The sequence below is a fragment of the Mya arenaria genome, chromosome 3 (genome assembly GCF_026914265.1).
Source record: "Mya arenaria isolate MELC-2E11 chromosome 3, ASM2691426v1".
Classification (NCBI taxonomy): Eukaryota; Metazoa; Mollusca; class Bivalvia; order Myida; family Myidae; genus Mya; species Mya arenaria.
This window is the reverse complement of record NC_069124.1, coordinates 52,960,302-53,016,280: the sequence shown is the minus strand read 5'-3', so window position 1 is coordinate 53,016,280 and position 55,979 is coordinate 52,960,302. Positions and strand designations below refer to the sequence as shown.

General features: G+C 34.2%; 5 protein-coding genes across 10 annotated transcripts; 2 read left to right on the top strand and 3 right to left on the bottom strand.

Annotated features, from left to right (window-relative positions):
* Positions 1-6,448: 6,448 nt before the first annotated feature.
* Positions 6,449-6,937, bottom strand: LOC128226120 (muscle M-line assembly protein unc-89-like). The gene has a single exon (XM_052936012.1). It carries the CDS (start codon positions 6,935-6,937, stop codon positions 6,449-6,451), a length of 489 nt encoding a protein of 162 aa, XP_052791972.1.
* A 244-nt stretch (positions 6,938-7,181) lies between these two features.
* Positions 7,182-26,813, bottom strand: LOC128227812 (FHF complex subunit HOOK interacting protein 1B-like). Of its 5 annotated transcripts, XM_052938676.1 has the most exons (14): positions 26,683-26,813; positions 25,089-25,876; positions 24,689-24,847; positions 24,146-24,232; positions 21,175-21,222; positions 19,608-19,775; positions 19,128-19,207; positions 17,965-18,105; positions 16,845-16,868; positions 15,783-15,884; positions 13,616-14,793; positions 12,993-13,171; positions 12,351-12,546; positions 7,182-12,049 (listed from the first exon to the last, which is right to left on the bottom strand). In XM_052938676.1, the coding sequence occupies exons 2-14, from the start codon at positions 25,845-25,847 to the stop codon at positions 11,763-11,765; spliced, it is 3,408 nt and encodes a 1,135-aa protein (XP_052794636.1). In that variant the 5' UTR covers positions 25,848-25,876; positions 26,683-26,813; the 3' UTR covers positions 7,182-11,762. The 5 variants fall into 5 exon arrangements, with proteins under 5 accessions (XP_052794636.1, XP_052794640.1, XP_052794638.1 ...); XM_052938680.1 differs by lacking the exon at positions 15,783-15,884; XM_052938678.1 differs by lacking the exon at positions 16,845-16,868.
* A 2,378-nt stretch (positions 26,814-29,191) lies between these two features.
* LOC128228561 (transmembrane protein 218-like) lies at positions 29,192-35,076 on the top strand. The gene is made up of 3 exons (XM_052939941.1): positions 29,192-29,375; positions 32,644-32,737; positions 34,138-35,076. Exons 1-3 carry the CDS (start codon positions 29,260-29,262, stop codon positions 34,279-34,281), a joined length of 354 nt encoding a protein of 117 aa, XP_052795901.1. The 5' UTR covers positions 29,192-29,259; the 3' UTR covers positions 34,282-35,076.
* Positions 35,077-36,805: 1,729 nt separating this feature from the next.
* LOC128226895 (uncharacterized) lies at positions 36,806-46,269 on the bottom strand. Its single transcript, XM_052937006.1, has 4 exons — positions 46,196-46,269; positions 40,389-42,062; positions 39,789-39,982; positions 36,806-39,379 (listed from the first exon to the last, which is right to left on the bottom strand). The coding sequence occupies exons 2-4, from the start codon at positions 42,060-42,062 to the stop codon at positions 39,049-39,051; spliced, it is 2,199 nt and encodes a 732-aa protein (XP_052792966.1). The 5' UTR covers positions 46,196-46,269; the 3' UTR covers positions 36,806-39,048.
* Positions 46,270-46,497: 228 nt separating this feature from the next.
* LOC128226631 (fatty acid hydroxylase domain-containing protein 2-like) lies at positions 46,498-53,134 on the top strand. 2 transcript variants are annotated; one of them, XM_052936591.1, is made up of 9 exons: positions 46,539-46,601; positions 46,749-46,805; positions 47,084-47,258; positions 47,534-47,640; positions 48,329-48,444; positions 48,835-49,046; positions 49,292-49,452; positions 50,458-50,569; positions 51,194-53,134. In XM_052936591.1, exons 1-9 carry the CDS (start codon positions 46,589-46,591, stop codon positions 51,351-51,353), a joined length of 1,113 nt encoding a protein of 370 aa, XP_052792551.1. In that variant the 5' UTR covers positions 46,539-46,588; the 3' UTR covers positions 51,354-53,134. The 2 variants fall into 2 exon arrangements, with proteins under 2 accessions (XP_052792552.1, XP_052792551.1); XM_052936592.1 differs by lacking the exon at positions 46,749-46,805 and having other exon boundaries at positions 46,498-46,601.
* Positions 53,135-55,979: the final 2,845 nt, after the last annotated feature.

The window sequence follows — 55,979 nt, the reverse complement described above, 5'->3', positions numbered from 1 at the left end:
AGTGTATGTATCCGTATATTCGGACGGGCGTCCAATACCGCGACGTCAGCTCAACTATAGCGAACTTCTACGTGCCGGGACGCAGTTTGTAGTCACCCATAAAATCTATGCACTTGATGCATCGCTCTGAAGTTCAGATTGTTAATGATGAATTGGCATTCCTTTTGCAGTGCAAGCCGCCGTGGCCAATAGACGGGAAACATGATATACCGAAGTATAGTTTGGGGCACTCGGTTAGCCCAGACACCTTTATCAAACTACATTCAAAAAGTTCGTGAAAATTGTCTCAAAACACAACTGACTTGCGCACGCTGACTTAATGATCAATGATGTTTATAAAAATGGATTCACAACTCCTGGCACGCAGTTGAAAACAACTATAATAAAATAAACAATGATGTCTTAATAACACAGAGAAACAAATCACTGAAACATAATAATCCGTTCAAGCAAAATCACGGCCGTATTCTACTGGCTGTAAATCTGTATATTGTGTTACAATGCCATCCATCGCACTTGCAAGTCACGTTTTGCTCGAGGTAACTTAGTTTTGGAACATGACAAAATTTACTCGGAAATTTCCCCTTTTTTGCCAAATACTTGATGTCTACAAAGGCGCTGGTATATATATATGCTACTTTGAAAATTGTGCTACATGTATAAAGGCACTGTTTCAATATCTACTGTTTTAATTAAAATTAGGAAATGTGATGTTAGCTTAATTTCTGTTTTTAATTTTATAATTAATTTGGTAAAATAGGATGAAGACAATGATTCAAATTTAGGAATCTATTCCGGAATCAAATTGGGGACAATCAATTGTACGTACACTTTTTGTCTTTATTTCTAAGTTAGGTGGGCTTGGTTTATTTATTTTTTTAAATGAAGTCATTGTGATACATAACGTTCGCCTATAAAAACAGAAACACTATGACACGCCTACTAAACGCCAACTCCATCACTTATCTGGTGCCAAGAAAAATGAGCTGTCGACACATCCGTGTTACAGCTGTTGTTTTGTACATACGTTAGAATGGTTTATATTTCATCTGATATTTTTATTACATTGAGATATTTCGAAAATCGGAGAATGTGATACCGTGTAAGAACACGCAAAATAGTACGAATTGTGATGCATGAAGCTTTTCTCCCGTTTCGGACTTGTGCATATTTTGATATCTGCTAGCATTTCAACTGCATAGGCACACCTTAAAGAACATTCTGGCGAATGAAAGTAAAACTGTTATGTATAGTCCGTACACATCAAAACTTACAAACTCTTGAAATTTGTAAAAAGAAAATTTAAATTTACACATATTTTATATCAGTAGTGTTGTTGTTGCTCTAGTGATAGAGCTGTGGTGTAGTGGTTTCCGAAAAAGTGTTTGTACACGTTTCAACATTGTTCAGTTTTCGAAATATGTCCTTAAGATAAAAAATATCATATGGATTTTATAAATAGATGGACTGTATAAATAAACAAAAGGCACAGGTGCACCACGGAAGTGCTGTCAGTTCATTTTCTTTGCACCACCAATCAGTGGTGGAGCTGGCGTTCAGTAGGCGTGTATGAGCAATAATCGTCAAACAACGGTATTTAAATGTGCAGTGATTTTTAAACTGTTCATCTAATAAATTTCGTAAATAGAATTATAATTTTTGATCCACATACAAAACAAAATCTAAAAACAATTTATCTGCATCAGCAAGAATATTTTGCAACACAGGTAATTTTAATTTTAAGAGGTTCTTAACTCAGAGATGACTGCGTAAATTAACTACAGTAAAATTGCATATTACGCTGAGCAGGTCATACGTTTACCTGGTGGAAGTATTTTGTAAAGGTGCATTCGCCCGTTATAATATCACTGACAAACCGAATTCGAAAGATTTTCCACTTGAACGGACGTTTCATTGGCGATTTGTTGTCTGAAGAGCCTTTAATTTCCATCAGATCACAGAAGCAAGCGCAATCATGTCATTCAATCCTATTTAAAAAGAAGCTGATTTGTCCATGTATATGTAAAATAGAAAATGTGCGCAGCTATAATGCATTGTAAAGAAAAATAACTCGATTAACCTTGCAACTAAAGAGTTAGCGGCTAACGTTTATGATTTGATTCCCGGCTTGCCGTGTATGTGCTGCGATGCTACAGGGATATGAAACAGAACTGTTGGCTAAGGTGAGCGACTGTTGACCGCAGGGCTGTCCCGAGTTCGGTTACGGTTGGGGGCTAACCATTTGGAACTCTTTGGGCCATTTTTATCGAAAACAACCTCGGATGTATGCCGGTACATCAGTGAAATAGTTCGTAAAGTTTTGAATTATATTATTAATTAAAAGTAGTGTTTAAGCTTGTATTTGAAGATCTTAGTTTAATTTGATTGCCAGTGAAGCGTGTACTGTTGCAAACAAAAGTTAAGAGTCCCTAGAGTAAAGTCATTAAGTTTAACTGCTAAATTGAAATAACTACGCGATCTACTTGCAGCGTAGTTAAAGAGTACCGATTTTTGACATTGTAAACCGTCCATATACATCCGCGGTTGTTTTCTGTAAAAAATGGGCGAGGAGCTCCGAATGTGGGGCTAACGTTTGCAATGTGGTGTCCTGTTTGCAGTGTATGCGCTGCGACAGGGATACAAAACAAAACAGCTTACGTCAGCGACTACAGCTTTTTAAAAAAATATGTTCTTATGATTGCGGTTATATTAAATATAATAACTATTGTTTTGTCAGCATACACATGAGTTCCCTTTAAGCGCTTTAGGCATAGTTCACGTTTATCGAGGATCTAATCTCGTATGGTCGCCATTCGAAGGGTACTTTGACGTGTTACGGGTGATGGACGGAAAATATCCCAGTTGGATATGAAACAGTATCACGCAATCACTTATTAAAACGATGAACTGCATAAACATAGTTGATGTTGTAACACATTTTGAACATGCGATTTTGGTATAAACTGCGTCAAATAAAGATGACGCAAGCCAGACGTCACATTGTTACAGTTTTCAACCCCAACCTTTGACGTTGTGTTTTGATGTGACAGAATTTCCTTAACAAGAAATCGGTACAAATTAAAGTACAAAGCTGTCACGCATAATACTTAGTACAGCTATCTCATTGTGGCAGAAAGCATCACGAATGAAGGAGTTTAACACAGAGATCTCCGCAGATTCTTATTGACATTGAGTAGTCAGTTAAATTGGAGAGTCCTACGCTACCGTGTTTACCTCAATAAATCGCGTTGTGGAGAGTAATTAAGCCGAGATTCTGGCCGGTTTAGACATATATCCTGTCGCAAGAAGCGCTGGACTCCCTCAATTACTAACAGTTTACCGGAATTTATAAGACTTGCTGAAAAATGTGTTACAAATGTCCAGACACAGTGCCTATCATTTTCTTGTTTATGCCTGGTTCTTGCTTCTTGTATATCACTGTCTGAGAAATTTTATTACAACGTATCTGTTTTACTATGCTTTGATTGTAGACGTGTGCCAATCTGTTTCATGTTAGGTTTAATGCTTTGAAAAAAAAAATCGGATCTTGGAATCACATAAACAAAAATTTAGCTGAGGCAGGAGTTGTCTAATTTGCTTTAAAATAAACACATCGCAGAAGAAAACGTGCACTTTCTCCTGTGCTCAATTATTATTTTAATGTGGTTTTATTTCTGAAAACATCTTAGAATATTATAGTTTACCAATTTAATTTTGATACTGATTATTACATAGTTAATTAGTTGTTCTACATTTGTATTTTTATTTCAAACATGAACTTATATATAATGATAGAATCACGTAATTATATGTATTATGTCGTAATTATAAAACGTATTAAGACTGAAAATTTTGTCTTTGAAGCTACGAGCAAGGGGAGATAACAGTGCCAAATGTTGCTTAATTTCTTTGAACAAGTAATTACAACGAGGTACAATGCGAGATAACTTTGCTTGAGTGAATTAAAGAGTGCGCAGTGCACACTTCAACTTTGTCATCTATCAAGTTCTGACGGTTCATTCAATTCCTGTAATCAAATTACAAGGGGAGTTATCTTCAAAACAAGGTCCGTAAGCTAGAGTTGAAAGTAGTCATAAACAAATACAAAAAAAATAAGTAAAAACATATCTAGGTATGAGGGTAGGGAAATAACATGTACAGATAACGATGGGGGGGGGGGGGGATAAAATCCGGTCAAGAACAGGATAAGAAATCACGTCCTCTGGTTCTATACGAGGGATATTCATTGAATAATGCACAGTCAATTGTAACCACGCCCCCTCCCCCCCAGGTCCGGGGAATAGCGGAGACGTTGGCTTTCGGTCCAGGCAATGCCGAGTAAAATCCCCGCCCTGCGGAGACGAACTGCTTGTAAAATCCCCGTCAAATGCCCACGCTCCCCGGGAAACCTAGGTAAGGCCAATTCCCTGCTATTTTCGGAGTGAAAAGAAAACCACCGCATCCGCTCGGCACTGCGGGGTCATCTGAAAGGTGTATAATGCAACTGGTTCTTGGTTTTAGAAAAAAAATATATGGTAAGGTGAAATAAAACATATTTCCATGTATCAAACAAGCATAAATGCATAAACACTAGGAAATGTTTTTTTTTTTACTTTTTGAGAACTATTAGGTATTTGTTGAGGCCCAATTTAAAGGGATGAAAATTTATACTGCGAAATTTCTTTAACTTTTCGGGTAAAGACCAACAACATGTTTTCTTCTTCTATTTCCTTTTCCAAAAGTGTCGTTTTGTAGAAATTGTAATTCTTCATAATAAAAAATGCTTTGTGAGACATTCAATTGCAAAACGTGAAAATAGGTGCTGAACTAAGCCCAAACGAAAACTTTTTACATATATTGTGTAATGGAAATTAACGATTTTTACATGGTAATACTCACTGCATTCATTTAACCAACAATACACATTTCCGGAAATTCCGTTTCTGTTTGTACTTATTATTTCTGTTACGCGCCCCTGTCTTTTTGTACCACTCTGTTCAAAAACAACATGGCATATTAAATCATTAGAGATTTTCCCGCTAGAAGAAATTTTAAAGATGCACTCTTACTCCAACATACGAGTTTCCACAATTAATAGGATTATTTTAATATAACATAAAGGATAAATAAATGTCAAAATCAATGGCTTTTATGAAGGACACTGAGTTTAATTTGAAAGAATGTGCAGAAAACACGGTATTTCTACCTTATTAGACGATGGTAGATCGCAGTAAATCTTTTAGCACTCATCAATCGTTTAATATTTTTGCGTAATTAGTAATTAATATTTTCCATAAATGCATTATTTAGGAAGTAGTTAAAAGTTTATCACTCAAACTCACTCACTCACTTTATGTTTGTTATACATGCATGTATTAATTTTGAATTAGAGTGTTACTTTATTACACTGCAAATCATCAGTCTGTGGTACAATTGTCAAAAGACCGAAAATGAAAAAAAATATGAGACGGTTACAAGTTTAGAACAACCGGACGAAACTATGACCACTGACGCCAACACCTTTTACTAAATTCACATAGATTTCAGAACCATAGTTCCTTGGGCACTTCCATGATTGGCGTCTCAAGATGAATCCCGCCACCCAATTACCTATCTTATGTCTAAAAGTCCTTATCAGCCGGGACAAGGGCCGTATTCCCTGAGAAATATCTCCCCTTCATTAAGATTTAATGAAAATTAAGTGACTATTAATGAAAAACAAAAGCATTAAATAGCAATAATTGTCACAGGACTAAATAGAAGTAATAAAGTTTTTCTTCTAAGAGCTGATAGGATGATTTTCTGTGGCACGAGAATGACGTTGATAGGGCGAAAACAGATTGCTTAGAGGTTTGTGGTTATGTGGGTTCCGTATTTAGAGCTGAATGCGCAAAGGCTGTATGTGACGTTAGAAAAAGAAGAATATATAAGCTTTTCGTGTCACCCTCGGTATTTCCAAGTAAACATGTGTGTTTGTCTAAAACTGTAAATTCAAAGTAATATTAAAAATTGTGTTTATAGTTAACTTCCTAAAACAAAATCCTATCAACCTGAGATTTAATCTATTTTCGAATCGTTCCATAATAACTCCATCCACATACCATTTTCACACAAGAGGTCGTGGGTTCGATCCGCACCAGGGGTACTTTCTCATGGCCTCTCATAATGGACACCAGTTCTGGTTTCTGCCCAGGAAACAGACTAGTGAGTGATTCCATAAGCTATCAGCTTTCATCACAATCGAGCTAAAACAAATTAGTAAATACCGAAAAGACGAATTCTAACCATACCATTTACTTTTTTTCTAATGATAAGCCATAGTACTAAAACCTTCCGACTGTTGACTTAAGCGTTATTTTGGCTGCTCTAAGATCGCTGATGGAGAAAAAGTTGTAAACTTTAAGGTTATGCTGAAGCCTGAACTGATTTAATAAACCAGTTTATGTACTCAATTGATGAATAACCACTCGAGCCCTGTTGGCTCGAGCTTGCTTTTCTCGTTGGCTCGAGGTTGCTTTTCTCGTTGGCTCGAGCTTGCTTTTCTCGTTGGCTCGAGGTTGCTTTTCTCGTTGGCTCGAGCTTGCTTTTCTCGTTGGCTCGAGGTTGCTTTTCTCGTTGGCTCGAGGTTGCTTTTCTCGTTGGCTCGAGGTCGCTTTTCTCGTTGGCTCGAGGTCGCTTTTCTCGTTGGCTCGAGGTCGCTTTTCTCGTTGGCTCGAGGTCGCTTTTCTCGTTGGCTCGAGGTCGCTTTTCTCGTTGGCTCGAGGTCGCTTTTCTCGTTGGCTCGAGGTCGCTTTTCTCGTTGGCTCGAGGTCGCTTTTCTCGTTGGCTCGAGGTCGCTTTTCTCGTTGGCTCGAGGTCGCTTTTCTCGTTGGCTCGAGGTCGCTTTTCTCGTTGGCTCGAATGTTAACACCAACTGTATTCTATTGATTGCAAACATTCCCGCTTGGCTCGAATTTCCGATGTACGATGTCGTTTTTTTCGGTGGTCCCTGTGAGTTGGAACGATAACGGGGTTCGACTGTACTTGCTGTACTCTTAAAAAACATTACCAGTAACTGAATAAGCAATCTTAAAACTATTTGAAGAAGTAGAAAGTAACTGTACAGTATAAGAAACCATCAATTTCGATATTATCAGTGAGATAACCGTGGTCAATGGTTCAATTTAAAACACAAAAACGAGTTAGTGGAAAGTTTATTGCGGCTTATAGTGTTTGACTAGGGATACAAACGCATATACAATAACTAGTAAAGATGATATGTAACAAGTCTACATAAAACAAAGCTCGTTAAGCCGGAACGTGGGACAAAATACATGACGCCAAAAACATGCATGTATCGTGAATAGATCCGTGAATAGATCCATGAATAGATCCGGGGATGTATTCATAAAGCATCTTAAGTAATTTTCCAACTTAATTTCGACTTATTAATATTTTCATAGTCAAATTAAAAGAAAAGAAATGTATTTTTACATTTAAGTATTTTGTTTGAATAAGGTCAATGAAAAGAATGTATTTTGAAATTTTTAAGTTTTTATTTCATATGACTAAATAGATACCCAAATAAGAAAGTGACTTAAGTAAGGAAATAACTTGAGATGCTTTATGAATACTGCCCCCGAACTTCATTTATTAAGCAATGAGTTGAAGGTAGCGCAACCCAATTAAGTCCATCGCTGGCGTAAAGGGGTTGCACTATCTTAAGAGTTTGGAAGCACAAACAGGTACCACACAACCTTTAAAAGATATGATTAAACTTTGAAATATGTAACATTTGGAAAGATTTTTAGTAATGTTGATTTTAGTCATCATGATGATGTTTGAACGTGTAATTAATTAAAATAAAACAAAGAATGTAAAACAAATTGGGGGAAGAAATGTGAAACAGCCTTAATAAAAGCTGATTAAAGACAAACATGGCAGTAACATTCAAGTCCATAAATGGAAAAATGTGTGCCTGAAACCCTGAAAAACAACCTAAAATACTCCAAATAAATTTATACAAATTGCACGACTTGCCTACATTTTCAATAGAACATGATTAAAAAAGACAACATAAAAAGTGTCAAAATGTTTTTTTACTTTTTTCCTAGTTCAAAATGGGGTTTCTTACAAGCTTAATGAGTAATGACATATAGTAATATAAGTTATACATTGAATACATTCAGTGCAGGGCTGCGACATTTGCTGCCAGTTATGTGCATAAATCAGTGCAAGTGATATGTATGGTTATTTCATTTATTCATAGGGACTTTCACAATACTTCATTGTGCACATCAAAACTTGTTAATTTACTTTCAAAGCAACATTAAATTTTTCTACCAATTGCAATAAGGACAATCTGGCGATAGTTCAGAACATTGTTACAGTTCACAATTTTAAATTTGAAATACTTGATAATGTGCTAATAGATCTAAATAAAAGAAGTACAGCTTAAAGAGTTGTCTCACATACTGCACATTACAAGTATATCCATTAATCTTTCAGAACACCACATGTTTGAAAGTTAACAACGAAGACATTAACAACGTTAACTTGCACAACGTTCTGAACAATCGGCCTAATGTCTTGAGAACATAAAAGATAGATAGGGCAAACTGTTTCAAGCAGAACCATAGTTTTAAGATTTAAACCTGAGCTTAAGGCAACAATGCATTACTGGCAAGAAATCAAATAAACATAGGCTGTATAACAAAAAAATGAAAACTAAAGCTGTCCCTGAAGCGATGAATACCCAAGACACATTCTTCCCAGACACCACCTGGACACAGGGATGGTTGTCATATTTTGGAATTAATAGCACGGGCATGTGCATTATAAAACTGACCAACATTCCTTTGAAGTTTCAAGAGCATTGGTCAAATACAATTTATGTGATAAAATATTTTGCAGACCAACTTCAATGGCCAAGTGAAATGTCAAACAAAATGCATGTTCACAACTGCCTATCCTGGCCAACATTCCTATGAAGTTTCATGAAAGTAGGTTTGTAATACTTTTTGGGCTTTATGCGGCACAATATTTTCTGACCATTTTTACTTCTTCAAGAGAAAAGTGAAATGTCAAACAAAATGCATGTTCACAACTGCCTATCCTGACCAACATTCCTATGAAGTTTCATGAAAGTAGGTTTGTAATACTTTTTGGGCTTTATGCGGCACAATATTTTCTGACCATTTTTACTTCTTCAAGAGAAAAGTGAAATGTCAAACAAAATGCATGTTCACAACTGCCCGTGCTGGCCAACATTTCTATGAAGTTTCATGAAAGTAGGTTTGTAATACTTTTTGGGCTTTATGCGGCACAATATTTTCGGACCATTTTTACTTCTTCAAGAGAAAAGAGAAATGTCAAACAAAATGCATGTTCACAACTGCCCGTGCTGGCCAACATTTCTATGAAGTTTCATGACTGTAGGTGCAATATTTTTGGAGTTAAATGCAACACAATAATTTGCAGACCATGTTTACCATCTTTCAATGTCCATAACTATTGTTCAACAGATTGACATGTCAAACAAATTGCAGGAACACAACAACCCTTGCTGACCAACATTCCTATGAGGTTTCCAGGGTTACAATGGGACAAACACAATTCCTATATAGCCCCCCAAGACAGGTATTCATAAAACATCTTAAGTCATTTTTTCTTAAGTTAAGAATATCGCTGGTCATATGGTATAAAAACTTGTTAATATCTAAAATACTTAATTCTCATTAGTTTTATGAAATAAACAACGAAAAAAAACACGCTTGCAATTCTTTTAAAAATTGAGTATGAAAAACATAGGAATTTGTTTTAAGATAAAAAAAAAAGTACTTAAGTTGTATTATGAATAATGTCACAGATAATCTTTAAGGGGGTATAAAATGTTAGTACCAAAAAACCTGTTAAAACCTACCATAATAAATGTCAAATAATTCATAAAATTATATGTTAATTTCCCTGTAATGGATTTTAGAGATATTGGTATACTGAGCAGCCAAATTATTTAAACATTCATAAGAAAAACAATACTTTTATGAAAGAGGGTAAATCATTGTGTTATATGAAGAAGAGCCCTCGTTTCTTTCTTACACCACATCATTGTGACAAATATTTGAAGAATCAAATTTCAACTCATTTCATTGCTAAAAACATGTGCCCATAATATGAATATCAATTTAAAATCATAAGCTGAAATGTAAACAGTAATGTCAAGCGAAACAAAATAACCTAAGATAACGTATAAAGCATTTAAAATAGTTATTGAATATATATAAGTAAGGCATTTTGCTCATAAATGTCTAAAAACTATCAGAACTAAATGAACGACATAAAATACACACTGTACATTTAATGACTATTGGCCACAGTATGCAATTACTAAAGGCAGGGCAACAAGTACATATTATCAGTTCAAACAGAATTATAAAGAACCCTTTGATGTTTATTCAACAGACTTAAAATTGGAAAATAAAATATTTTTTAATCTTTGTTGAAACAAAGCACTCACAAGTTTTATGGTATGGTTAAAACATAAAATGCCCAAAATTTCACAGCCCCTCATTTCAATAAAGATTGTAAAACTTAAGTACGTAAATCTACATGCGTAACAACGTTTTTTACGTAAACTGCCTTTCAATAAAAAATATCTTAAGGACATTTATAGCGTGTAGTCCGATTTCTTGAATGTTATTTATGGCATTGATTCGGCCCATAACATTACAGGCATACCTGAGCACTCTTACGCAGCGCAAGATTTACAGCTAAGAAGCCTAAGATGTTTTATTGAAACTTGGTCCAGAACTTAAGCAACTCGAGATACAAATCCATGTTTTGTTTGAAGAGCTAGGCTGCTTACCATTATATAAGTCCATGTCATCTGAATACTTACTGCTAACTTAAATGAATAAAATGTAAAATCAAAAAAATGTTACTCGTACATTTCTTATTGCAAATAAATGAAACATAGAGTACTTCCAAATAAGAACAGGATGTCAATATTTCCATTTTCTGCTTAACAAGGGGCTTTAAATAAACCTATAAATTTTCATAATTATAAAGTATGACAAAATAACTAGAATTTATCATGTTTTTAAAGTAAGATTTTAGAAAGATAAAACATAGACAGGTACTTAAAGTTACTTAAAGCAAAGCCCAATTTCAGCTTAATTTCATCCTTGGCTAAAAGCCTAAAATGAATGTCAAAATGAAGATACAAACTGTAGATAGCATTAAAATATATAAACTTTCAATTGCAGTAAAACATATGAACGGAAGTGTAAAGCAGTGCTCTTATAAATAAGCATGAGGTAATTTATTAAAATACAATAACAACATAAAATATAACCTTGTCTCTTGAAATAGCCATATTTAGGTACATGTGAGGAACTCTTCACGAAGCTATAAACTAACTAAAAATAACCTAAAAAAGCAAATACTAAAAAATATTGCCAATTTTCCAGATTTTTTTTAAAACTTAATTATTTTAAATAAATGAAATTAATAATTTTTAAAAAAGGAGCAATGAAGTTTTATTCATATAATATTATTTAGAAATTAATCAGTCGTTACTTAACAATCGCTTATGCCATTAAAAGTTGGTAATATGTAAGAAGTATCAAGTGAATTGCTACTCCAATCCATTCTCTTTAAAACCATGAATAAATAACCCAAAACAGGCAGGCCCTTATAGCAATCTAATATAAAGTACAAAGTGTTCTTTGAATTTAGCAAATATTGATAAATGATACATTTTTCTGCCTTCCTAGCCCAGCATGTCACAACTCCTCATCCTCATGTAACAGTATTGAGTGTTCCTGGGTTAGAGAAGCCAGCTCTTTCACAAACTCTTCAAGCACGATGGCGCAATAAACTGCGTTCCTCGTCTTCAATGACTCCCCGTAGCTGGCGGGATTTTCGTCTGGTCGTCTGTGGATGTAACGCATGCCTCGGTTGCCTGTTAATAACTCCAGTTTGTTCCCATTTCCATTTGGGCTGGGTAACGACTTCTTGTCCCGTGTATTACGACGGAACAGGAGCTCAGTCAGAGTGCGGTGTCTTTTTTCTGTCAAAGGAAACATTTCGGATTTAGACATGACAGGAAATGATCCACATACAGCAGTCGTAAATATCATATGTTTCAACTTTCCAAAGAAATTAAACTGCTTTGTAAAAGCAATTAAACCAGCTTTATATACCAGTCTATGAATCTTGTTGTTTGTTTTAACACCTTAAGTCTGTTTCTTGTTTAGAACTTTTAAAAAAACACTGAATGTGTATCAAAAGGAAATGGCTAACATACCTCTAGAATAAAACTACAACTTCATATCTACTTTATACATAAAACTATAAAATCAAAATATAACCTTTTGATGGCATTTCAGCGGCAGTAGAAGCCCGTAATTTCGTGTTGAGTTCTGGGCTTGGGGTTTGAGAGTGGGCTCTCTCTGGGAGGTTCCCCTCTCGATGGGCAAGCGTCCTTCGGGCTCGCAACAACAGAGCCTCAAAGTTCTGTATGGTATAGGAGTAGTGGTCAACTCTCTGGCGTATTGATGTCAACACCTATTGGAAGAAAATAACATATTTTGTATACACTCAAAATGTTTAAGATTTGCAATCAAGCATATTGGCAGTTTCTCCCTCAGTGAGTAGGAGTCTTATTTTACATTATCACAGATTTAACATTATAATAGAAGCTTTGGAAGACATTTTATGTTTTATGTAGATTTCTATCAATGGTTAGTATTGTACTGAATGTACACGAGCTTCCTACGTCCTACGTGTATATTTAAGTATTGTCATTTAATTAATTACCATTAAACATAATCAGTTTGATGAAGTTTATGTAAGGGAGAAAAGTAACTATCACTAAAGAGGTTGCTTTCAAAATTGTCCATCCATAAATTAATATAGTAGCTACAGTTCTAAAGTCATCCCATCAACTGTTAATTATCAAATTATACATTAAAGTATATGAAATAAAAATCTCGCTCATAAACATCCTTTACCTGTACAAGTGACTTGACGGTAGGCTGGAACACAAGATTGTGGTTAAGGAGAAAGGATCGTAGCAGTGGCTGACTGTACACAGCCAAACGAGAGATGAGACCCGTCAACATCAGGTTCACCGGCAGGGTGTTCTGCATCATACTCTCCAACTTGAGAAGCACAGCTGTCAGGAATGGCCCTGTTAATACATACAAGGCTTATTGAAGGGTATCATTATCTTCTTTGATGTACCACAGACAAGATCATGTAGCAATGCTTTACAAAAACTTTCAATGTTATGGATTTGGACTTGCATTACCGTAACTACTGTATAATATCAATTGCATACAATTTTATAAAGAGCATTGAATTGAATCTGCTACTGAGATTAACCTACACCTCAATTTTAGAATGAAGTGACCTCTGTCTTCAATTATTCATACTGATAAAGCAAAAATTGACACTAGATTTACAACATTTTCAGACAAATGAAAACTAAGTTTAACATGTCAATACTGCATAATCATGCATTCTTCAGGATGATTTAGGAAAATTTAGTAATGATGCTCTATGACAAAAAAAAGGAAATATCCTTGTCATAAAATTTTAAGTTTAAATGACTGAATTAATCTTTAAAGCTTACCAATGTTTGGTGTTCCTACACCTCTCACTGATGGATTTAGGCCGATGCTGAATGACAACTTTGCAGAGCCTATTGTCTGCACCTGAGTTGTCTCTGAAAATCTTACAGACTTGTCTCCCTTAGTTCCTGTCTGACCATCAACTTTTTCTTCTTCTGTCGCCTTGGTAACCAATATGCCACTAACTGGTTGCAAAGATTTTGGTATTTCTGTTCCAAAATGGTGTACGCTGACTTCCATAGAGTCTGTGTCTGAATTCAACTTTTCTGTGTCAGAATTCTGGGCAGCAGAAGATATGTCAATAAATGAAGTGATATCACTGGGCTTACTACTTTGTTCTGCTTTTGTTTTATTTGAACTTTGGGTAATCTGAGTATCAACAATTTCAAATTCTGTAGCGTTTGTAGTTTTTTGTCTAGTGGGATCATCAATGACATCAAATGAAGTGTCGTCAATGGATTTGAACGCCGCGCTGTCGTCTGCATGGGAGGTCTCACAATCGAAATACACAGAGCTCATCTCACCTTCAGCACCTAGCACCATCGATTCTCCATCTAAACTGCGATCCTTTCTTGGTGTTGATGTACAAGAGATAGACATTGTTTGTGAAACAGTAGTTAAAACTGACTCTAAGTTTTTCAAGCTATCTTCAACATTTGCCGACTTGTCTTGAGGGATAGCACTTTCTTCAAGCATTGTAATGAAGTCTTCATCAGAAGTGAATCGTCCTCTCTTACTGGCCCTTTCATATGTTAAGCTAATATCATCATCTCCAATATCAGTTTTAACTATTGCACTATCCACTATGCTAAAATCACTATTATCACAGCTTCTGGGAACAACATTTGAGTTATTTTCTACACCATCGGTTCTTTCTAAACTACTGACATTTTCTGCATCAGTTGATGCGAACTTGCTCTCATCTGTCTTGTTAGAAACAGAATCAGTGAAATCTTTAGACAGTTCTATAGACTGGTTACTGGGGTCAACATCAAAACTGGTGAATGGTGGGTCGTCACCATCATACGGATATTGCCATGAGTGGCAAGCCTGGGAACACTTCAGAACACGAAGGTGGGCATCGGCCAAGTATTCCAGATAACTGGTCTCAAAATCCTCTAGCTTGCTTCCAAATGTACCGGGTGGAAAGGCAGTGTTGACTTTGTCCTGAGAAGGGTCACTGGAAAAAGTAGACCAATTGTATTGAAGTAAACATGGTGGTAAAAGAAATTTAGGAAAGTAGACAACAAAAACACAAATTCAAAATGCGTATAAATCTAAACATAAAGCAATTGTATGTGGCATAGCAAAATATTTTATAAATGCATTACATTAAAATGAAATTTGCCACTCAAATTTACAACATTGGCTGAGCAGGTGTAAAATTATATATTGAAAGCTACAGCATGCATGTGCTCTAGTCAAACAAACTGAATCTTGTAAGAATATTGGGCAATCTTTGATATGGCAAACCAACCAGTCCCAGAAAACACAGTCTATCTTTTAGGACTAGCATGTGCTTTAGATGTTCTATCAAAAGAATGATTTTGAATAAACAGGATGTCAAAATTCATTTCAAGTTATAAGATTCTTAGCACTGACTCCATTTACATACAGAAATTATTTTAACATAAAAGAATCTAGCTTTTACACAAATACAAAAAACAAGACCAAACAGAGCATTACATTCATATGCCAACACTCGTCCATTGTACACAGGTATAACTGAACAAACAATAGTGTTATGGAATGTGGAACAACACATGCGCATATTGTCATAGTAAACATGTATAGTTTTTGTATACCAAGTTTCATGACAATAATATCTTCTTTGTCTAATATATCTCTGCCTTTTCCATGATGACGACAATGACACCAACATGATGACATCAAGGCTATGAAAATATCTGGGCTCCTTTTCAAAACAAAGCATAAGGCTTGAGATCGTAAATTATCAGACGTGACCTGCCATTCAATAGAAAATTTATCATATAGATTCTGCATATAACTTTACGGGAGGCCCTGAGCACTCTTTAGCAGCAGAACGTTTATGACAAAGATATCTTATTGAAACCAACCCGCCGACTTATTACCCGAAAAGAAAGAAAAATCTAAAAACATATAAGTATTTGTTGAGAGATTGTGTTAGTATAATACTGTAGTTGTTACCTGACATGGTTTTGTGTTAGTGTCTTGTCCCGTTTTGACCGGAACAGTTTTCTACCGGGCTTGCTAGGTGGTTTGGGCATGTTAGTAGGCATGTCACACACACTACAAAATACAACATCTAACTGACCTACACCAAGAATTAGCAGGATTATTCACCAACATATGGATCTTGTACAATTGTGAACAGGAACATTGTGTTACTGCCATGCGTGTCTTAATGAATGCATTTGGCGTAAACAAATAGTGTTTCTATAGTTCGGGTATTTTGTAAGCTTGTGTTTGTTTGTTGGTGTATTCATCTGATTATACTATGCTGTAGACAAATGCATTCAATAGACATGCTTTATAATATAGCAACTGTTGTCTTATAAAATGATATGATTAGAGAATGGTGCTTCATCTGTAATCCAAAGGAAGGGACATAACTGCGATTATACTGTACTACAATACTTTATATAATCATGGTAACAATACAGTACCATTTCATTCAATATCATATTTTGTTAAAAGAAAGATTCCAAATGCATTTTCTATGAACAGTTTACAATTATGCTGTATAATGACCAGAAAATCAAATATTTCATAATCATTGACAAACAAGAGTTTTGTGCAGTATGTCCCTTCCTTAACATTAATTGAGATAGCCTTAAACAGATTATGTCTGCCCTCAGTACAGACAATAGAATCTATGGCATCCAAGTGTATGTGTATATGTTTGTAAAACTGCTATTTCTTCTTATCCTTGGTTTAACGATGACTAAAATCAAAAACCATGTCGCTTCATATCATTTCAATTTGTAACTTAAATAATGACTCATTGTAAATTGTGACAAACTTTGGCTGACAGTGTGTTTAAGTGTGACTCATGTGCAATGAAGTACAGTTAGTTTTCTATCCTTAACCATATACCAATGTTTTGTGCAATAATACTACATTGTGACATCACTACATTCATACAAAACTGTTAGTGCAATGTGTAACATTTAAACATCTACAATCTACAAAACTAATGCTAGCATCCGGAAAAACAGAACAGACTTTCAAGCCTAAAAACATACTAACCCATTCAAAGTAATTGTTTTCAATCTGAATAGCAAATAAAAACATGAAAATAATGAAAACATCAAGCAAATGAAAATACCATGATGCAAAATGAAAACAAAATATCAAAATCTTCTATAAAATGTAAACAGAAATACAACAAACAATTTCATCCTGTAGGATGCTTAAATTGTGCTATGTCCTTTTTTGTTTTTGCCTTGTTAAATATTAGCAACATTCTTAATCATCCAAAGGCAATGGTCAGTTTAATGATTTTGTAGGTTTTGTATTCATTACAATGATAATATTTCACAAAAAAGTGTGGAAATTAAACACTCACTAAATTTAAACAATCTACTGTTCATCAATTGTAAAATATACCAAAGAAAAACAATTAGGTATCATTTATGATTTATGAACTGAAAGATATTTACCATAAACCTGTGAGCAATAGTATTAGTTCAAGACCGCCATTGCACAAAAGTTTGTATATAATGTGCTTCATTCACAGTCAAAATTTAAATTGAAGGTTAGTTTTATTTTCAAAGATTAAGTAAATCATTTTTTCTTGCTTTAACATACAATTTTACTTTTCAAATTTAATTGGCAGTGTTTCATTGACCAAAACGGCTGAAGTATATTTCTAATCAACATGACAAACATTATGATACTGGAAAACTATTGATTGTATGAAAAATAGTGGAAAAATGCATACAAAAGATGTCAATTTTATGAGAAATTATTTTAAAATCATTTTTCACTCATATGTACATTAACACTTTTTTCTTATTTAGTAGTAAATACACACTCATTTCTTTTTTACTATTCAGTGTAATATGTAAACAGAATATATACTCTCAGAATATATATCTGGCATGAAAAATGACTCAATAATTGAAAATTGAAAGATAAAAAAATGTCTTAAATATGCTATTAGTTATGAGGATTTATAATCTGTATAAGAGTGAATATGTGAACAACATGTTATCACCACACATCTCTGATCATTTTAACAAAATAATTAGCATGAACAATTAATTTATTCTGCTGGTATATATATATATATATATATATATATGTGCATAAAACATGATCTCATCAATTCTTAAGGTATTAAATGATTAGCCTGTTGTTTGCGTACCTGTGTTTAGGACTGTCTATCTCGGGGAGGCAGCAGGTGGGCCTTAACGAGAGAAACTTCTCTGCACTCTTACAGTAGATATCCTGGTCCTTCACCGCACGACGCTGACTCACCATAACGTGCCGGCACGGAATCAGGTACCTGGCGGAAAGAAAGCCTGTATTCAAATTCCTTGAACATTTCATCATATCAAATTAACCCAAGAAGAGCTGGAAATTAGCACAAGCCCAAAAGCCTTTACAGATAAAATGTATGCCCCACTTGTGTAAAATCTTAGTTTGTTTTACAAAACAGGGCTTGTTGAAGGCTTTTATGGTAAGAAATAATGTAAAAGTTTGGTTTTTTTTATCTAAATTAAACTTTGATTACTGCAAAAATTATGATTCATAATTTAATAAACTGGTCAATTGCATATCATTACTTCCCTATAAAAATGAATTCTTCTTTTATTTCCTAAGAATATAACTGAACTTGCATGCTCTGAGAATCCCATTTTTTAATGTGTTTCAAGGGGAACCTGGCATCTGACTTATTGCTCTTCATAAACACATAGAAAAAGATTTTTTTAATAACATCACTTACATGACCAGAGTTTCTATTGCATCATTAAAGTACATCCTCCATGAGTGTTAACACACATAGAGTAAGCTCAATGTCTGAATTAATGCAATTTATTTGTCAACAAAGAAAAAACTAATAAAGGCCGTATGGAGAATATTAGATTAGACCTTGAATTAAAAGATGATAAAACGAGCACTCTTAGCTGATAACAAAATCAGTTTAATGGAAAAGAATGTACTTCTGTGACTGTGTTAAAAAAAGTTGTTGTTTATTTTTGGTTTTCTAAACAATTAGGTTAGAAGGCTGGGATCATATGGAGGAAAAGGTACAATTTTGAAGTTACATGTATTTTGTTATATAATTTTCACAGGGCTTCACACATTATCCAGAAATCTACATCACTCTCTTGGAGCCCTCCTTATAGTTTCCCAAGAAAAGATTTGTCAAAAGAAATTATCTGATTAGATTGTTATCATTATTGTCTAAATAGCTCTTTGGAGTTCATGCTTGTTGGATATTTTTGTGAAACCAGACCCTGGCTCTCAGCCAATCAGATTCCCACAAGCACACCGAACATGCATCATCACGAGAATTTATCTTACTTGAAGACGAGGTCAAACATGACATCCTCACAGTTCAGGTCCACCAGCGTATGAAACAGTGACAGGGAAACCAGGCACAACTGCAACACAAGGTCATAAAATGTACCGTAACACCGTAGTACTGTTTTAATCAATCTTGGAAGAGAATTTATAAATCAAACTATGTACAAATGTTCATTGGATCATTCATGGAACAAGGAAGCTAGAAATGTTTCAGTAGTTTAAATCCATCGAAACCTGTGAGCATTATATTTTGCATGGGCGATTACTTCTCACATCATTTAAAACTGAAAGCAGTAAAAACAAAAGAAATGTTTGATATTTTTTTACATTTCTTTCTTCGCAAAACCTAACAAAATGTTTAAACCTCCAATATTTCAGGCAGGTTGCAACAATTGAGCGCTTAACAAGTATACAAAGTATATACATGTAATATAAAACTGTGTACAATCTTAAAGCTCTGTAAGTTCTTGCACTTACCTTGGAGCTGCTGTTGATGCGTGTGACGAGTGAGTCGAGAATGACAATCTCATCGTTTCTCTCCGTAAAGATAAACGCCAGGAAGGCACGCACGAGACTTGGCTCTGAGATCTTCCGTAGAAACAGGTCAAGGTACGCTGTGGCAGTAATCACTTCCTCACGGGAATTCTAGCCGGTGGAAAAGTTTAGAAGTTAAATCAAAACTGTATCAAGTCAATCCTATGGTACCATGCATTGTTACATTGAAAATGCAACCTGAATAAAATAATAAATTACCAAATGTACTTCAGTTGACATGAATATACTATATATGATTGATTTTCCATACTCATGGTCTTAAATCTAATCTTTTTCATAATAGATGTTAAAACGCTTGTGCATTTTACATATATGATATTGTAAATAATTGTTTTTTTCTGTCTAAAGACCTATATTTGCATTTTCCAAGTTCAACATTAAAGCCTTCTTGGGAATGAAAGCAAACTTTAACAATTATTTCAGATAGTTGAAAAACAAGGCAACTCAGTTTGCCAAACATGTGATGGCTCTATGTTCTCTTATGAAGATTGTAAAATAAAACCAAAAACAGTTAACTTTAAACAATTGCAACAATAAGCAGTCTGTAATACAATCACATGCATGTATGTTTATGTATTAACTCAAATAGCAGGTGTAAATTATTTCACAGAAAATTAATTTAAGAGCTTACATTAGAATTCTGTGTTTCATTAAAATGACTTGCTCATGGTTTGTAAAATGCATTTTTTTACGAAATAATGTGTGGCAAATCATAAGGAGTGTTAAAACAAAAATACCAAAAGCTGGAACCCTTCAGCAAATGTTGATATTTGCTCAAATACTGTCTTTGAAGACCACAGTTTTCATTAGCATTTATAACACAATTGAAAATTAATTACAGCTGTGGTGTTGTATGATTGGTTGATTGACCTTATCATGTGATGTTATTAATGTATCTTTAAAATGTCAACATATTCACCACTTTTGTTAAAGTCCTGGTGGCCATGTGGATTAGCTGGCTGTATTCTATTTTGTTCTTGACTTTACCAGCGTGGGTTCGAACCCCACTAAAACCAAAACACTTTTTTTGTGCCATAAATGTATTTTTTTCTGCATTTTCGTTATCATAGCATAAAATAATGACAAAATGAGTGTTTTCAGATGCCTTACCGGGAAAACTAGTTATTGGTCCAAAAACATGAGCAAGTCACTTTAAAGTCAGGCAAACATCTAAACAAGACTAAATGAATACTTATTGAAGATTAAACTGAAACCAAAATTCACAAAACATTCATACAAATAAGATATATATACAACGTTTAAATAAACCAAAAGAACTTAAAGCAAACGAAAAAAAAATTCATTGTGAAGTAAATAAATACAACATTGAAATACTGCATTGTACTGAAAGAAAACTAAACAATTCATCTTACATGGTGCAACAACACCGATTGAAACTGAAATATACAGCAACACAGAGGGTATCATAGGTGAGGAATTCATAAGCAACATGGAACATAACAGTAACCATGGAAACTAGAATACTGACCGAAAACATAGGTGAATCAAGAAGCGGGGTAGGTAACCCCGAAATGTCCTGTACCAAAATGAAAACATTTCTTGAAACTAAAACATCAAACGCTGCAAACTAGACCTTTCATTCAACCAAGTCCTTAAATTACAATGTAGATATGACATGTTGATTGATTTTAATCAAGTTATTTTTTGAATACCATTCTTATCTCTTAATGTTTTTATCTAGTTCTACCAAATTATATTTTAACAAGAAATGAATTATCTTTACTGATAAATATCATCCAAAAACCATATAGTAATTAAATTACTAATGACTGCATTAGAAACAAAAATACTCAATTACTTTTTCTTCATAAAAACAAAATATAAAATTGTCATAATAGAATTAACAGTACAAACTTAACTGAACAATGGTTTAAATTTGTTGTCATATGAATTATGCAGCAACATTTAAAATGATTCTCCATGCTTACATGTTTTTTCTCGCAACCAATAAAATGCTAGCTAACACCATATTGATAATAAATGAAATAAGCTCTAAAAGTATATCAAATGGTCAATTCCTAATAGCTTAAAGGAATAAAAGATATTGAGAAATATGAAACCTTAATTTTACCATAACTAATATAAACCAAGCAAAACATTTTATATAAAACATGGAAGTTTATAAAATTGAAATTGGCAATGCAAAATTGTAAAACAGTAAAGTTATACACTGGATATATCTGAAAAACAACAAAGTTCTCTGCAAACAAAATGGATGTTGAGCAACAAAATGCATCTTACCTTCCACAAGAGACATGACCTATAGGTGCAGTGCCTCTCTCGCATGGGAGAGAACGACATGCCCTCCTTCAAACAAACCACAGTCAACAAACTATGAAAGTCATATCTTATAAAGGTACAGTGCCGCTCTCGCATGGGAGAGAATGACATGCCCTCCTTCAAACAAACCAAATAATCAACTTTGAAAGTAATACCTTATAAAGGTGCAGTGCCTCTCTCACATGGGAGAGAACAACAAACAAAACACACTGTCAACAATCAACTTTCAGTCATATGGCATTACTTTTACAAAAAGAATAATATACAAGATTTTAGTACCAATCAATGACAACAACTTCATGTCAATGATGACAAATTAAAAAATAAAACAAACAGAACTGTATTGGAATTGAATATCAGTACCCGTTACTCCTTTTAAACCCAAATTTGTTTGAAATCCACCTTTAGCAATTTGCCAACAAGGAATTAGGGTTCAGTGTCAGAAAGAATACTCAATAGTGCCGAAGTTCAACCAGTCTTGAGTACTCGTATAACGTTGAAACAAACTGTAATATACATGTACTGAATATCCAAGAAAACAGTCCGTCAACACCAACTGGCAGAACAATACATTGTTGGAATCAGGTGGACCTTAAAACATGTTAAAATGCAAAGCAAATTTCAAGATATTGTTTTCTTAAATGTGTGCTGCTACATGCCAAATCTTGCCTCCAGGTGTTTGAAATATTGAGTAAATCTTTCATCAAAGTCCTTCAAAATAATCAATAATCATACCGTACATCAATGAAGTTTTAACACACACACACACACACACACACACACACACATACATCTAAACAACCAACAGTTCCAAACAGTCACTAGTTTTTAAAATATATGGGTAAAGAATTTTAAAGTATTACATGTATCCGGTGTTAACTAATTTCTATAGCTCTAGCTATATACATGTAATTGCAAGTGAGGTCTACAGGAAAATGTTTACAATTTGAAGCTTGAACGGGGTAGAGAGAAAATACATGGATGGGGAGTATTCATACTTCACTCGTTATTTCCTAGAAAAACAAAATATAAGCTGATAATGGAATAAATGGAGTCTTTTTTAATGGATATTGTTTAGTTTAATTGCCATTGATGTGTCTTTCTTGGTTTTCTGTTGTTTTTTTTTGGTAACTTACAAACATGAACATTTGAAAATGTGACAAATATTCAAGGTAATACCATAGATGAAATTGAAAAGAAAAATTTAATACACATTTATATATATATATATATATATATATATATATATATATATATATATATATATATATATATATATATATATTATATAATCATAAGAATGGACTATAACACAACTTATTTGGCAGAAAGAAGACAGGGCTGCCAATCTGATATTACAAGAGCACTGAAGAAAGAATGCTGATGCTCTTCTTTTCTTTTTTTCAGTCAAACAAGGGCATAACTATATAATTATTTAAAACAGAGGTTAACCCCTTGCTGTACATGTGCTTATCATCTCTGGCAACATTCAGTGGATGAAATAAACACAAGCCCGCAAGCCCTGTACTGGTAAAATGTCTTAGCAGTGCTTGTTAAAAAAATTGATGCCAAGCAATAGTAATAGAATTAGGGCTTGTTCATCCAAAAGTCTATTTTTCGATGACTGCAACATGTGAACCAAGTTTCATTTGAAAGTCTTGAATAGTTTTTGCACAACAAAAATCAGACACCAAAAATTTAAATAACTACTTAGTTAAGATTGGAGAATACGCAATGCTTTCTATTATTGCAAAAAAAACCACCCCATATTTACAATTCTTATACAATATTTACTTTCAAGATCAGTCAGAATTGTCAGTTTTCATTAATATGCAACAATACAACATTTTGAAAAATAATGGTTAATTTCAGTGTAAAATTTCTTAATCAGTTTCTTAAGCACCTTCATGTTTTACGGTATATTTTGTCTATAATTGAGACCAGTTTAAAAACTGAACATGCTTTAAAAATTTGAACATCAAAACCACAAATCAAAACCATTAATACACAAAATTGCAGCACATACTTTTCTCTAGAACCTAGTCAAAGATGTAGATCTAGATAATCATCCATGGCATAAATACATTTACAAGACATATCAATCTATGACATAGATCTAGTTTACATGAAGGAGACACAGAGACACATGCATTACTGACCTGATGAAGGGCGGGACCAAGAACAGGCACTAGGAAACCGTTGTATATGAACTTGATGAGCTGGTCTCGGACGAGCGGGTGGGCGATCTACAAATAACATGCAGCATGTTTCCAACATTCTTGATACTGTTTGGTTTACAAACAAGATTACTATCTAAGTTTTCTACAGGTATAATAGGAACTCTACATGTAAATAACAGGCTTTATTCATGCAAAAGTATTTTTGATTGTGTAATGCTGATAGAAAGAAGCAGTTTGGAGGTACAGAATATTATGTCATGCATTGCTCATACTGTAAATGTATCATAGAGTAAAAACATATTTATCTACAATGTGAATGTTTCATCAAAATATTTAAATGGAATGTCACTAAATACCTGGTACAGAGTTTAAGTTCATCATGTTTAGTGATGTAAAATATCAGCAAATAGCTTTTGAACAAAACATCAAATAATCTAACTTAAAATCAAGACAACTTGTTGAATGTTATTAATATCATAACAAAATAGTTAAGTCTATTTGGAAAACTTCATGAGACTCTACCTGTGCAACAGCATTACAGAACTCTAGAGAGTTTAGGAACATGGCCATCGTTGGCATCCTCTGGACATCCTCGTCTGTCATCTGACACCAGTCCTCCCTGGGGATCACTATCTTACGGGGCAGATCAGAGTACAAACCGCTTAGACCTGTCGCCAACACCTGAAAATTGTAATAATACATGCACAATTGTTCAGGTAAAAATACTGTTAAAGTCTAAAATATCTTGAAAAATTTAAAATATTCAATTCATTCAAAGGACATGTTCTACATTATTTATGGTGATGTCATGTAATTTAGACTTTGAAGGTAAAAGAAACATTCTAAATGCACATGACTTGTAAGCTTCAATGTGCATGTTAAAGAAAAATAAATGAAACTCACAAAGTCCTGACAGACTTACTGGGCAAAAATCAGAGTTGTCTGCAATGTATTGGCCAATGTATGGGTATTTAGCTGACAATGTCATAATCAACAGGAGGGCATCCCTGGCTTGCTGTCCAACCTTGCCTTCCCTGTGTATGAAGGGAATCAACAAGGAAAATATCAAGAACTTTGCCGCCCCATGGTCTGCATTCATGTTGAAGAAGCTTTCTAGAATGACTCTCTCTTTTGAAATACAAACACATAACTGATGCAGAACCAGTACCATGTTTTCTTCTACTCCTGGTGTGGTGTAACCATCCGAGCAATATGCAAGTAGATTTAATAATGGTCTAATGACTGGCTTATGGATTAAAAGAAGTTGGTGTGACTGGCTAATCAGAGTTTCAAACATGCGTAACTCTTCATTTACAAGGTTGTCTCTGGCAGTATGGTATCTATGGCACCATCCACAAAATTTCTCCAGTATTTCTTGTTCAAGAAGAAAATGCAGAATAGGCCCAGGCATTCCTTGTCCATCCTCACCATCTTCTTCTGCAAGTAAAGTCACCATCTGTTCGAAATTGTGACTCACTGCATTAATCTCATCATCAGTTGATTTTTCAGCATTTTCAACATCTCGCTCAATGATTTTGTAAGCCTGATGCCAGTGGTTTTGGAAAACTTCAAGACATGTCCCTGGGTCTGTGTCTCGTCGCGATCTGCGTTCAGCAGACCCTTCACTTCCTACATCGGATGACGTACGGGAATCACTCCTTATCTTGTTGAACCAACTCATATTGTCAACAGCAGTTGATTACAGCTGACCTGGTAAATGAAAGAAAGTAAGTTTTGCAGGTATCATACTAGAAATATGGTGAAATTAGCATTTGGTTGGTTAGTCGAATGGCATGTTTAAATCATCCCCAGTATGATATGGTGTTCATGTTAAAGGTAAAATGGCAATGGTAAACGTGAACTTTTTCTTAAAAATTGATAGTAACTCTCCAAGAAAGTCCAAAATTGTTGAGTTTGTTTAAGAGTTCATAAAGTTATGGCCTCTTGAACATGGTTGTCTCATCAAATATAGGGACATACAGGGGCAAGTCAGTTCATTTTAGAAAGATTAAAGAATAATATTGTTAAAAAAAGTATTAGGATGTGGGGGAGGGGGCGTGGCCATAGGGGTGAGGCATAAACAACACACTCTGCCCTGTGGAGAGTGTATTGGAATAATTCCATTGTTAATACAACCTACATTCATCAACACATTTATGGATTTAAGCCATTCAGAGGATAACATATATCAAATTTGCATAAAACCCCCCCATCTTGTCGAGTTCACAGAGTGGATGACGGACTTAAAAACCTAAAAGCCCACGTCAGATTCTTGGATTCTCAGACTCAACTACTCTGATTTTTTCGCAGACAGATTTTATATACAGCCGATTTATTTTGATACAATGTACAATTAAAATCGTACAATTCAATGAATAGCATTTAAAAAAATACTGTGTTGTTTTAGTGGTGTGGCACTTGACAGATACTGTACTGAATATTCAGGAAATCTCAATTGTAAGGTGTCCAAAGAATAGGGTTTTTTTAAAGTTTCTGTACAGAATGAGTATACTCACAGAATTCTACATGGTCGTTAATGAGAAAAAGGCATCCAATATAGCATGATATCGAAAAATACTTCCGAAAACTGTTTTGCTGTCAAATTGTACTGACAAGTTCAAGGTCGATTCGGTGTGGTCAGGCGCTTGATCAAAACCTTCTGCCCAATAGCATTAAACAGGCTACATACCACCTGTCAAATGAAAGGGTCCCCTTTCATGAAGCGACAACCTGTCTTCATCGCTAAAAAATCGTATTGATTTAGTGACCTCGCAGCGAAACTCCGCGTCTGATGCATTACAGCTGTTGATATTAAATGATTACATGGGAAGTTATTAATTTAATAAGTATGTTATGCTCACATTCGTTATTTCCTCTTTTGTAAAAAGTAGAACATAACTATATATATTCTATTAAAATTTCTTATTTAATTACCATTCGACTAATATTTTAAGTAATGAATAAACCTGCATCACCATCACGGACCTGTATGGCATCGTTTATTGCCTTTGGTTTCGGTAATATTAAAATAAAACACGATACATTGTTGTTTTTCATCATTGTTATCTGAGAGTAGGATGATTTGGACAGGTTCTTAGCGCAAAGTCGTTATTTGTTATGGCGTACGTTGAGCATATCATAAGGTGCTACATATCATTTGTGTTTACCGCATTCTAGATAATATTGTCATGCATTTAAAGAGGTTTGAGAGAGTAAGCCTGCACAAAAACGGATATATATAATCTTCTACCAGGATGGTAAAATACTTAAGAGGACACTGTCAAAGTGACATATCGAGTGATAATTAATATAAGATATTGGGTATTGCAGTATACACACTAGACCGGTTTGTTGCAAAACAATGATGAAGCAAGTGGGGCCGTGCCGAGCTTCGCGTCTGTGAGTGACGAGGCTACCGACCAATATGGAGAAGAACTTGATCCTCGATGGGCTTCAATCTTGTCTGTCTAATCATATTGATCTGGTGATTAAAGGCGATGCGCACTCCATATCAACAACACCCCGTCGGGCGCATGTGAGTTTGGTTCGTGGTCACCTAGCCGGACAAATGGGTTTTCTCCGGGTTCTCCGGTTTTCCCCACAAAACAAGACCACACATTCGCGTAAAATCAGGCCAACGAGAGTGATTAATATAATGTTGTAATAACTTGTTTCACAATCGTTTTAAAATAAATATGTTTAAACTAAACCAACAACACCCCGTGTCATCAAATCCCTTGGTTCACGATCTTATCCTTCTAATACGGCTAGATGGTACGATACGTAACCAAAGAGATGCGGATGCAGTTTTGCCAGCAGCTAATCCATGCGGACAATGACTTAATTTTGGCGAATGCCGTATTCACCGATGAATCAACTGCGATACTGGAGCAGAGCAACGATGTCTCCAATGATACATGTACCTCCGACGGAGCACCATAAACACCGTCATTCCAAAGACTAAACACTCCACGGAGATCTATGTATTTTTTTGCTTTAGACCTTGCGGTCAAGGATAACCCGTGAAAGTGCAAGCACTTATTTCCAACGGGGTCCTTTGTTTTTTTGCTGAAGAGACCGCACGCTGAAGAGACAGTGGTGGGATACAAGGAAGTCCGGTGTGATACCTTAGCTCTTTTTTGAAGAGACCCCTTGGTTCTTTAACGTGCTCGGTGTAAAGCACCGATACACGGGGTACAACTTTCCTGGGTTAAACCAGTACTGAGAACACCACTTTTCCAAGCACTACCCTGTAAATGCTGAGCGCCAGGCAAGGGAGCTACTTGTACCAACTTTAAACGTCTTTTGGTATGACGCGGCCAGGGATCGAACCCACGACCTCCCGCTCCGTAGGCGGACGCTTAACCACTAGGCCACGGCGTGAGGTAGGATCAGCCATCGAGGTCGCCATCTTCCAGGCAAGAATGGATATGACCTTTATAACCAACGCATTTTGGCGAAAGGGGCACTTTTGTCTATTCCAGCATTTTATTCCGTGAAGAGAGTTCACCGCAGTCAGTAGCCCAATAAACAATATAATTATTCACTAATTCATTTAAATTCGATTGTGAAGACAGCGGAAAGCTTACAGGAGTCACTCTCGAGTCATTTTTTTGTTAGAAACCAGCACTGCTTCGCCCTGGTGAGGAATGAACACACCATATACATATTAATTAGTCGAGCTCATGCACATGTAGGCTTCCACCTACATGTACACGAAAATACCACTAGATCACTATCACCCTGACGGTACTGTACCTATTCAGAGTATTTTTAATCCTTACAAATATGTAATAGGTTTTACTAATGCGATTATATATATAAAAAACACAAACTTTCCATTAGCATTAAGATCTTAGATAATAGCGTCGCGAACAGATAACACCCGACCGCAAAATGAATAATAAGTTTTTAGTTAAAAATGGTATTATCTAACCGCGAGCTTTTCTTTAAATGAAATGCTATTGGACAGTGTGTGCACCATTAACCAATAAAAACAAAGCTTTCAAAATATTTCAGCAAGTTTGTGTACATTCGTGACCATTTTGTCTTGACCTGTTTTTTATGAAAGATTATTAGTTTATTTAGACAAAATGACTTCACATAATACTATTATGGGAATTGGCCTTGGCTTGTTTTTGATAATACTCGTGTGGGTATTGGCTTTATTCCTATGTATTGCATTTTCGAGGGCAACTGGTGCGTTATCGTAAGTATTGACCATATTTTTGTATAGTTTCGAGTTTATTATTTATACTGAGTATATTTGACCGTTAAAACTTAATTTGATCATGACATCAGCACTACAAGATGCCATGCACTCTATCCACATATTTAAATGCAGTGTCTCAGTGCAATCTTTTTGTTTAAAGGGTATCCCTCACAGATTGGCTATAGGAAAATTAGTCCAAATAATTGTACGTTGACAGATTTTTTTTAGATTTTTGATATGGCAAATCCTTCACATACAAATTGTTTAGTATCAAAAGTGGGTAGTTGTTCCGATCAGGATTCCGGGTTAAAGCATATAGCGTCTATAAAATATCATAAAAACAAGAAATATTACCAGATAATGTTATTTTATATTAGTTCCGTACACAAAAAAATAAATATCCAACTTATAATTATGAGTTTGACGGCTTTTTTCATTTCATTCTGTCAAAACATAACGATATATACATGAAGGGCACCTGCAAGGCTTTAGGGCACAGTTTTAAATCGCTCGGAACATTTCGGCCATGGCCGAGATGTTACGATTGTATAACGAGGTCTATCTCGAAGCTTTGTCGGAGGAGGCCGAGGTATTACAATTGTATCAAGTTGTTCCCCTTCGCATAATTGTTGTCTGTGTCAGTCAACTTTCGTTTTATTGGAAAGGTAAACAACTTGTTTTAATGCATTAAATGCTTGTTTAGTGCAAAATAACATTTCACTTACATGGTAAAATATGAATATAACTCTTTATGATCAATTTCAACCATAAAATACTTCACTTAAAACAATTTCAATATTTTTAAAACGCCCCCGTTTTTTGCACAATCCCGTATAACACGTCTATTATTTTAGACTATAGGAAAATGTGAAAGCTTACTCAATACATTATTTTTTTATATAATTAATCAAGTCCTCGACTTTAAACTTGTTTAGTACCTCCATAGTGCATTGGGATAAAATTGGATGTACACTCACAGTTACCTGTACATGTAACAATACTTTCAGTACTTAGACCGTCCTGGCAATAAGGCACAGCAGCAGGTCCTCACACTGCAGGTCCTCACATTCCATTTAAATGTGTGTTCCAAGCATTGATTTGAAGTGTCAAATTAAAAATTTGATACCTCAATGTTTGGTTCATTTATATCTTCAAAACTAATGCTCATTTATCTGTAGAATGGACAATTTTTCAAACGTGGTGAATATATTTAGTGACCATTCCCATATATCCTTAGAAGGTTTGATAAAGTTGTGTGAGTCTAAATGATTAGCATGTTTTTAAACTCTTAAATGCTGAAAACAAATTTTGGCATAGTAATTATTGCATTAAACATCTCAATAAGCTTTGGAAAATCAGTCCTGTTAAGGATAAAGGGACCCTTCCTTTTTTGTGATCAATGGAGACAATCAATTATAGCTTCTTTTTAAAGCTTTTTAACAAATTTTGAATGTTAGTTTATTCATTATTTTAAGATTGTTTCAAATCATATCAGCTGGGTTTTTTACAATACTTTTTTTATAATAAAGTGAATATTTCAACAGGAATCATTTTCGCAGAAGTATATATTTAGTGTATGTAATGAAAAAAAGTCATTATGATCTATATTAAATTTTGTAATGGAAATAAACAGTTTCACTTCATCCGAAGTCCAGTTTTGAACTTAACGAAAACAATATATTTGTAAATTTATTCTGACTGCTCCCTCCAAATTATTTGGCAAAATTCTGACAAACAAAAAAATAAATTGCTGTGTCTTTTGTCTGAAACAAAACAGTGAATATACACACATATTCATTTTAAGTGTTTTAATGTTCTTTTCATTAGCTAATGCATTTTGGTGCCAATCTATAAGCGTCGCTTTTAAGCAGTGGTTAGAGTTCTGGACCCAGCAAAACAAAAATAAATAACAATTTTCTTAGTGTTTGTGAGAATTTTTCATTTCAAGTCATAATTTGCATGCGCAAAATGTCAATTAACTTAAGAATTTCAGTTTTTGAATTAATGTAATATTGCCAATTGTTTTGGGTTTTTTTATCAGAGGCTCTCTAAATTATCAAATGAGAATGTGTCAGGCCATTTTATTAGCTTGACTATTCGAAGAATAGGTGGGCTATACTACTCGCCCCGGCATCGGCGTCCGGTTAAAGTTTTAGGGCAAGTTGGGATTTTCACTTATAAGTCCAATACCTTACATTCAATTGAGTTATGGCCCCTGATTGACTTAGGTTAAAGTTTTAGCGCAGGTTAAAGTTTTAGGGCAAGTTGGGATTTTCACTTAAAACTCCAATACCATTCATTCAATTGACTTAATACTTCACACAGATATTCAGAGCCATCACATAAGGAGGTTAGATAACTCTGTATTATCTTTTATACAAATTACGGCCCCTGATTGACTATGGAACTTAGGTTAAAGTTTTAGGGCAGGTTGGGATATTGTTTAATAACTTCTATACCCTTCATTCAATTGACTTAATACTTCACACAATTGTTCAGGACCATCACCCAATGAGGTTACATAACTCCATATCCTTAATACAAGTTATGGCCCCTGATTGTCTTAGGTTAATGTTTTAGGCAAGTAAAAGTTAAGGGCAAGTTGGGATTTTAATAAAAAAACTTCTATACCGTTCATTAAATGCACTTAATAAAATTCAAAATTATTTACGACCATCTTACAACAAGAAACATAACTCCGTTTTAAGCCTAAATACAAGTTATTGCCCCTGATTTTTTTAAAATTTCCTTTGAAAGGCATATTTTTATATTCTTAACCACATTTTCATATTGGGAAATCAAGTTATTTGAATGACTTGCGTCATTGTTTGGGCGGGCTGGTGGGAGGGCAGCATCAAAGTCACCTTATGTATCAAATAATTTTAGTTAGGTTTGACATAAAGAGACCAAACTTGGTATTATTACATCGTTATTGTATTCTAAATCAAAGCGGCGTAGTCGAGCGCGCTGTCTTACGATGGCTCTTGTTGGTTGAGACATCAGCCTATGTTATTGGTAACAATAAGTTGTTTTTTTAACAAGTTTGAAACCGGGCTTTTATCGATTTCCTTTTTTAATTTTACCTTGATTATAATTGAATTCCAGTACAATTTAAAATTGCAAGTAAACCTATTTAAAGATCTATTCAATTGTTTTAAATATTTTTATATATACAATGTATATATAAATATATATCATAAATTGCAGTTCAAAAAATGAAGATGTTATACATAAGATACAGAAGTTTGTATTTTGTATATTGCAGGAATGTTGGAATAGCTCTTATTCTTGTAGCAATATTATTCAGTATAATATTGCTGGTGCTGCCCAGAGAAGATTTTAGTCAGCCTTCAACTAAGGTAAATGTTTTTTGTGGTTTTCTCTCCTGAACTGTCTGAAAGGTCAATCTTATTTCCAGCAATATAAAGAATAGTGTCATGTTTTGAAGTGTTTTCTGTTTTTATTTGACATTTAGTGATACCAGAAATGTAGGTTTTATACTATGATGCTTGTGTAGATCTGATTTATTCTAATTTAGATTTATTTGCCATTATCAATTTTGATGAATACATTCTTACCTGTTCTGTAAATATATCATATATGTCTTGATATCATGATTTTAAAACTAAACAATACTGATTGTTACCAAATTTTGTTATATGTTATTCAGATGTTGTCTGATTTATGCACCAGTCAATTGTAACCACGGCCTCCCCAGGTCCGGGGAAAAGCGGGGATTTTGACTTTTGGCCCAGCAAAGCCTGTGTAAAATCCCCGCCCTGCCGAGACAAACTGATGGTAAAATCCCTGCCAAATGCCCCCGCAGCCCAGAGACCCTAGGTAAGGCCCATCCCCCCTATATTTGGCGCAAAGACAAAAACACCGCATTCACCCGGCACTGCAGGATCATATGAAAGGTAAAAACACGGCCCATTTCCCCGGCTATCCTGGGTATACCCCCGGACCTGGGGGAGCCATGGTTACAATTGACTGGTGCATTATGCTGTGTATTTTGGAGTTGTCTTATAATTATTTTACCTCTGTATGTTAGGGACCATCAAAGGTATTTGTGTATTATTTTCATTTAATTACCCACAGTCAACAGCCACTTTTACTCACATTTAATGTCACATATTTTGAGAATTATGTTTAATAAATTGCAATAAACTAAATAAGCACATTCTGAGTTAAGTTTCAGTTTATTTGTATGTCGATGATTTATGATAAGTCTGATTTTAGCACATTTGCTATGGGTCACTGTATAACTAGTTTAAACTAACACACTAACCTGACTGGAAAAAAATAGCAATCGAGGGAATGTTTATATGCATGTTCACTTTAATATTTAAATAAAACAACTGACTGAAACAGTGTACTCAAAGAAGCATGCCATGTGTTGTCAGATATAGCATTAGTCTTGACTCTTGAGTGTTTTTGTCCATATGAATGGGGTGGGGGGGGGGCTCTTTGGGAGTTTAAGTGAAGAAGTGCGTCCCCTCCCCAAAAGCCAAATATAAATACAGTGTTTATATGTGGTTGTAAAGGGTTGAGAAATCTTTTATGGCTACTTAAATTATATTTTTTCTTCGAAATTGAGCATAGGAAGATGCTAATAATAGCCTTGTCTTTTTTGAATGTATTGTTGTTTGAGTTATGGCCAAGGTTATAGTATTTATGCAGGCCAATACCAAGGCTATGACAATGCCTCAACTTTTTCTTTGCAGAAAACATGAGTTATAAATGTTTTTGTATGTTTCAGATATACGACTATTCTGTCATCTACCGTTCCTTACTGATAGCTGGATGTGCACTATTCCTGGTTATCGGCCTTGTAGCATACCTTGTCACCCACGCTATGGAACCAGTGTACGCCAAAACCCTACGGCGTATCAAGCTGTCATAGACGAAGACTGTTGAGGGCACCGTATAGTCTGTGATACGCAAACAATGTTGACCTCTGGAGTGACAAGCATATACATACGTCATTGTGCAGATTCAAATCAATATAACTTCATTGTCAACCACTCTGTTGGAGTTTTTAATAGTTTGATGATGATTCTGCCAATATGTTTAAACATGGCCATTGTGATTTACATGTAGGCAGCTAGATGGAGATGGTATTGGTTTGTTGAATGATATTGCCATAATAGTTGCTTTTCATGGTTGTATTATATTTATAGATACTCATGTATGTTGGACTAGAAAGTAATGTGTTGAAATAAATTGATAAAGTCATGCTTATAGAGATCAAAGTAATACTAACAGAGATCAGTCAATAAAGTAATCTTATTAAACCAAAAGTAGGATTTATGCGGAAACAGCTTCATATAAGAGCAAAAAAGGAACATCTTTTAAATTTGGTATCAAAATATTTTGTAGATTGAACATATGAAAGGATGGTGTGAGCTTAATGCATAAATGTATATGCTAGAAATGCATATATTTATTTCAATTTGGTCATCACTGAACAATGTATTCATGTTCATATACTATCATTTCATGTTACTATGATGTTAGGTATATAAACTTATACGCAGTAATGTTTTTTTTTATTCATATGTATGCTTCGGTTGTCAACATATATGACAGAACTTAGTAAGATCTATTCCGATAAATACTTAAAATAGTCTTATGATTATGTGATATTTGAAGTATACTTGCTTTTATGTGATATTTGAAATATATACTTGCAACTATTTGATATTTGTCTTAAATTTATTTTGGCACATATAATATTTTTTCAATTCCAAAAAGGATTGTATCAGCCTTTGTCCAGTCATTAGATAAATGCCATCATGACATAAGATAATTCATCACCAGAAGGTGACTCCTGCATATTGTTCTGCTTCAGAGGGTCAAGGTCACATATACTTATAATCTGTCCACTTTTCGTTTCGCTTTTTGAGAATTCTCTGATTCATAACTAGTCCATTAGTCCATGCATCATAAATGGTTTACTATGAACACTTCTGTTTTGCAGCCATTATTTTGATTTTCATACATGGATTGCAATACATAAAGTTTCTAATTTGCAAGGTCAAGGTCAACCTAAAAAGTCAACCAAACTCTGTCTGCCCACGTTTACTACTTTTACCCAAGGCAATGAAGTAATTCTGTAAAAAAAAACTGATGAAGTAGTTTCAATCAAGAAGTTGATAATCCAAATGTAGTCTAATTTGCCATATTCAAGAACAATGAAAATAATTGACAGTTGTAAAGAGGATGCTATACATTGTAATTTGAAACTTTTTTTGCGTTGAAATGTTTATTAATAAAGGAGATCTCAAGTTTCAAAAGGTAACATTTAAGAGTACAAGGGGCTGATATTCAGGTTACAGTTATGTATTAACTAAGGCAAACCAATCTTTTGACACTCTTCTTAATATTGAGATCCCTAGTGTGACCACAGTGTTCAATCTCTGAGATAAAAACATGATCTGTGTATGTTAAAAAGGTTAAAATAAAGTGAATATTTGTGCAACTTTTTTTCAAATTCCCTGATGTGGTTGATGTTGTTGAAAATAAATTGGCACAAATAATGGATATCTGACCTTTCACCTTCGTTTGTCTGAACATGCGGTGAACATTTTTGCCAAGTCATTTCAAAATTCGTTCAAGCATTAATTTTAAGGAGCTATGGAGTGGACATAAACTGTTTTCCCCTTATATTTTACCAAATGATATATTTTTATGATTTCAAGATAAACTGTCTGACATGGGTAAACAAGAGAGGACATGATCAACAATCTGGTTACATAAAATTGTCCATGTGTCACAAATAATGGGTAGAAGATTTTCAAATATTTGACCTGGTGATCTGGTTTTCAATAGGACATGGCAAGAATTCAACATTACCTAGATTTCAGAAATACACACATTCTGACCAAGTTTATTGACATCGGAAAAAAATGAGAATGCTGTTGACATTATATGACAGGCAATAACCTGCTATCAAACTTGGTCAATGGTAATGGACAAAATATCTTAAACAACATGTACTGGTAGTACAAGATCCAGCCATGAAGACCCTATCTCTCCAGAGTTACGACCTTTCAATTGACAAAAATGTAAGTAATTCCCAGTATCCACTCTCCAACTTTGGCAAATGTACACCAATCATCACCTATCTTGGTCATTGTTTATATATACCAGCTATCATGTAACACCGGGAATGGACAAATCATCTCCCAACAACTTCAATGATTAATTATAAAGGCTTTGTCACTCTGAAGTTATGGCCCTTGAATTAACAAAATTGTCATTGTCTCTTCGTCTAAACACCAATCATCACCAAACTTGTGTCCCAAACGGGTATATTTTGTTATAACTATCAGCTTCTTAAGCGACCAATGTTATAACAAATCCAAAAATTATTCCCATTTCTTGATGATATCTTAAAAATACCACTATTAAGTGTCAAACAACAATTGACTAAATGCATATTTATTTTGGTATATGATAAGACATTAAAAACAGTTAACACAATTATTGGCAATTAAGTGTAATATATATCACATTTAACTAAATAATAAAATTAGACATTCTAACTACATCAACAAATAAAATGTAATGTTCCTGACAGAACTCTTCATCTTTTTGGAACTGGGATAGATTAGCAAATCATAAAAACAACATTCATTGTCCAAGGTTCAGGAAACAACACAACCTTACAAAGGCCTCAGATATGTCAAAAAGTGATTGCAAGTTCTGTGTAATAACTGCTTTGCAATTTAACTATGATGGTTATTTACATGTTTTTATTAACCAGGTTTTTAATGAAAGACAAGTTTTAAGAACGAGGTTTTGGTTATCCAGGCAGGCTTCAAACTGTTGTTTTTCCACTCGATATCCTAAGTTTGGAATGACGTGATGGAACTTCATGTCTAATGGTATGGTGGTTCTAGGCCAAGGTTACTAAAATAAGAAAAATGGTTTCCACTCAATAAATTGTGGTGACATACCTCACTTAGTATTGCATTTGGGGTATGCCGAGTCAAGGTCACTAGTACTAAAAAAAAAAAAAAGATTTCCACTCAATAACATTACATGTGAAGTTTGGACTGACATTAAGTTATTGAAAATTACATGGATACTAACGTGCATGTAATGTCTAGGTCACCGTTACTAAAAGTATAAAATGATTCCTTTCAAGAACTTAAGTTATTAGTGACATGTATGAATGAAATTGGTATAAGCTAGCTCACATGGAGATATATACTCGGAATGCATTTGTGCATATGAAGTCATTATCAAGGTCACTGTCATGAACACATAAAAAAACCGCTTGATACTTTTAGTTAGGAGTGATGTTCAGAAATGAAATTTGGTATGTGGCAAGCTTTTGTGGAGACGAAACTTGGGATTGCAGTTTGGGTATGTATATTGAATATCGCTATTACTTAAATATAAAAACAGATTCCATTCAAAAACTCAGCCTTGACCTTTGACCTCAAAATCAAAAGGGTTCATATGCTTGCTAGTCATTACCGACCTGCCTACCAAGTTTGAGGTTCCTGTGGCTAAGCATTTTTGAATAATTTGATCAAAAACAAAGGGAATGGACAGACAGTTTGATAACTATATGCTGCCCTTTGGGGGCATAGCAACAAAAATATACCAATACCATACCTGTCTAAGAAAGAAATCACCAGAAAAAGAGCAAAACATGCAGGTTCATTAAATATAATTCATGTTAAGAATTGAATTGCCAAAATATACACATGTTTATATCTCCAGAGGTTGATAAAAATTTATTTGAGTGTATGTTTCAACAATTATTATTATAACAATGGTCTGTTATTGAATTATAAGAGTTATAAAAACAATTCACACTGGTGAATGTTATTTTTTAAAGTGAAACATACAGTCAGATATTTCTGAAAGGGATTCAAATCAAGTTCCATTCTGCACAAAGCTTTAGAACTTAAAATTTGAAATAACAGCAGAAAAAATACTAGAATGTATACATGCATTCTAGCTGTTACAACCACCAAACTTATCAAAGAAAAAAGAAACCTGGAGTAACAAACTAAACAACAACACAATATATTCACTAATAAACAGTTTTACAAAACAAATTTCAACTAAGTAATGCTAATATTTAAATATTACCTATTGGCTAAAATGTCCAAAAATATCTTCAGTGAACTAGTAATTTAATGTCCACAGAATTAAATCCACATGAAATACTGAAACTATATGGGCACAACACTCAGAACAATTTCCACAACAGTTGAAATGTAATCCTGAGACAAATAAAATCCAAAAGTTTAGCACTGGTGAAACTTTTATTGAAACTTTAATTTTATCCAAAGACCCAAGATCAGAGAAGTTTGCCCATGTACCAAATAAGAATGTTCCATAAAATACCACAAAATCATCAAAAACTTTCTCTCAAGTTCTAAAAGAATATAGAATAAATGGAACATTCCAAACAATGGAACTAGATTATTTAACAGTGAACCACTGAATTTGAAATACATGTTCATGTAAATGCAAAAATATACATGAATCTGCTGAATAATTCCATTTTCAACTTGCTTGGTAAAAAGAGGCATAGTACTAACAATAAAGGAAAAAGTTTTATTGATATGTTGCATGAAAAATCTTTATAGCATTATACTATGAGGATAATGATCTTTCAGTATTGTGGACATGTTGATTAAAAAACTCAATTGTCAATGACCTGGCTTAAAGACTCAGCTAACAATTGAACGTAACTTGGATTTGCATGTGTTCCGTCAAATGTAAACTCTGGTTTTAACGCTTGTCCATCTTCAGTGAGCAGTTCATTTACGAAGTTCAACCAGTACAGAGCAGGTTCAGCAAGCAGCCTGGTAGCCAAGATCCTGTTAAACTGCATCACAATTGGACGAGTGACGTCCAGTACAGGCATCACTGGATGGACTAATATTTTCCAACCTCTTTTGGCCTGAAGTTCCTTGAGGACACGCACATATATCGTTATAATTGTGTCCATGCCATCTTCAATCCGGTCATACCTTGAAAAATAAATAAAAAAGCAAAGTTAAAATGTTTGAATAAAGCAATCATTGTCTGGTAGATCAAATATTTACCAGTGTACAATACTTCTTTTTCGAGGAAGCCTGGTGTTGTAGTAGTTTTATTCATTAGACAAAGTGGAATATAATGTCATTTACAATGTTTTCTGTGATCGTTCATGGATTAATACATTAGTATTAATATTTCAAATACCTTTGATGGGTGTCAGAAAAATCTCAGATTATTAAAAAACGTTTGAGCTATGTTAATGAAAGGATTAATGACTTAGTTTATCTATTAAGAGAAAGACATTAAATATTTCATGGTTACAAAATTTACCTAAAAGTGACCCAACGTGTTATGGTATATGTAGTCAAAGCAAATTCTATGCCAGAAAAAAAAACATACCTTGCTTTCTCCCAGCACTTCAATAATGCTTCTCTGCAGTCTATTTCTCCAAAACAAACTATCACAGTTGAGTCATATGGAATGTTATCAACAGCAGAGATGAAGTTGGCTTTAGGGTAAAAGGTACTCTCTTGTCGTAGATGCCAAATCTTTGTTCCAGTGGACAAGGCAGGTTTTATCATCGTGGATCTGTCCTGGAAATGTAAATTAAAGCACACTACAGCACACTAGCACTGTCTATAAATGTACGCTGCTATGATGATTCTAGTGGAATTACAAATAAAACTGAGTTTTGCTTAAACATTGACATTGTAGAATTATTTGAATTTATTATGTGGAATTGTTTAACGATTACGAAGTTTTTGTACTGGTTGAATGGACATAATCTCCACTTGTGATTCTGATTGTCACTTAATGAAGACAAGTCCTTAAAATCAGGCCCTGCTACGTTGTTTGTGCCATATATTGTAAGGTATAATAAATTTATATGCATCCATTACAACAAAACTAATCAAAGTCGGCTAATTGTAGCCCAGCTCATTAAACGGACAGAATTCTGCAAAGGATTTAATATCTGAATTTGAATTTTTCTTTTAATACCTGAATTTGAATCTGTCTCCATGCTGCTGGAATGCAATGACTGTCCCCTAACAGGTAGACATATTCTTCCTCTGGAACTTTCTTTACAGCAGGAATGAATGGAAACAACTTCATTCCCTCATTGATGCAGTTGAAATAAGCTGCCTCATTTCTGATGTTGGTCTTGTGCAGTTCTCTACCCAAATACAGAGGCTCTAGCACATTCAACAGTGGCTTCAATAGATCCAAGTTTCCCAAAACATACATAACCTTCACAGTTGTGAAAAGTATGGCTAAGAAATATCTTTCATCCTCACTGTATACATGTTCATATTGTTTGTCATCAGAAATGTCAAAACTGTCAACAAATAAATGTTCCAGAGTGTCAATGTCCTGCAGTGTTTCATTACCAATAAGTGATACAACAGAAGTGAAGTAACGATGAAAAAGGGAGCATGGTACATTTCCCAAACATTTTGATCCATACCCGTTTAAAAATGCTGTAACAACCTCAAAGATCTTCGATGGTGTGTTGACGAGTTCTAATGTATGAATATATATTAGTGCAATACTGGGATTCTTAGGATCAACTTTAAGAGCTTCTTCAAATAGTTCAAGACTTTCTTTAAGAACACTATGATCTCTCAAACAAGAACCCAGGAAGACCAAAGCCGCTGAGTCAAGAAATACACCAGATGCTACTTGCCTTAGAACTTTCATTCCAGATTTTTCACTCATCATTTTAGCAAATACTTCCCTTGCTCTTTTGTCATTCGGTTTTCTAGCTAGAACCCCTAGAATGACAGACACAGCTTCCTCTGCCTGACCAGTACCAATAGGAAAAAGAAGACTAGCATACTCTGTAAGTGCATCATCATGCCCCATATTTTCACGCAGAACACCCTGCAGAATGGTTATCGCCATGTCTTTTTCATCTTTAATGAGGTATGCCTTTGCCATAAGAACCTGAAGGTCCTGCTTGCTTCCTTTGCCCATTCCTCCCTCATATCTAGCTAGTTTTGCACATTTCATCAACATTTCTACTGCAGCTTCACCATCCTTACATCCAATATATGCTTCCCCTGCTAATCTTAGAAAAACCAAGTCATTCGGATACACTTTAAAAGCTTTCTTAAGTGCAACATTAGCCTCTTTGTATCTGTCTGCTCTTAAATATGCATCAATCAATCCTTCATGCGCTGACCTATTTGCACCTTCTTGCTTTAAGATTTCAACATATATTTCTATTGCTTTTCTATACCTTTCATTTCCCATGTGGATCACGGCCGCATTTAGTTTCTGTTGAGTTGATGATTGTTCTATAATGTTTTTATCTTTAGTTTTGAGATCATTACTTTCACCATTTGTCTGGTGTAAAGACTTGCATGTGCTAGATCCCTGCTTCTCAACTATATGACATCTTTCAATTTCATGACCATCATCTCCAATATCTGCTGTCTTTGAAACAATAACAAACAGATCATTTTTGGTTTTACTAACAGCATCTGATAACTTCTTCGTGAAAGATACATTTTTACCATGGCAGTCTCTAACAACTGTAACTTTCAATTCCGGGGTGGTTTCATTCAGTTTTGTCTGGAAGTTATCAACTGCATTTTGCACAGTAAGATCTTCTAGATCCCAGTTAAAAACTGTAGTTACTTCAGGCTCATTGCAGTGGAGGTAAAACTTCATCTGAAAAGACAACAAGAAAACAAATAAATAACAACATAAAGTTTATCACAATATTTAGATGTACATTATGTAGGCTGATTTCAATCAACGTTCTGCTCCTTTTATTGTTAAAATCTGAAATATAGAGCACTTCTTTTATCATTACACACATTCTCAAGGGAATTTGGATTAACTGATGAAATTTAACATATAGAAAGATTTTATCATTACAACAATTCTCAAAGACATATCAAGCATTTTGTGAAGTACAGTCGAAACTTGTTGGCTCGGTATCTTATGGCTCGATATCCTCGTTGGCTCGAACCAGATAAAAAGGACCAATTTTTTCTTACTCTTTGTTCATATAAAATTCGATCGGATGGCTTGGTATCTTGAGGGTCGATATTTCTCCACGCTCGAAGTCATTTTCGCGGTCCCAAGTAAGAATTTCACTCTTTGTTTTGTTTGCTTAAGTCGATGTCATTTTCGCAGGTTCAGTTAGGAATCTAACACATTGATTTGTTTGATTGGCTTCATTTAGCACATTAGGCGCTAATCGATAAAATTGCTTGACTTGTATTATAATTATTATCAAATTTAAAAGGTTAAACAGTTTAAATAAACATGTCATCACTTTAAGTTCTGTCTCTAATTGTTATCCATCCATAAATTTCTATGCATTTTGATATAACTTATAAGCTATGTTTGTGTTACCCACTGTTTAAAATTGCTTGTTTGTTGTTTTCGCATCAATGTATTTTTATAATAAATAAAAAAAAAAAAAATGATATTTTCCATGTATCGAATAAGTCATGTTACAAACTTTACAATGCGTAACTATGTCCAATAAATACTCTTCTCTTCTCTTGCGGAGATAGTGTAGCCAATAACAAACGAGGTAAACAGGACTTTTTGTAACGAATAAAAAAAACATTCTGTAAGCAATCCCGCTTGGCTCGATATTCTCGAGGCTCGGAATATTTTGGCCGGTCCCTAGAATATCGTGCCATCGAGTTTCGACTGTATTGTAACCCATGCTTCTAAGATACATCCATGAACAAATTTTCAAACAAGAGTGCCATGATGGCCCTAAATCGCTCACCTGAGTAAAAGAGTTTAACCTTTGTTATCCATATAGCTTGATATTTGTTCTCAAAAAATATTGAAAAACATACTGGTCAAACATGTTGCCTGAATAGGACTTGTCACAGTTGCCTGCACACTGACAAGACTTGTCACAGTTTCCTGCACACTGACAGGACTTGATGATTGACTGCACACTGACAGGATTTTGTTCAGTTGCCTGCACACTGACAGGACTTGATGATTGACTGCACACTGACAGAATTTTATTCTTATACCTGCACATTGACAGGACTTTGTTCAGTTGCCTGCACAATGACAGGACTTGTTAACTGACTGCACACTGACAGCACTTGGTACAGATACCTGCACACTGACAGGACTTTTTTCAGTTGCCTGCACACTGACAGGACTTTTTTCAGTTACCTGCACACTGACAGGACTTTGTTCAATTGCCTGCAACCTGACAGGACTTCGTTAAATTGCCTGCACACTGAAAAAACTATGTTAAATTGCTTGCACACTAAAAAAACATTTAGTATAGATACACAAACAACAAACAGTGCAACATCCAATAAAATCAATAAACTTCCTTAAGCTCTAAAAATCAGATATCAGAACACATTCAGCACCTTCAACTAATATTTATCACTGCATCCATCTAAGACAACATCAATTTCCCTATGTTTCTTGATATAAGGCTTATTCACTATCCACACAGAAGATTTTAGCTTAGAATAATCTACATGAATTTTACAATAATCTACATGAAGTTCAATGGAAAAGTCTGATTATTAGATTTATCATTAAGTAAAAATTAAATTTCTTCTAAAGAATAAAGTGTATAATAATTATTTGAATAGATGAAAAAAGAACAATAATAGCCTTAGTTGAAGACTTAATAAAATTTAAAATCTATTCCATTTTTACTAAAAATAGAAAGTAGTGGAATCTCCAACAAAAAGAGAGACCATATAGCAAGACTTGCTGCCCTTTCTTCACGGGTAAACTTTACATAACTATCCGATTTTAACAAAATGGGTTTATAATGAACTTGTAACCCACGGGGTGAGGCCAATTTTTCTCCAGCGGCATTATTTGAATAAACATGGAAGATAACCAATAGACAATGTTACACACCAAAGATTTAAGCACTAGGCTTCATAGTATTTGCCAAAAAAGTTTTGTATTTTTTCCTTCAGGTTGCCATGGCAACCAGAGTTCAGCATGGAATTAATTTCTTTGAACAATTTTGAAAAAAGCACCAACCAAGGATCATTCCTATGAAGTTTCATCAAAATTGTCCAAGCGGTTTAGGAGAAGAAGATGATTATAACCAATTGTTGACATTTTCCTTTAGGTTGCCATGGCAACCAGAGTTCTGCATGGAATTAATTTCTTTGTATGATTTTGAAAAAGCACCAACCAAGGTTCATTCCTATGAAGTTTCATCAAAATTGTCCAAGCGGTTTAGGAGAAGATGATTATAACCAATTGTAGACATTTTCCTTTAGGTTTCCACAGCAACCAGAGTTCTGCATGGAATTAATTTCTTTGAACAATTTTGAAAAAAGCACCACCCAAGGATCATTCCTATGAAGTTTCATCAAAATTGTCCAAGCGGTTTAGGAGAAGAAGATGATTATAACCAATTGTTGACATTTTCCTTTAGGTTTGTGCTCAGGTGAGCTAAAAATAATTTTGATGATGACTTCATATAAAGTCTTATATTTTAAAAAAAAGACAATATTCAAGTATTCTTTTTGCAATTCCCATTCACAGAATCGTGTGAGTGCTCTGAAAGTGTATGCTGGGTGATTTAAAGCATTTTGGTTAATGTTAATACAATCCATTCCTCCGGTCACCAAGGTGAACATGAAAAAAAACAATAATGCATCAAAGCTAATTAGATGGTGTGAGTTGAAAGGCTCGGACAATGAAATCAGCAATGAAAAACACTGAAATAAGCGACTGCCAATGCTTTTATGTTTTTTTCTCAGTCAAATGAGAGGCATAGCTCAATAAATGAACAGCATTGCTATACAATATACATGTGGGTTTAGTCTATGGCAACATGTTTAAAAAGTTTTGTATGAATATCAGGAGTTATGTCTTACAAGCAAATTTATGAAATGCCGATACTGGAGATTGTGACATGATATTCACATGACCATTAAGAGGTAATGCATCTGACAACACTTATTTTCTCATTATTTTACTGTATGAAATCCAAATTGCAGAAACAAATACAGTTATAGCATAAAAAAGTATTTTGGTTTAAGTGGGTTTCGAACTCACACTGGTAAAGTCAAGAAAAAAAGTATAAAACAGCTGGCTAGTCCACATGGCCACCAAAAGTGGTGGATATGTTGACCTGTTAACGATATATTAATAACATCATGTGATTATAAATATCAATCAGCCGATCACGCAACACCACAGCTGTAATTAATTTTCAATCGTGTTATTAATGCTTATGCAGATTGTGGTCTTCAAAGACCATATTTGAGCAAATATCAGCATTTGCTGAAGGGTTCCAGCTTTTGGTATTTTTGTTTTAAACACTCCTTATAATTTGCCACACTTTATTTCGTAATTAAAAAAAAAGGTGCAATTTACAAACCATGAGCGACTTACTTTAAAAATAAGGTAAATGCTTCAGATGTTTCTTGAACATTTGATGCAAAGAAAACACATATTTTATATAACACATTTGCCAAGAAAAATACTGCTCCTGAACGAGTACTGTACAGTTCATACGTCAATTATGAAAAATTTTACTTGTTAGCAAGAGTAAAAGTACGTATAAGGCTTATCAGAGCCAAAATCAACTAGAAGTCAATAAGTTTTAAAACAAATAACACTAAAATACATTGAAACAATCAAAATTCAAGGGCTATAACTCTGGAATTTGTATTGATCTTGATCAACATATCGATCAATACTAGACGTGGACGTTTTGACTAAACCCTATCAGTAATTTGTGTAAAACAAGCAACGGTACAAGTAACTACTACTACTAGCATTCGAATCGAATAAAAGTAATAAGTAAGGAAAACATAATTACTTACACTTATACATAAATCTATTTAAATCGCCTTTCATTAAAAATTTTTCCACAATCCTTTACCACATTGGCCATCTGCTACTTCCCGTGCTAGTGTACTATTTGTTCGCCGTACACAGTGTAGTACGGTGCGATCTGTAGAGCCAATATAATTCTTTAAATAGTGCAGAGTATTTCATTTAAATAGTGTTTCCCTTAAAAATCTCAATCCTTTATTCTTCTTTCATCCACAAAGTTCAGTGTTGGTATGAGTATGTTAACGTAATAATGTAATTTACTACGGGGTTTTCAATCTGGGATGACAACGAGAAAGATACTCTTTTACCATTCCGAAATTGACAGTTCGCAGTGGAAAGATTTATTTTGAATGAAGATTTATGCATGGCAAGAATAATTTATGACTGCTGAAGGTTGGACATCCCTACTCTTTTCACATTATTCATATCACTCTTTGCGTTTGAATCTATGAAAAAGTATTGCGTAGAAGTATATAGCATATTTTATCGTTACCAGGCGAGGGTCAAAATCTATAACGTTTTTCTTTCTTATTTGCGCAGTCGGTCATAGCTTAAGCTTGTTAGAGAAATTGGAGCCAGAGGAGCTTAAACATACATGTATGTAATTTCAAAATCTGCAATAACAAATGATTTTGATCACTATTATTTGCACACATATATTAACTTGACAATCATTATCAACTAAGACATGTACAGTGAACATGAAAATGACCTGCTGCATTTTGATCTTCAAAAAAATATGATAATTATATATAAAAAATAATATAAAGTGCCAACATTTTTATGACTAAAGGGTCATTTTTTAAGTATAAAGAAAACTTAGAAACAACAAATAAACAAAACAGTTCCATCTGATCTTAATTTATTAATTACAGCAAAAATGGCTGACTTAAGAGACACACCAGAAGCTTTGGGGTTGCCAGCAGAGGTGAGCCAGAGCCAGAGCAAGGGCCCTAAGATTGGGCGAATAATGGACTCTGTGAAGAAAGCCCTGTATATCATGGGTTCATGCCTTCTTCTATTTGCTGCTGCTCGAAATTCATTTCATTGGTAAGTACAGTAGCAGGTAAATGTTGAATATAATTATCGGTTTATTTTTATTTTGTTACCTACTGTTTTTTTGCCTATTGATTTTAGCACATTATGCTTGATAATATACATGGGAATTTTAGTAACCTTTGAATAAATATATTGTAAATCATGTGCTTCATTGATATGTAAATTAATTTATTATTTGAAATATACATATGTGTGTTCCTTTGAGAATGTTTGAATATTGACTCTAAAACTAAAAATACCTGTTATACCTGTATTTCAATTTCCAGGCAAATCCATCGTCTGTGGGGTGCCACGGGAAGTTTCTGGCAGAGCTGCTGGGACTACATGTACACACACTGGGGACAGGAGAATGACTTTTGGTTCTGCTGTATTGGTAATGGATCATTTATTCATGGAGTCATAAATGATTTAACTAATAGTGAATGATTTCACTTTCTGAGTTATATTATTTACTTAATAATAATATTTAGTCGTCTGTTTATGGCAGAACAAAAGTCCAGGTATTGCCTTTCAGGTGTCTTTGTTGGTATTTAAAAGCTCTTTCCCTAAGCCATAACAAAAAAAAGGTTCAAGATATTGAAAAAACACCATTGCCAGAGACAATACACATATGGAGCAAGGCCCATAACTCTGGCTTTTTACAGTTCAGGGCTTAGATTAAGAATTTGAAAGTGGAAGTTTGAATTTCCTTGCCATCAGCTTTGGCAGTTTTTCTCCCAAACATGGATGTTCAAGTCTAAGATTTTTCACTTTCAATTAAGTTCCACTTTAATTGTTGTTAAGTTATTCTCTCTGATGACTGGGACAAGCATTGGCATATATACGCATCTGATTGTGCTGCCACTTGTCTTGATTAAATAACATGAAATTGAATAGGGGAATGAATTGAGAGAATGTTAAATCTCATCACTTCTCTGTTACTGTCCTCATCTTTTTTCAACCTGAAATATTGAAAATGAACTTGTAAATCAAATATGAAACCCAAAACGGCAATAGAAGCATTTCTTCCAGCTATTCAAATCCTTTTAACAACTTATAATGGATTTTTTTTTTCATTTCAGGAACATTTGTAGTGACACAAGGAGTGTTTTGGCTTGGCAACAGTTTCTTTATGCTGTTGGATGTCTATGGCGTGCCAGCATGTCTACTCAAGTACAAAATACAGGAGGATGTTAAAGTATATAATTTTACAATGTTGATTTTAGCTATAAATCTGTTTTTCAAAGAAAAAAAGTTTGGCTAAGGCCATTTCATTCAAACACTTTTTAACCATGTCCATAAGTATTTCAAATGTGGCAATGCCATTGTTAACTTGGGTTTTGGTACTCACTTTGTAAAATATATAGGTAACTTTCACTTAAACAAACAATGATCCTCTATAAATTTGCACTTACTCTTAAGTCAGTTCCAAGAAATGTGGTTAAAGCAGAGAGTACTGAACAAATAGTAAAACAACTGGTTAAAGATGCAATTCTGAAAATGGGTTGAAACTTTGGTGTATAAAAGTCGTGTCATCGATATAATTGAGGTTTGAATCAATTGAATTTTTATTGTTTTTTTTTACCAGGTGGAAATGCCGAAACTGTGGAAGGCAGTCAGACAGGTAGTGTTCAACATGCTCGTTGTGGGAGTGCCGTTTATTTTTGTGGCATCCTACCTCTTCCAGTTACGAGGAGGGTCGTCAACAATAGGCGGGGAGCTACCAACGTTCACCTGGGTCATGCTGGAGATTCTTATATTCTCCTTTGTGGAAGAGTTCTGCTTCTATTACTCACATAGGTTAGAAAGAGTGTTAAGGTGCAGGGATGCAAAACTTCTGTGATACACAGCAATGAATTTTATATTGCAGATATATAATCAATATTTAATTTTAAATTTAAAGACCTCTTTCAAATGAAGGTTTTTGATTATTTAAATGACAAGTATCCTGGTTGAACATGAAGGAGATTACACTATATTTTTATATAAATCATATTGTGAATTTCTAATGTTTAACAGGTCTAAAAAATACAATATTTTTCCAGGCTGCTTCACCACCCTCGACTGTACAAGCACATCCACAAGCTCCACCATGAGTGGACGGCCCCCATAGGTATTGTTGCCGTGTATGCCCACCCAGTAGAGCATGTGATCAGCAACATCCTCCCGCCAACCCTCGGACCCCTCATCATGGGCTCACATCTTGGTATGTTGTGTAAGATCAGTCTTCAAAATTAGACGTTTAGCTGAACAAGCCCCAATTCTTGTATTAATAGCTCAAGATATCTTGTTACACATATATATATATATTTATTAGCTCCAGAATGTGAAAAAGCTCTGTAAACAATTGAACAGACCAGTGCTTGCAGGCTCTTGATAGTTTCCATCATTGTAAATTGTGTATAAAATTAGTTAAATTACCTGTTGTTGTTCAAAGTCATCCATTGATGCCAGTATTGAATGAAGCGATATACACATGACTGAATTATGGATTATTTGATTAAAATATAACTATGTATTAAATCTGTTAATGGAGCAATATTTTTAGAATCATAACTATGTTAAAAATTGGTGAGAAAACAAAAGATAGGACGCAGCGGAAAAATGTTTATAGAATTATTTCCCTAAACCAACTGAAAATGTTTGGATGAGTACTGGCATCTACTTGGGTGCTCTTGTTCACATCGAAAGTTATGGTCTTAGTGTTCTGTGACAATGTTGGTTACATTGTGCAAATTGCATTATATAAGTCACTTCAGAAATTCTGATGTTCATCGAGCATCTCTATGGTGTAGCTTAAATGGGTGAATTTCTATATTTGCTTGCCAACTGCGTGGCTGTTGTTCAGCCTTGGGTTGCTGTTGCCCACAATCCCCCACTGTAGCTATCATATCTACCCCTCCAGCAGTTACCCGAGATAAACAAATTACAATTTCACATTGTCCGTCTTTAAAAAAGAAAATGTTCTGATAGCCTTGGTGTCATTGTCTGCATTGCCAAGCGAAAACTTTATCTTACCAGTAATTTAAAAAAAACCTTGAAGACATTGAAATATAACTCAAATGTAAATTTGTACCCATGCTGCCAATGACAGTACATGCATGCATAGCAAAGCAAATAGCTCTGGCTCTAATATCTGTTAAATAATGCTTTTGTTTGAAAGTTATTTTATTTCCCATAGATTTAATGTTTCATTTCTATACTTTAACAGCAACTGCATGGCTGTGGTTCATCCTGGCGTTCCTGTCGACGACGATCTCCCACTGTGGCTACCACCTTCCTCTCCTGCCTTCACCCGAGGCTCACGATTACCACCACCTCAAGTAGGCCAAAGTTTTGTTTTAGCATATCATACATATCATAGTATTGTTTTACCATATAAGGAAATTGCAACAAAACATAACATCAGTATAGTAGAGGTGTGAAACTGCAATTTATTTCACCAACTGATCACAGGAAGCAATATTTTAACGGGTCATACTATATATTTTGATCTTGCAACGAAACTTCCTGTTTCCTTTATAAATGCTTAAAGGCAAGAAAAATGTTAATTGGGAAATTTGCGAGAAAAACAACATCATATGTCAATGCAATTTTGATGTAGTCATTTGAAACAATTTACACCCAGTTCTATGAACTTAACTTTTTTAAAGCAACTCTGGAACCAAAATCTGTAAGAGCAGTGAAAATTACATGATATTTCCCCGAAAAAAACATAAAAGAAATTATTAGACATTTCCTAGACATAAGCTTTCAAAGTAGCTGCTTTTAGTACTGTACTTTGATTAACAGTTATTTGTCTGTACCCAAGTGTGGATGTCCATGTTCTTTGAAAGCAATATTAGACATGTTAGGTTTACTGGGTGTTTGAGCAATGGGAATCAGCTTATCAAATCTTATTTTTTAACATATTGATGTATCATAAAAATATCATGTATGTTTTTCAGATTCAACCAAAATTTTGGAGTGCTTGGGGTGCTGGACCGTCTTCATGGGACAGACATCCAGTTCCATGCCAGTAAACAGTACCAGCGCCATGTCATGTTGCTAAACACGGTTCCCCTGAATTCCCAGTACCCAGCAGAACCCAAGAAAAAACCCGAGTAAGCTGGGAACCTACAACAGCATTAAGGGTAGATTGGTTCCCCTTAAGAACCAGCAAGTGCTATGATTATACCAGTTAATTGGGGACCAGTGGTGCATTTGTCTGTATTATTGATGAAATGGTTTGACAATTAAACAGAGCTATTTTGCAAGGTACATGTACCTGTATATTATATCATTTAGTATAAATAGTTGTTTTCTCGGTGGACATAAAGCTATGTTTATGGTCTCAGTAAAATTGACATATTTTTGCTCTATTAATCAGCAGCGAAATGTTTGAAAGATATAAAAAAAAGATATGTTGTGATTGTAGTTTCTGGATATTGTAGAAGCTGCTGTTGACAGAAGTCAATATATGTCTCATTTAACTTTATGAACACACAAGTCTGCTTAATAGAGAGTTTATTGTAACTTGTACCGGTCTCCAAGTCTGCATACAATAACTGCATATTCATTTGTTATCATCACAGAAAGAATTTACATATTTTTATATTGACTGTCCATTCAGAAACAATATTTAAGGCAAGTTTTACTTCAGTAGGCATTGGAATAAACCATGTAACCATTTTTTTAAATTATATAAAAGATGTACATGCAGAGATTTTACTTTTGATTTTTAATTACTGAGCCACGAGGAAATGCTAAAACAGTTTCAAAAAGACTTAATGGCTATATGTGTATTGAGCAATGGTATACATGTATGTTTTGTTAATGTGATCATGACTATTGTATTTACTAGATGCTTATATTAGCTATGCTATGATAGTGATCTTGAAGGCCATGACTTTATGTTGTTTTACTTGCTGTTAGGATCTTTTATTTTCTTGATATAAGAAGTTGTTCTATTTAGTACACACATCCTTAACTAAAATAGTCTTATTGAATACTTTATTAAGTATGTTTATGTTTCATTAATTACATTTTGTTTGACTATCTCTGTATGTCTTGATTTCTTGATCTCATTTTGCTGATTGGTTTAGGCATGCTTTAGTTTAGAATCAATTACAATTATATTTAAGTGTCTGAAAATGTGTAGAAAATCCTTGCTGTGTCAAATAAATGTTCAAGTGAATCTCCTTTCTCTGCAATTATCATTTCTATGTGTGTAGATGATTAAAACATTTATTGTTGTATATGGAATGTCGTCAAGTATTTCATGTGATTCGCCAAAAAAGCTTGAATTTTAAACAGAAAACATATATTTTCACCATATATAATCTAGATTTGATATGTTGTTGTTCACTGTTGCACTGTTAATTCTACACTGTTCTCCACATATATGTCTTAGAATACACTTAATCACATTTATAGCAAATAGATTTTTCAGAAGCAACAGTTGACAGAAATTTCATTCCATTGAAGAAAGATATCTCCTAGTCAAATTTTACTCAGTGGGCATTTTTACATGTAGTTAGCATTGATACTTGGAAAAAGGTTGCCTCACCATCATTAATTTAATCAACAAAAGTATTCTCCTGCCTTCATATTGTGTTATCTTTTGTTGCAAACTATGAATAAAACATTGATTGTAAACATTTGAAAAAATAATATAATTGAAAAAATATTAAAGAAAATATGTTGATAATTGAAATGTGTAACATTTAGAGGTGTACTTGATGTTGTTGCTGGTCCATAATTAAATATTTAAATGATATGCCCCATTGCTTTGGATCTGTTGCTTAATTCTTTAATCTGGTCATTTTGAGACTGCTTCAGGTATTGTGAATTTAGTCTGTGATATGATGTGTTATTTGTGCTTTGATTGGAAATTAATTAAAAGTTAAGAAAAACATGTGTTTTGTTCAAGCATTTTCCATTTGTTGTTTTAATCTTTGGAATTGCCAAAAGATTATAATTCCATGATGTGTATTATAAGCCAATGTGATTGGTTGTTCGCCAGCGAGCACGCATATCATCTGCGCACATTTTGCTAGTTAACATTTTAGCAAACACATTTTCTAGCTAATGGATGTGTGTCGTATTGAAATCTAGGTCCTGTTCGATTATGGGTCAAGTCTCGAGAAATAGGTCACGAGGTCCAATTTTCTAAAATCTTTCAATCTAAAACAGTCCATGTGTCACATTTTTAAACCAATTTCTGTAAAACTTGCTGTGGATGTTTGTCTGTACATTCTTAATGAATATATTGATTATTGACTATGTCTGACCAAAAAGGTTAAATCAATTTAATAACGAATATTTACACCTCAACTTCCATTCCTTAAAATATGAACGGCAATTCGATATGTTCGGATCGCAATTCAATGCATACCAATATATATGAAAACTATTGATCTTGTTATTGTTTGTATTGTGACAGCAGGTCCCGTAAAATATAAATCAACATTTTAGAAAGTGTTAATTTATTATATTTTAAATGTATTGTTGCCATAAGGGTTTCAATTTTACGTTTAAAAGTCAGTTAAAGTGGTTGATCTTTTCCCGCGTTATTGTGACGTCATTTGAAAAAAATGTTTCCGGTTACAGTCGGGTCGTTCTTTTTACAGAATGGGTAAGAAAGGATTACTGAAAGATTTTCTGAACTGAAATGAATTAATTCTTAAATGAAATAAAGAACTATTGGTGTAAATATAAGGACATATAGGACTCCACACACACTGACCAGCCCAATTGCGTACATACCCCGATAATGACATCAACCGCGCAATTCATTCCTTAAATGAACATTTTAGATGAAAGAATATTTTTTACTAGGCCCCAATTTCTCGAAAATTCTTAAGTACGTTAAATGTGCTGAACGCGTTAAAGTCTTGAATGGCTCGTGTCGGAGGTAGATCTAGAAGTGTTAACTATCTGAAAATATTTAATATCTGATTTTCAGTCCAATCTTCATAAACTGTGGTCAGATTCTCATCATGTTCGTTCAAACAGTTCGCCACTAGATCAGATAATTAAACTAGATAAAAAATATGACTGATGTTATTAGAGTTACTATTGAACTTGATGTTATTTGTAATTATGATGAAATATATGTAGAGATGGTCATATTTGAAAATCCAAGGCCTTTAACTCAAAGGTGACGGTTGCTGCTATACGATGGGCAAACTAGTGCGATATATTATGCATTGAAAATGCTAAAATGTTTGGTCAGTTTAATCTGTTATGTGCACTGATGATAAAAATATAATGAAAATATATTCAACACTTCAATCACCGACAAATATGCAATCAGAACTGATAATTTACAAGATAGTTTATAGTTGGTATCTGTATTTACATCTCATCATTTCACATACCACAAAACACATACAATGAAAAATAACATTAAAAAACAGTGCAATGCCATTCCATTCGGAATTATAAGAGATGGTCCATGACCTTTTACAGTAATATTTTACATATCTACACAATATTCATGTACATGTATTCTAAAAGCTAATAGATTTGCTAAAATCATTAAATATTTCATATCGAGTAGTAAAATATAGAAATTAATAGTTTCTTTTACCCCCCCCCCCCAAAAAAAAACAAACAAAAAACAAAAACAAAAAAAAACAACAATATTAAATTAGCTAAAATAATTTAACTTATTAGCAAAAATGTTTGAAAGCATGACAACATAATAAAACATACATAGTGAAGATGCTAATAAAAAGAGTAACTTTATTTACAAAGTAAAAAACGACGCCTTTGTAAAATACTGTAACAGGTTTTGGCACAGGTTTTTATTATAGTTGGATCTGTGCTGGAAAACAGGTAATTATATTATCACTAAATATGTTATTTTTCATTAAAGCCTTATAGTATATAAGTCTTCCCTTAGATCATTGTAAACATAACAGTGCAACATAACGTGCAACTCACTTTCTATAGAATTATTTCCACCAAAAGGGCAAATTCTACTTTCAACATTCAGGCCTTCATACCGACCAGTTTCAATACGAATCGGGGCAACCCCGTGTCTAAATTTACTAAAAGCTTACCGATGAGCAAGAGGCAAAATTATTTTACAATATTGTTCAGTTACATATTCAGACTTAAAAGTCATATACAGTCTTAGCTTATTTTGACCATGCCCAGAAGACCCAATAATGTTCTGCAATCTAGCATACCATTTGCTCTTGAAATTATGATAAACACGTTCCTCAACAACTTGCACGAATCCAACACAAATGTAACCATCTAAACGTAAATACATATTTATTATTTAAGTCATTTGTCAAAAGAAAGGACTTTACATAATAAAACCAGTTCTTGCACAGTTGAGTTGCATTGCTGTATGCCCAAAGTGCAGCGCGTTTGTTAAACCTGTAATCGTCCATACATGCTATCTTTGATCAGTACAGTGATATACTTTTCAACTGGCGAACTATCGGGGGTTTCCAACCTATTTCACCAGCCAACCCATCGTTAGGCGTATATTTACCAACACCAAGGAAAAATCTCTGAGCCCTGTTGTGTACAGCTTCAATACAAGCGTATGACCGGTATACCCAAAGAGGAGCACTATAACCAACAACAGGCCAAACAACTGTGTCATACAGTTTTGTAAATACATCGTATAGGAGTCCTCCAACAACCTTACATTTAGCAATCAGTAAACCTAGAGCTCGACTTGCACTTTGAGCAACAGACTTGACAGTAACATTTAGATCTAAGTGTTCGTGA

Bases quoted from the DNA above. Each gene is read 5' to 3' on its own strand.
- LOC128227812 (XM_052938676.1), bottom strand. From the start codon at position 25,847: ATGAGTTGGTTCAACAAGATAAGGAGTGATTCCCGTACGTCATCCGAT. The intron at 24,233-24,688 runs GTAGAGTCTCAT...TGTTATTTGTAG, and splicing joins TCTGTAATGCTGTTGCACAG to ATCGCCCACCCGCTCGTCCG. The intron at 12,547-12,992 runs GTAAAGGATGTT...TTCTTCCAATAG, and splicing joins CCGTCAAGTCACTTGTACAG to GTGTTGACATCAATACGCCA.
- LOC128226895 (XM_052937006.1), bottom strand. From the start codon at position 42,062: ATGAAGTTTTACCTCCACTGCAATGAGCCTGAAGTAACTACAGTTTTT. The intron at 39,983-40,388 runs GTATTAAAAGAA...TTACATTTCCAG, and splicing joins GGAGACAGATTCAAATTCAG to GACAGATCCACGATGATAAA. The intron at 39,380-39,788 runs GTATGTTTTTTT...TTATTTTTCAAG, and splicing joins AAGTGCTGGGAGAAAGCAAG to GTATGACCGGATTGAAGATG.
- LOC128226120 (XM_052936012.1), bottom strand. From the start codon at position 6,937: ATGTTTGCAATCAATAGAATACAGTTGGTGTTAACATTCGAGCCAACG.
- LOC128226631 (XM_052936591.1), top strand. The intron at 46,806-47,083 runs GTATGTAATTTC...TATTAATTACAG, and splicing joins AGAGGAGCTTAAACATACAT to CAAAAATGGCTGACTTAAGA. The intron at 47,641-48,328 runs GTAATGGATCAT...TTTTCATTTCAG, and splicing joins CTTTTGGTTCTGCTGTATTG to GAACATTTGTAGTGACACAA.
- LOC128228561 (XM_052939941.1), top strand. From the start codon at position 29,260: ATGACTTCACATAATACTATTATGGGAATTGGCCTTGGCTTGTTTTTG. The intron at 29,376-32,643 runs GTAAGTATTGAC...TGTATATTGCAG, and splicing joins AGGGCAACTGGTGCGTTATC to GAATGTTGGAATAGCTCTTA. The intron at 32,738-34,137 runs GTAAATGTTTTT...TGTATGTTTCAG, and splicing joins TTAGTCAGCCTTCAACTAAG to ATATACGACTATTCTGTCAT.